We start from the raw sequence: 60,284 nt of genomic DNA on the forward strand, positions 1-60,284 counted from the left end.
CTTATCTCTAACAGGCCTGAGTAGCACACTACTTATCTTTGGGGGTGTGGGGTAACAGCACCCCCTTAAATTCTACTTTGCATGATTTAATGTCTCCTTAGCAAATCCTCCCTAACATCAATTCTGTTACTTGAGTTTCCTGAATCTCACTGTAATGGTGCACTCGATTCTAGGTCCCTGCAATTATGATGCCCAAAAGCCCAATGACGGGAATCTGTAGGCAAACTGTCTAGTCTACTCAGAAAGAAACAATATTAACAAATTAGATTTTAAAACTGGATTTAATGTTTTAGAATAGCAACTAAATAAAAGCAAATGGAGTACATAAATTTCAAGCATTGGGTAAATTTCAATGAAAACATCATTACAAAGAGAAGGTACATGCAACAAATACAGAGGAAAAAAACAAGTTGCTAAAAATCCAATTTTGTTACTAATTGCATTATACATAATGGTCTAAAAGAATTGTTAATCAGGACTTTTCAAGTATTCAGAGTTTTAAAACTGCAACTAAAGTATGTATAAAAGACACATCTACAGCTGGATTATCGGTCAGTGGTTAGCGTGAGTAAAGCCCTAAGTTTGAATCCTAGCACCCCCCTTAAACATTTTTAACTAAGATTACAAAAAGAGAACTAGTATAAATAGAGACGTGTGAATACCTACCAGAGTCAATGGATTAAAAACTATATTTAGAGTTTGAATATTTCAAGACAATTTATTCCTTCCCCAATCATTTACCAGACTCGAACTCCTCCTTTGGGTGCATTTGTCTTCTCCTGTTTGATTTAATTTTTGGTCTTCTTAAGACAGTGTTTCACAAAGTAGCCGAGGTTCAGGCTACCCTCAAATCTGTGACCCTCCTGCCTTGGCTTCCCAATCACTAGGATTACAGTGTGCAGCAACACACTCTTTTGCCACAGATACTCTCTGTCTCAAAGAATACTGGATACTTTCAAGATTAACTCAATATAAATACATTAAAGAAATCATTGAAGAATACAATAAAGACCCAAAGTAAACTTAATTATACAACCAGGAAACATTAGAAATACAATGAAAAAAATGTTTCATATGTGAAAATGAAAGCATGCCTAGAAAAATATACTCAAAAAATTTTTAAATGATATTGTAAATCTTAGGTGTCCTATAAACATAAAAGATACAGAACAGTTTAAAAACAGGTACCCAAAACAGTGTCAATTATTCTAGGTCTAAATAATCTAGTATCTGGGTTCTTCTAGGTAACTGAACAAGTTAAGAATTTAGAAAAGGTGAGGAATACACTTCACTACAGCATATGACACTGTTCTAACCTACAGCTAAAAGCCAGGCAATTTATTTTAAAATCTGGTTGTTTTGGTGGTATTGAGGATTGAAACCAGGATCTTGTGCATTGCTAAATAGGCACTCTTCCTATCCCTACTCCATTTCTTCTCACACAAGGAAAAACTATTTGCCAGTTACTCAAGAGTATCTATGATGATCTCTGTGAGTAATTACAATCAACACTAAGTAGTAAAAAGGATCCATCGGGCTCAGGATTGTAGCTCAGCAGCAGAGTGCTTGCCTTGTCTGGGTTTGTCTGATCCCCAGCAATCACACAAAACAAAAATTACCTTAATGTCCAAGGTGAATGTATCTAAGTATTTAAGGTTAACAACAGACAACTAACATAATAATCATTAATAAATGACGGCCTTTACTTTAGAATCCTTTTAATCATTCCAGTATTTATTAGGTAGAATGCACCGATGAAATCCTAGGTACTTGAGTGTTACCAGCAAATGAATACGGTCATCTCAGAAGATACAGAGGATACATTTCATGAGTCCAAGAGGAATTTCGCCTCACAAATAAAGAAGTACTATACAATCATTATGCAAAATCCTGATATTAAGAACCCTCAATCCTAGTAAGCAAATCAGTATGATGGTGTACATACTCCCTTATAATTCTAAAAAAAAGTTTTTACTACTTTCACTAGTGTGCTGGACATCATACTAATTTCTGAAAAGAAACAACTAAAATAGAAAAAAATACCATCATTATCTACAAATATGATTAATTATCTGGGAAATCAAAAGATTCTATGACCCTCTCAAATTCATGTTAAATCTAAATCTCAGCATGATTGTGCAGATAGGGTCTTTAGAATTTCATTTGATACTCCAGGACAGTAAGTGGAAACATCATTCCACAAGGCTGTGATTTTACCAGAAGAGGAAGAAAATCTCATTTTCAAGCTTTGTCATGTGAAAGTGACTGCATGACAGGAAGAGTCTGCTCCAGAAGCCAAATATGCTGTTATCCTTTTTTCATGTATGTGCATATGTATGTTGGTGTTTACACATTTACACGTAGCGTGTGGAAGCCAGAAGATAATGTCGGGTTTCCCCAGTCACTTTCCATTTTATTTACTGAAGCAGGGTCTCTTGCTGAACCTGAAGCTCATGGATTCAAGTAAGCTAGCTACCCAAATCGCCTGAGGATTTCCATCTTGCTTCCTAAGCACTGGGATTATAGGTGGCCTCCATGCCCACCTGGCAATTAGATGGGTTCTGGGAAGCCAAACTCAGGTCCTCATGTTTGCACGGCAAGAGCTTTGCCTTCTGAACCATCTCACTAATTCCCATGCTGTTATTCTTTTATGAGAAAACAAACTACTGTATATTGTCTGTCCAGTGCTGGAGATAAACACTAGCTATACATAAGCTAGGCTAGAACTATTAGCACTAAGCTAAACCCCTGGGCCTAAAGTTTATCCAAAAAGCAGTGAGCTAATGAGAACAAAGTATAATAATAGGTAGACATGAAAATGGCATGAAACCCAATACTATACTAACGAAAAATCTCATTTATTGCCGGGCAATGGTGGCACACACCTTTGATCCCAGCACTTGGGAGGCAGAAGCAAGTGGATCTCTGTGAGTTCAAAGCCAGCCTGGGAGTCCAGGACAGCCAGGGCTACACAAAGAAACTCTTGTCTCAAAAAAGCAAAAACAAAAACAAAGTTTTATTTAAAGGGAACTTTAAAGCAACCTGGTTTATGTTGCTTTTGTGTTATATTTGTGGCATGTATGGGTATACATAAGCACGTGGTTAAGTATAAAGGTGTGTGTGAAAGTATACCAACTCGTAGCAGCCCATTCTCTCCTTCTACTACGTGGGTCCCCGGGATCAAGCTCAGTCCCTGGTGACAAGCACCTTAACTCCCGAGCCTTTTAGCCAGCACTGGCTGTGGTGCTTTGTGATGCTGCAACACTGCAGTAAAGAACACGCTTAAAGAGTTTTAAGAGCTTTAAAACTGAGTGGTAGGTAGAGGCTATTCTGGTGAGGGCTCCCTTTAGGAAGGGGGAACATGATCCTAGAGCATCAAGAAAAACTAATCAGTGATCTGTAATGGTCTTGAATCTTGCAGATCCTTATTCTAGCATTCTGTGTAGAAACTAGAACTTGAGAGTGATAAAATTGGAAATTTGCCCGTAACTAAAGCGTTCAAAAGGAGTATCTTGGTTCCTCCTGAGTGCTTTTAGTAAAATAAAAAAGAGAACACTGAGCTAAAGAGGAATTACTAAGCAAAAGAGAACTGTACGTTGAAAATCTCAGATTATCTGTATTACAATAACTGAGAAATGTGTACTAAATAGACCATGCAAGCTAGGGATGTAGCTTAGGGGCAGAGTACTTGCCTAGCATCCACAAGACCCTCAGTTCATCACCCTCAGATGATCAATCTCAACCAAACTGAGGAACAGACACTGGACTATATGAACAAAGTTACTGCCACTTCAATCCAAAATGGATCCAAAAGATGGGACAGGATGAATTTTGAAGTTTATAAAGAATCACAGGGATAACATCTGTAAATAGACTAGCTATTAAGAACAGATACAAACTATTTCTTGATAGTCTCATCAGAATCAATGGGGTCAGAGTAGTTCCCTGAAGGAGTGTCTTTCCACAATCCACCTGTGTCCTATATTATCTTGGCTTGTGGTGAATTTTCGAATTATCAAGCCACACTGGCAGCCACTAACTAATAAAAGGATCAAATCTGTTTCATTATTTCATAGCATCTAGAAATATTATGATCACTGAGAGTCAAGCACCAGAATGAAGCCATCTTATATACTACCTTCACTTAAGACCTTTAGATGCTCAGACTCAGATATCCACAAAAAGGTTCCAGGGATGTAGCTCAGTGATTGAGTGCTTGCCTAGCATGTGTGATGTTCTAGGTCAATCCTCAGCACTGCCCAAAAAAAGAAAGTTTGAGGGGGCAACTAAATATCCTATTTCATAAAATTAAGATGGTGTCTAAGGCCAGTGTGAGCCATTATGACCCACACAAAGCAGTTAAGACTAATCTGATGATCTTTGGTGTCACTGTCAATATTTAAAGGTGGCAACAGATGAGCTAAATAGCAACACCCACACCCTCACATTGAAAGGGCTTCTCCTCAGTGTGAACTCTGCTATGCTTCCTTAGACGTGAGTAAACGGCAAATGCTTTCCCACACTGCTTACATATGTAGGGCTTCTCTCCAGTGTGGGTTCGCATGTGAATGTTAAGGGATGTGGAATATATAAAGGCTTTCCCACAAATATTACACACAAAGGGCTTCTCACCACTGTGAATTTTCAGATGTTTAGTGCGATGGGAAGAAGTAATGAAGGTTTTCCCACAATGAACACACTCAAAAGGCTTCTCTCCTGTGTGAGTTCTCACATGATGAATCAGGCCAGAGGTCCTGGTAAAGGCCTTCCCACATTCCTTACATGCAAAGGGCTTCTCTCCACTATGAATGCGTACATGTGTGGCAAGGCCTGAATACTGAGTGAAGGCTTTCCCACATTCCTTACACTCATAAGGTTTGATTCCAGTGTGTGTTCTTACATGTTCAGTAAGCTGAGTAGATCTAGAAAAGGTTTTTCCACATTCCTTACATTCATAAGGCTTTTCCCCAGTGTGAACTCTGATGTGTTCAGTAAGGCCTGACCATCGAAGGAAGGCTTTCCCACATTCCATACATTTGTATGATTTTATTCCAGTGTGAATTCTAACGTGATCATTAAGGTATGACATATTTTTAAAGGCCTTTCCACACTCCTTGCAAACAAAGGGCTTTTCTTCATTATGAGTTTTTACATGTGCAGAAAGTCGAGAAAAATTAGCAAAGGACTTCCCACATATCTTACATACTTTGGACTTTTCTTCAGTATGAATTGATACATATTGAGTTAGGTGTGAGGAAACCGTGAAGGCTTTCCAACATTCCTTGCAGTCACAAAACTTTTCTCCAGTGCACATTCCCATGGGATTATTAAGGCATGCAAAATACTGAAAGTCCTTTCCACATTCCTCAAATTTGTAGGGGTTTCTTGCATTGAGAATTGGAAGATGCATAGCAAGGCTTGTAGGATGAATAAAACCATTCCCATATTTATTCCAGTCATAGGGTTCTCCTCCATTGTGAGGCCTCATATCTGTCTGAAAGTATGACTGATTAAAAAAGGCTGTCTCACAGTCTGTGCATTCAAAGGGTTTCTCGTTTGTGCTAGTGCTTGGATACATGATGTTTGGAGTCAAACTGAAGATTTTTCCACACTGGTTAAGCTCAGAAACATTCTGTCCAGTAGAGCTTTCCTTGAGCAAAGAAAGAATGTCTTTCCCATACCAGTTACACTCAGAACTGTATCCTTGACTTTGCATGCTCACCTCTGTGTTAAGGCGTAACTGTTCACCCAACACATCTCCGCATGGCTTAGAGTCACACAAATCCCCTTCATTGTGGTTTTCTGACTGTTCGTGAATGGATGAATCACCCACCTGAAGACAGAAACATTCTGTGTTCATTATGAATTTTAAAGTTTCTTTTCCATGCACTTATTCTCTGACCTCTATTTTTTTCTAAACTGACAGATCCCTTTGCCAAAATCTTAATGAATGGCTAATGATTTGCATAAAAAAGTGTATAGTTCAATAAAAATTGCTTAAAACTTCCATGTCTAGTTTCATATGTGGAAACACATATTTGTGGAAACAGTGAGAATAAACCTTTATGATATACTTGGAGAATCTCCCAATTCATGATATTCCAAATAGTTCTCCAGAAGCATCAATTCCTCTCAGGTACATACTACTCATCTCAAATATTTCTCCTTTGTATGTATAGTTTACTACAAAGCCCCCCACCCCAGAGTATGAAATAGAAAGTCCTTTGCTGATCTTACCATTTCTACTGTACTGGAACTGTGCATCCTAAAATAATTCTCAAGCTCTGAATCATCAACTGTAGGTTGTAGTTCCAATTCTGAAGTTAAATAAAAAGAGAAATGTAAGAAGTTCAGAGAATAAATGGCATGTACAAGGAGTTAAAGGGCAAGGATCCTTCTTTTCAAATTAAGCACATTAAGAAAATAAAATAAAAGCAAGGGCTGGAAAGTTGGCTCAGCCATCAACCACTAAGGCTCAAAACTCAAAATAAAGTGTGACAGACATAATGGTGCACAACTGTGATCTTAACAAATAAGAGGCTAAGTCAGAGAATCTTTTTTTTAAGTTGAGGGCAGCCTGGGCTATAATTATAAGACTGTTTCAAAAGTAGTAACAGAAAAACAAGGAAAAGAGGAAGAGGCGATGGCTCGTTGGTAAACCACGAGGACTCAGGTTTGAACCCTATAGCCCACTTTAAAATGCCAGGCATGGTGGCACATGCTCACAATTCCAGCAGAGACAGGCAGATTCCCTGAGGATGACTGCTCAACCAGCATAGCCTTGTCAGTAAATCCCAGATCTCAATGACAAAGATGGTCTCAAAATATAAAGCGGAGGCCATCTTGTCATCACACTTGACAATCTGAGTTTGAGCCTTAGTATTGACATGGTAAAAAGAGAAAACTGACCCTGAAATTGTTCTCTGACCTCCGTAAGTGTGTTGTGATGTATACACACTCTCCTACATGATAAAGAAAATAACTGCACAAAGAGTTTTAAGGATTTGGTTATGTTAAAAATTTAGCACTAGGACTGCTCAGTGGTAGAATGTTCCTCACAGGCCCAGGCCCTGGGTTCCATGCCCAGCACCTCTAAAACAAAAACAACAAAAACAGCTGTAATTAAAAAACAAACAAACAAAAGAAAAAACGCACAGACAACATTTTATGTACTGTCTTACAAACGTATCCTGTGACAATTACAGCAGTAGGAAAGTCAGCAAGGTCTGGAAAAACGGTTAATACTGAAATACTAAACTTAGGAAGGGAACACGTGGTGCATAGGCATGTCTGAATAGGTAGGAACAATAGATTATGTATGTGAAATGGAAGATATCTCAAACTGAGAAAAATGGCTTCAATTTCTGAGGCCAGTACACTGTACAGGACAGAAAGTTGGATTGTAGTTGCAAAACAATACTAAGCTTGTCAAACAAATTTCTCCACGCATACTCACGTTGAGGAACTGTGTTTTCCACTGTCTCCAACTCTTCTTGTTTTAACCAGGGGGTCGGACTGGGAATGAAGAACTGACATCCTGCATATTCAGAAACATATATGAGATGCTCAAACAAGAGAAGACAGACTTTCCCATGGCCAAGGAAATCACAGTTCAAATGAAAGCAAGCTACTTCTTTCAAAGTAAGTAAAAATGCAAATATGGGGAGGGAGGACTGTAACTTAACATGCATGAGGCTCCTGCACCAGAAAAGAAAAGACAATGTTCCAGGTCTTACTAACTCTCAATTTCTGTGTCCTAAAAAGACTGCTTTGCTCTGTCCTCTAAAAGGCAAATGCAAGCTGAAGTACACGTTTGAAAGGGGCTACAGCTCAAGGATAGGGCATTTTCCTAGCATGTAGACTGGGTTTCATCTCCAGCAACACACACGCATGCACATACTCTTGACAAAAACAAGTCTACTATGTTGGGTACAGTGGTATATGAAATTTGAAATCATATAACTTGGGAGGATGAGGACGTGAAGTTTGAAGTCAGACTGGACTACACACAGAAGATTCTGTTTCCAAAAATAGAGGGTAACAGTGAAGGTAATGAATAGAGAAGGGAAAGGGGGAAAGAAGAAAGTGGACAAGAAAAAAAAATTAAAGAGTAAGGAAAAAAGAAAAACAGAGACATGGTGGCACACAAATCTAATCCCAGCACTTGGGTGGCAGAGACAGGCAGATCTCTGTGAGTTTTAGTTCAAGGCCAGCCTGATCTACACAGGGAGTTGAGGACAGCCAAAACTATGTAAATCAAGCCTGTTTTTCTTTTTTTTATACTAACTACAGTTTATTTACTTTGTATCCCAGCTGTATCCCATTCTCTCCCAACCCAGCCTCTCTCCCTCATCGCCTCCTTGCCCCTCTCTAAGTCCACTTATAGGGGAGGTCCTCCTCCCCTTCCATCTGACCCTAGCTCATCAAGTCTCACCAGGACTGGCTGCAATGTCCTCCTCTGTGGTCTAGCTAGGCTACTCCTCTCAAGGGGGGTGGGGAGGTCAATAAGCTAGTCATAGAGTTCATGCCAGAGACAGTCCAGTCCCTGTTCTCCTTACTAGAGATGCCACTTAAATACTGAGCTGCCATGGGCTACGTTCAAGCAGGGGTTCTAGGTTATATCCATGCATGGTCCCTGGTTGGAGAATCAGTCTCAGACAAGCCCCTGTGCCCAGAAATATTTGGTCCTTGTGGAACTCCTGTTCTCTCCAAGTCTTACTAACTCTCTCTTCTTTCATATGATTCCCTGCACTCTGCCCAAAGTTTGGTTATGAGTCTCAGCATCTGCTTTGATACACAGCTATGTAGTCTTTCAGAGGCCCTCTATGGTAGACTCCTATCCTGCTTCTCGTTTCCTCCTACTTCCAATGTCCATCCTATCTGTCTTTCTAAGTAAGGATTGATCTTCTTACTCTGGGGCTTTTTCTTTTTAAGAAATGGAAAGAAACAAAAATAAAATCAGAGTTATCATAAAAGAAATTAAACTGCTAAGAAATATCTTTTCTTTTTTTGGCTTTTGAGTCAGGGTTTTTCTGTACAGACTTGATTATCCTAGGACTTGCTCTACAGACTAGGCTAGACGCAAACTCACAGAGATCTGCTGAGATTAAAGGTGTGCACTACCATGCCTGTCAGCGGGCATGGATCTGAGACAAGCTAGGAATGGAAAAAAATATAATCAAAATGTGTTGCATGAAAAAAAATTTCTTTAAATATCCAACATCCTTAGCACTGAGAGACATGCAAATCCAAACCTTGAGATTTCATTTTATCCCACTCAGAATGACAACCAAATAGCCAATAACAAATGCTGAAGGAGCTGAGGGAAAAGGGAACCCTTAGTCACTGGTGGCAGCACTGCAAATTGGTGCAGCCACTACGGAAATCAGTGCAGAGAACTCTCAAAAGGCTAAATCTACAACATGATCCAGCTATACCACTTCTTGGCATATGACTAAAGGACTTGAAATCCTATTGGATACAGATATTTACTCAACCATGTTCAATGATGCTCTATCCACAAAAATGGCTAGAAACAGGAAACAATCTAAATGCCTTTCAACTAACAAATGGATGATGAAATGTGGTACATAGAACTTATGGTGAAAAAAAAAATGAAATAATGAACTTTACAGGTAGATAGAATTAGAAAAGATCACAGTGTATGAGGTATACAAGACCCATAAAGATGGACCTCACGTTCTCTTATCTGAGGCTCTTAGTTCTATATCTTCAGATGTAGGTATTCTACTGCAGAAACCAGGAAAGTATACAAGAACACTGCCAGAGTCAGGAGAGTGGGGTAGTAATTAATAGAGGAGAATAGCAGAATATAAGTGATCTGAAATGGGAAATTAAAAAAAAAAAAAAGGAAGACAGATGACTTTAATTAGGAAGAAGAAAGGGGAAAATACAGAAAGAAGGAAAAGGGTAAAATAACAGTAAGTAAGAAATCATACTACTATCTACCTAAAAATAACTGTAACACACATTAGTCGATATATAGCTATAGATACATAGTTTAAATGGGATTTTCCCACCTGGGCTGAAAATGCTCTTTCCAAGAGCCACAGACCATCTAACAAAATCTCAACATCAGGCACGAAAAGCCCTCTTTTTGAGCTGTTGAACAAGGCTGTCCACGGGACTCTAAAAACATTACACACTATTGCTGCTGCCCTCGGTTACCCAACAGAGGTAGAAGGTTAAGTTCCTGTCGCTGAAGTCACCATGTGCTTCATACACCAGCCTATAGGTGCTGAATGCTTCTTCCCCGAGGACCCGCTTTCATGGTACCAGAAGGTGCCACATAGGCTTCCAAAACAAGGAAGCAAACAAGAGTCCAACCCAGCTATGACACCTCTGAATCACAACTACCATGGCATGATAACGGTAAGTGTACAAAAGTAACTTGCATACCCTGGAGGAAAGCAACAGCTCTCTAATTGGCCTTAAGGCCTAATCCACAAGAGGGAAGTCATGCCTGGTACTGAAACCACAGATCTTGGGAGAACCCACAGCCCCCACTTTACTAAACCAGCATAATCCAACCAAATTCTAAATATTTGTCTTTACACCCACAGATAAGTGTAGTCCTCACCCCTCACCAAAGAAACATCTCTCTGCAACAGATGGAGGCTATTACAGAAAACCACAACAAATCAAAGTGCGGAGCCGTGTAGCCCAGTCCCAGTGGATACATACATGTACAAAACAACCTGCACCTACGGTTCAAAGAACATTTTAGAAGAGAAGGTGGAAAGATTATAAAAGCAAGAGGATCAGGTAGTTTGCTGTGAGACTGTGTCTCTTAGTAATGTCAGAAGCTATGCACATAGTCTCAGCAACAGTGCTTAAACACGAGCTGGACAAGGAGGATACTAACAGACATGACAATGTGGGAGGGCAGAAGTTCATAAGGCCTCAGTTCTACACAAAGAACTACAGACAACTAAGGAATGCGAGGGGCAAAAACAGTCCTACCCAGGGCAAGAGCACAGCAACTGGTTATCCAATACCAAACAGTCAGCCCTGAAAATATACACATACAAGTAAAACTATGCAGACTGCACAGGCTGTATTTATGTATTTAGGGACACACACACACACACACACACACACACACCCTACAATAATTAATGAAAAGAGACTATGAATTTGAAGAGAGTGAGGGGTATACTGGGAGGGCTTGGAGAAGAGGGAATGGTGAAATGGTATAATTGTATTATAATCTCAAAAAATAAAAAAGAATTTAAAGAAAGGGAGAGTAGAAAAAAGAAAGGGAAGAGAAAAGAATTGCCATTAGCATGTATTGCAGCAGGAATTTTATTTGTTGGAGCAGGGAAGATGGCTTGTTGGTTAGGAATGTTTTCTGCATAACCACAGGAACCTGAGTTCTTATTTCAGCAACCCACATAATAAGCTGAGCATAGTCTCAAATGTGCCTGGGGCGGGATAGGAATGCTGGGCCTTAGTGGCTGAATGACACCAGAAGCTCTAAGTTCAGGGACAAATCCTGCCTCAAAGGAGTAAGACAGTGACAGATGAAAACAACTAATTACCTCATCTGGTTTCTGCATGTGTGCATAAACACCCCCCCCCCCCCCCACACACACACCTACACCCACACACAAATTAGAAAAGCTTCATTATATAGCCCTGGATAGCCTGGTCTAGAATTTGCTATATAGACCAGGCTGGCCTTGACTCAGAGATCCACCTGCCTCTGCTTCTGTCTCTCAAGTGCTGGGATTAAAGGTGTGAGCCCCTTTACCCCATCCTCGTATAAAAGCAGTTTCATTTTAAAAACTGATCTGTTGTTCCACTACATTCTTAATTAACACGATCAATCACTAATAAATTAAGAAGCATGTAATATATATCTGTTTCAAAAAAGGTAATGAGGAATGCCCATAGCCTTACCTAATGAGGTCAAGTTTTCATAGTTCTCCAGCATCACCTCTCTGTATAGGTTTCTCTGAGTCAGGTCCAGCAAAGTCCATTCATCTGGGGTGAACTCCACAGCCACATCATCGAAGGTCACTGAATCCTAAACCATTACACACATGTTGGTCTGAGCCCACTAACAGTCCTGCTTGGTACTCAATGCAAATTAGGAAGGTGGGCCTAATACCAAACATGGCTTGTCAGGTCAGCCTCAATCCAGCTGCTGCGTTCAATGGCCCCAGGAACTCTTTTCTCTAAACCCACTCTCTGCTGACCTTCTACTATCACAGGACTTTAGCAGCACTTCATAAGCATGATTTCTACCAGCACAGCCAGGCTAGAAGCTCTTCTATTCCTACTGTCTCATGGCAGCAAATTCTTAAGCAAACTGTAGATAATGTAATAAATAGATCTCCTTAGGAAAGGGTGCTCTCACCTGCCTGAGCATCTGTCAGAGCACTCAACAAAAGAAAACAACATGCAGTTATCAGTGAGGCTCAAGATTAGTTTGTGGGGGCCCATGTCTGTAATCCTCAACACTGGGAGGGAGGTTGAGATCAGCTAAGGCTATACAGTGAGTTCAAGTTTAGGCAGTATAGGCAGACCCTATCTAAAACAAACAAAAAGATTAATTAGTGAAGCTGGGGATATAGCTCAGTGGTAAAGAATGTGCCTGGTATGGAGAAAAAGGCCCTGGTTCAATCCCCAGCCAAGCAAACACATTAGTTATCAATTACAGAAATGCTAGAATGATTTGCAAGGTAATATGTCACCAATATAAGGCTCTGCTCCTCGGGGAAATTCAACAAGGCACTCTCCATGCCCTAGTGAGAATGCACTTCCTTTAAGAAGCCCTACAGTCAAGTCTGTCTAGATTCTAGACTCCAGGAGTGTATCTAGATCACAGCTGAAAAGGTTGTATTTGGTAGAATGATATCCTTTCTCTTTACCTGGTAACAATTTGCCTGGTTGTCAGTGACTGTCCCTTCTACCTCTGTGTTTTCTTCGTAGATGCAGACAGGCTGTCTAGAAAAAAGGCCTGATAGAAAAGAAAATGGCATCAAATCTCAGAGCTGCCTGGAATCCCAACATTCACATGTCATGAAGTCATCCTACGCTAGTGTGACATCCCCCATCATCTGTACATTCATCAAACCATATAAATGCATGTTCCTATCCAGAAATGCCACAGCACTTGCGCCTCCGGGGGAGCCGGAAGCAGGATAGGAACTGTGCTGCCCACTGAGGAAGGGAGTGGTCTCACTTTACAGATAATGGAACTTAAGGTGTGAAAAACATTGACTCTGGGGGTGGTAGGGCATCAGGTCAATGCAAGTGCTCAGACTGATGCCGAGTTTGACCCCAGAATCCCACAATGGAAGGAAAGAACTGAGCTCAAAAATGTCCTCTGACTTCCACATTTACCCACACTCATACAAACACACGCACACAATAAATAGTAAATAAACAAAAAACACAGGACTCTAAATTGCCCCAGGTGACAGAACTCACGACAATTACACATCATCTCTTCGGAAAGCACACACACTGGGCCCTAAATCACAGAGCACTATTATGTGGCCCACTTCAGCATTTTGTAAATGAACAGACAAGACTACTGAGGCCCTGCCCACTGGACTTTGCTGTGTAGGAGAGACCTAAAACAATCTGAAAAAGAGCTTCAACAAGGACTTACCATGGGACAAATCAATGGCTGCCATCCCGTGATGCTGACGGTGAAATGTGCCTGAACACTCCCTTCCCTGATGCCAAGATCACTTCAGGACAGCTTATGAATCTAAGTGGACAGAGGCAATCTCCATTCCTCTTTATACAGGGTTATATGGAGTCCTGTTCACATCAATCATTAATCAACATCGAACATCAGTCAGCAAACATCACACAGTAGTGCTCACGCTCTGCAGATAATACATGTGAAACCCACCAGCAAACATCTACTCACTAACAATAGCTGTACGAACACCAATTAACATTTGCTAGTTTTATCAGAACTTGTGCTAGGGCCTATACCTATATAAGCTCACGTTATCATAACCATTCTACAAATTAGGTAACATTGCCCATGCTGAAACACCCATATTCAGGCAGCACTAGTAACCAATCTAGTATTACCCAGTTTGGAAATGAACTGAGACTTGATGACACTGAGTTTGTTCAGAAAACTTGACTTTCTATGACTGCTACAGCTCCCTAACTAAAGAAGACATGGACCCACCCTCCCACTATTCAGTCGTCACTAGTCCCATATGTAAACAACATTGTATGTACATATTTGACTTAATTTTAAAAACTAAAATATTTTTAAAAATCAACATGGCCATTATCTGACAACTCTCAAGTGTATTTGGCACAGGGCCCGATGGTACACACTTATAACATTAGCACTTAAGAGGCTAAGGCAAGAAGACTTTAAGTTAGAGCCTCACCTGCATAAAGACCTTTCTTAAAAAAAAATCAAACAAAACAAAAAAGCAAACCCCCTCCGCCAAGTTTGGAATGGCTTGTCTACTGAAGCTACTTTACTTTTTCTTTTCTCATTTTTTTTAAGAATAGTATCTCATACACTGTGATAAAAGAGCTGGCCTCAAACTCACCATGTAGCTGAGGATGACTTTGAACTTCTGATCCTTCTACTTCTATTTCACAACTACTAGGATTACAGATGTGTTCCACCATGTCTGGTTTATGTGGTGCTGGGGATAGAACTCAGGGCTTTGCGTACGCTAGACAAGCACTCTACCATGAGGCTACATCCCCAGCCCTGTGTAACTGAACTGTTCCCAGGGCCTCAAGCTAAAAACACACTCTACCATTAATCTACAGCCTAGCTTGTCAATCTTTCAAAACTACTAATCTCAATTTATTATAAACATAAATCAAATATGTCTGGAAAGAATGTAAGCATCTGAATTTTTTTATTAAGAACTAAAATGGTATTTTCAATATAGGGGTTAAAATAAAAACATTATTACAAATAATCTTACCTCTTCTATTTCATTTACTGTAGGTACTGGAAGTTTATTTCAGGTCTGGCTTATTCTTTAATTCTTTCAGCAAATTATTAGGAAGTCCTATTCTTGTGGTAGGCATGAGCAGAGCAGGGAAGGACACAGAAAATATCCTGTTCTGTAAAGATCTAGAAGTCCTATGGGGAAATATAATCATAACAAAAGAACCGATATATTACTTCATAATTGCTACAGGGAAAGTCAAGCGGGTGAGAAGAATCCTGCATATGCACACACAGGAAGCACAAAACTGCAAACTGGTTTGGGACAAGATGGCAACACAAAAAGAAATCCAACATTGGCTGTATCATCCTTGACCCAGAGATTAGCACAAGAATTGGCAGGAGGGATGGCTCCCTGTCTTAAGGGCACTCGGCTGCTCTTCCAGAGGACCTGGGTTCAATTCCCAGCACCCACATGGCATTTCACACGGTGTATCTGTAACTCCAGGGGATCCAACACTCTCTGAGGACACCAGACATAACAGTGCACACACATGCAGGTAAACCACCCATTCATATAAAATCAGAATAATTTAAATTTTCTTAAAAACAAAACAAAAAACACTGAAGAGATAGTTCAGCCAGTAAAGCACTTGCCATGAAAGCATGAGAACCTGGGTTCTAACATCAGTACCCACACAAAAATCTGGACATGAGGCAAAGATAGGAAGATCACTGGCCAGTCTCATCAAATTAGAGAGCTCTGGGTTAAACAAGAGATCCTGTCCCAAAACATAAGATGGATGAGGGCTAGAGAGATGCCTGAGCAATTAAGAGCACTTGCAGAGGCCCTGAGTTCAATTCCTGGACTCCACATCCAGCAACCACTTGTTAACTTCAGCTCCAGAGAAATCTTTTGGCCTCTGAGGGTACCCATACACACATGGGAGACAAAAACACAGTAACAATAAAACTAAATCTTTAAAAAATAATAAGGTAAAGAGTAATTGCAGAAGACACTGAACATTTTCCTCTGGCCTCTATACATACACACATACACACACACACACACACACACACACACACACACACACTCAGAGCACATTTCAAGTACTAGAGTCTTGGTTGGAAAATAGTAGAATCACACATAAATACCCTTTCTTCTTCATACAGGTCAGAATCCACCAGATTCTTTAGTATGGTATACCTTCTAAAATAAAGAATGTTAGGTGCCCCACCCCTGAAAGTGTCAATTTTCATCTTTTTCTTCTTCTCTTTATCTACCCTGATCATAACAGGAAGACTTGGTTGGCTTTGAACTCACAATCCTGCCTCTACTTTCTGAATAGAGTGTTACCATGTGTCATCCAAGTCCTTCTTTTTGTGATGCTGAGGACAGAACCTAGCACAACAGCACAACAGGCAGATGCTCAACCACTAAAGCTGCATGCCCAGCCAGGGGTTGGCTTTTTCATTTTCAAGCTTATTTTCACTTCTCCAACAAATTTCCTTTGTTTTGCTTTTTGTTGTTGTTGTTATATTGCAATATACAGTGTAAAGACCCATGGAAGTCAAGTGTGATGGGGGAGGTTTTGTAATCCCAACACTTTCAAGACAGAAACAAGAATACTTCAAAGTCAGCCTGGACTAAATAGCAATAGTTTGTAACTTTTTAAAACACTAGACCTGTAATCCAAGATTACTGGGGAAGCTGAAATAAAAAGATAGGACCTAAAGTTCAAAGCTACAGAATGAGTTCAAGGCCAGTCTGGGCATGTTAGTAGGATCCTGTCTCAAAAAGTCAAAAGGGCTAAGGATGTAGCTCAATATTAGAGCCCTTGCCTAGCAAGCATTATGCCACACCTTCTAAATAATAAATGGCCGGTGAGATGGCTGGGCAGGCAAAGGTTCATATTGCTAACCCTGATAACCCGAGTCCTATCTATTGCCAGGTCCCATGCTGAAACTTCTCCTCTGACCTCCACGTACACACTGTGGCATATGCGCTCTCCCCACAAATAATTACAAGATTTCACAAAGCCAATAGAACAACAGCCAAGCTAGTGCTCTACACAGGGACATTTCAATGAACCCTGAAAGTCCCATAGCTCATTATTCACCAACCAAATTCACTGACACAAAATCCCTATGAATCCCAAATGCTGGAGTAACTAATGTCTAAAGATCACATTTAGACCACAAGGACAGATAGAGCCCACTACGATTACCCCTCGAACCCTGTCCTTCTGGTGGCTTGTCAACCCGGGCTGGGGTCTCAGATACAGGAAGCAGCAGTGCCTCTTACAGTGGGGAAGGTATCAAGTAAACCCCCATGAGTCACATGGTTATCTGTGGGTGACGGCAACGCTAAAGAAATGTTGCCTTAAATGCCAGCAGCAGCAGTTAATTGTTTGCTTTTCAGCCAATGCTCGGATAGGTGGGCTCATGCATGCTGGCTGAATACTTTCCCACAATATCCACAATCTTCTTACTTCCTAGCCCAAACTGGTCTCTAACTTACAGCAATTCTGTCTCAGCTTTTTTCAATGGAATGTTTTGTTTTCTTTTAGTTTGCTGAAGTTTTTTATTTATTGTTGTTTCGTTGTTGTTATTGTTGTTTTGGGTTTATGAAATGGCTCACTGGATAAAAGTGGACGCCATAAAGTCTAACAATCTGAGTTTGATTCACAGATCTCCAAACTGTCCTTTGGCCTCAATGTGTATGTCATGGCATAAGCATACCTCAGTACACACTCACAAAGTAAATAAACTTTAAAAAGTTAATTTTGCAAGTCTTTTTTTACTTGTGTATGCAGTTGTATTCATCTGTGCAGGCATACGTGGAAACCAGAAATTCATGTTTGGTGTCGTCCTCTATGGCTCTTATTTTTTGAGACAGTCTCTTTAGTGAACTTTGGGGTTTCTGTTTAGACTAGAACGGCAGGTCAGTAGGCTTCAGGGGTCTAACTGTCTCTGCATCCCAGCCGATAGGGAGCCAAACCCACCCACATTCTCCTGCTTGTGCAGCTACCTTCCCAGTTCCCAGATAGTCTTTTTGTTTTTTAATCCATTTATTACATAGTGTTCTGGTGCCAGAAGAGGGCACCAGATCTCATTATAGATGGTTATGAGCACCAGGTGGTTGCTGGGAATTGAACTCAGGACATTTGGAAGAGCAGCCAGTGCTCTTAACCCCCGAGATCTCTCCAGCCCTCAGAGTCTTTTAATGTGCTCATGTCAGAAGCATGACTCCTAATACAAGCATGTTCAGAAGTGGGGTTTTAAACTGATGGGCTCAAAAAGGCTCTAACCTCATCAATGGTTCATCAAGCTGATGTACTCACAGCCTGACAGATATCTTAATAGTCTGTTGCTGTGATAAAATACTCTGACCATAGTAACCTAAGGAAGGCAGAGCTTATCTGGCTTACAGTTCTAGGGAACAAACGGTCTGCAGTGGTGAAGTCATAATGTAGGAGCTGGAAGCAGCTGGTCACACTGAATCTGCAGTCAGGAAGCAGAAGTCAATGAATACTGAAGCTCAGTTCTTTCATCCCTGTCCAAGACCCAGTCTATAAACTCCTGCTATCTATATTTTGGGTGCCACCCACCTCTATTAGCCTGACCTAGATAATTCTCCCATGTATGCCCACAGGCTCCTTTCCTGGACAATTCCAAGTACTATCAAATGGGAAATCAGTATAAACCATCACAGGGCCTTAGTGAGAGACATGAGCCTTTTTATAGGCTTTCACTTTCAGCTCTCCACTGGTTTGGTACAGTTCCTTTGTTCTGTGTGATTCCCTGTGTTTTACTATATGTGTTTCTCTCTGGCACCTGTGACTAAATCTTTAGTTCATGTGTTTCTCCAGTGTAAGTTTTTCGGCTATGTCAGAGTGATCCCCTAAGACTCATTCCCCTGTTGGGAGTAGGCCACTGGGGACTGCCTTTGAAGGGTATATCTTGTCCCTTGCCCCTTCCCATGGTTTTTGTTTTTCAGTTCTGGCTGCCAAAAGATATACAACCTCCTTTACTGCATGCTTTTGCATCTTGATGCTCAGCCTCACCTAAGGCCTAAAGCCATGAGGTGAAGAGATCACAGACTTCTGAAAAATAGGCCTAAATTCATCTTTCATAGAGAATAGTGTTGCACAGTTCTCTCAGGTTTCTGTCACTGACAAAACATAGGGGTTATTCCTGAAAGTCTGGGTGGAATACATATGCAAAAGTCATGGAAGGATTTAACTGGTATCAAAAGGTCACTATCAGCCCTGGCAATGAGGAGAATTTGAGACATAGACCATTTTTATCACACTAGTGTATCTGGCTGACTCGGCTAAGTGATACTGCAGCATTAGAAAATACGAAGTTTTACCCTTATGATATTACAATATAAGGGTAAGAGCACTGTCTGCTCTTCCAGAGGACTGGGGTAGTTAGCACCCACATAGTAGCTAACTACTGGATCTGTAACTCCAGGATTAGAAGATCAAATGCCATTTTATGGTTTCCACAGGCACCACACATATGGTTCACGGACATTGGTAAATCAGTACACATAAAATACATAATTTTTTTTAATTTACTATGCAGGTTTTACTATGTACTACAGTTAGTACTACCTGCATAGAATGCCCAGCACCCTGAACTGCACTTCCGGCACCACATGAACCAGGTATGGTTACACAGCCTCTAATCCTAGCACTCCAGAGGTAGAAGGAGGATCATAAATTCAAGGCCATCCTCAGCTACATGCTGAGCTCAAAACCAGTCTGGGCTATATGAGACACCATCTTTTTAAAAAGATAACTTACAATACAAATTGTGTATGGAGGCCGAGGAGCAAAGACTGACTTTGAGGCCAGCAAGAGGAAAACTGAGAGACCCTACTACACAAAAAACAAAATAGGCTACAGGTAGAGCTCACTGGCAGAACACGTGCCTAGCATTCCTCAGGCAGAGGACTTCATTCGGTACTGCAAAAAAAATACAATAAAAGCATACAATAAACTAGGCAACTCAGGGGCCAGAGATGCCTCAGAGTTAACAGTATTTACTGCTCTTCAGGAGGCTCCAGGTTTGACTCTTAGCATCCACGGCATCTCACAACCATCTGTAATTATAAATCCAAAGAATCTGACACTCTCTTCTGGCCTCGGAAAGCACACCATATACATGGTGCACAGACATGCATGCAGGCAAAACACCCATGCAAATAAAACACAAAATTTAATTTTCAAAAATCTACACAATGAACTTAGTGAAGAATAAGAGTGGGAAAGGTGAGATGGAGGGATCTCTTTGGGCTCAAATGAACGCCACTCTCTTCAACTTCCACCACACCCTGAGCTTCCTTGACCAGGGAAGCATTACACCCACTGGTTGCTAAGGAGACAACCTTCGACCTCCTTGAAAACCCTTTCTAGGGAGTGAACTGGAAGTAGGGAGCTCATTTTTCTAACGAACTTTCAAAAGCACTTGGTGCTATCACTAGACTCACAGCTAGTACAAACCCTGGGGAGAATCTACTACACAGGAGCCAATACCCACACACAAAAGAACTGCGAGCCACAAGCACAGGCGGTGTTGTACACCAGTCTGTGCAATACAGCCACCGAAACCACTGACCGTAACTAACAAGGAAGACAGCCAGTGGCAGGTGTAGGTATAAATATGTGTATGTGGCTGTATGCAAATACATGTGTACATGCTGAGGCCAGAGGAGAATGAATGGACAGCCTTTGACCTATACATACACAAAATATATGCATACACACAGAATAAAAGCAGGAGAGTGGCTGTTAAAAGTCCCTAACAAGGGCCATGAGGAAACTCAATGTACAGTTTTCAGATAACATGAACCAAAGCTGTGCTACTTTCTGGATAACGCTACTCTCAAAAGGAGGAACATCCTGGCCCTGGCACATGATAAACGCTGTGTAACTATAAGAGAGCAATATACCAAATGGCTGGAATTTCCTAAAATTAGTAAGTCACTCGACCCACCAACCGTATGTTTGGGCATGCAACAACAATCTGTCATCAAATAAGAATAGTACAGAGGACTGGAGATATGGCTCAGAGGTTGAGAGCACTGGCTGCTCTTCCAAAGGTCCCGAGTTCAATTTCCAGCAACCACATGGTGGCTCACAACCATCTATAATATCTGGTGCCCTCTTCTGGTATACAGGTGTACATGCAGGCAGAACACTGTATACATAATAAATAAATCTTTAAAAAGTAAAAAAGGAATACTACAGAAACACTGCCCTGAAGCTGGCTGTGGCAGTAGTGTACATTTGTAATCTCAGGCACAAGAATGACAGCCTGACAGTCATACCAAGACCCTGTGGCAGAAAGACACTGAATGGGCTGTTGATAGGATTCACTGGGTAGCACGCTTGACTAGCATGCATAAACCTGTGCCCTACCCTACCACTACAAACACCCAAGGGTAGAAGCATATGCCTGTAGGTTCAACACCATGAAGGCAGAGGCAGGAGGGCCAGGGGCTCAAGGTTAACATCCATGTTCAAGCCTGGTCTGGACTACATGAGACCCAATCTTCCCACAAAAAAAGAAGAAAAAAAAATCACAAAACCCTAAAATCTGTTGATTCCAGTGAGCACAAGTAAACTGCAAGAACTTTTGGCAAGAGCTTGTGATAGATTACGTCAACACTGTTTCAGTTGCATTGTTCCCATACTTAGGACAAGACCCACTTCACAAATGAGCCTGCATGAAATCACCACCCGAAAGGAGAGCAAAGAGATAAACATGAACGTCTCTGGTCCCACTGAACTCTGAAGACTTCTTTTTATTGAAAATCATCCCAGTGCTGAGGGCTAAGGAGTAGACAAAGCATTCACCTGGCAAGCATGAAGACCTCAGTTCATAGTCCCAGAAATCATACAAAACCCAGAAGCAGCAGCAGTAGCAGAGATATCTGTAAACCAGGGTGCCTACAAGGAGGTAGGAAATAAAGAGAAGCAGCCCAGAAATGGCAGAAAGTGTGGCAGACATAAAGGAAAAACAGACTCTGCCTCAAAACAAGGTAGAAGGCAAGGGCTCCTATCTGAGGTTGCCCTGACTGCACATTCATATACACACACCTCATATAAACACATACCATACACAGAGAGATTGTTTTAAGATTTTTTTCTTTTAGATTTATTTATTTATACAGCATTCTGCCTACATGTGCCCTGGTGTACAAAGTGAGTGCAGGACAGCCACTATCCTGTCTCCAAACCCTGTCTCGAAAAACAAAAAAAAAAAAAAAAGGACACACATGGGGCCTAAAGAGACAACTCAGTCACTAAAAATGTCTACTGCTCTTGGTGGGACCTGAACTGAATTCAGTTCCCAGCACCACATCTGGCAACTTGCAACTGCCTGTGTCACTCAGCTTCAGAGGATGTGATACCCACTTCTGGACTCCACATACATACATAATTAAAAATAAAAATATCTTGAATAAAGGTACATATAGACGGGAAGATGGTCCAGTCAGTGAAGTTCTTGTCATTAAAGTAGAAGGATCTTAATTTAATACTCATATCCATGTGTGGGGTGCTGGGAGTGGGGGAGCCAGTTATGGTGATGTTGGCTTGTAATCTCAGCAGGCAAGGCTGATGCAGGCAGATGCCCAGCCAGCAAATCTAGCCTAATGGATGAGCACCGGGCCAGTAAGAAATCTTGTCTCAAAGGAAAAGTGAACCAAGATCCTAAGAAACAACACCTAAAGTTGGCCTCTGGACTCCACATATGAGTGTGTATGTGTTTGTGTGCATTCTATTTCTTGTTTTTCTTATGTATGTGTATATGGTTTGCATACATAAATCCCTGTTCACATGTGGGACACTGTCAATATTTTCTACAGGAACAGAACTTATAAAATGAATAAATAAATATATATATATATATTTTTTTATTTACTTATTAGAGTGGCTTACAGGCTGTGGTCCAGCTAGTCCAACAATGGCTATATATACCAATGGAAGGTCCAGGAATCCAGTAGTTGTTCAGTCCGCAAGTCTGAATGTCTCAGTTAGTCTTCAGTATATGCCAAAATTCTGAAGTAGGTGCTAATGCCAATGAAGAAATGGACTGGCTAGCGAAAGTGAGAACAAGCAGGCAGAAAGAAAGCTTCCTTTCTCCATGTCATTTATATAGGCTGCAGCAGAGGTAACGATGGATCTTTCATCCCTCAAAGGTATACCCAACAGCTTGGATTTTAGTTAGTTTCAGAGGTAGTCAAGTTGACAAACAAGAACTGCCAGCACAGGCGCACGTGCATATGTTAATAAGGAGGCCTGAATTTGATTATCGAGGGTCTTCAATTTCTCCATCTTGAGAGCTTGCAGATTGTTAACCTAGCCAGCCAGCTTACTTAACAGATCCTTTATCTCTGCCTCCTAAGTGCTAAAATTACAGACTGGATGCCACCCCCCACCCCAATATTTATGTGGATCCAAACTCCATTCTCCAGAACCCAGAGGGGCTTTTTAACCACTAAGCCATCTCCTTGGCCCAAGATTCTGTGTTCTAGTGCACAGTAGATGCACCTGGGACCCTGGGGTCCCAGGTACTTTGTAGATCCCAAAATATGCAGATGTTTAAATTCCTTATATAAAAAGCACAGAGTATTTGTGTATTATTTATATACTTCTTGATATGATGTAAGAATGTAGCTCAGTTGATAGAGTAATTGCCTACCATGGATGAAGTCCTGGGTTCAATCCCGGGCACAGCATAAGGTAGGTACTGGCACATGCCTGTAATCTCAGCACTTAGGAGGTATAAATAAAAGATCAGGAGTTCAAGATCATTCCTGAGACAGACGGTGGCGTCATATACTTCTAATCCCAGCACTCAGCAGGAAGAGGCTGTCAGATCTCTGATTTTATAAACCAGCCTGGTTTATAAAGTGAATGCCAGGGCAGCCAGGGCTACACAAAGAAACCCTGACTCAAAAAAATAAATAAAAAAAATTATTCCTAGATATTAAGTTCAAGGCAAGGCTAGGCAATGTGAGACCCTGACTTAAAAAAAAAATCTTAAAACAATATACATGTTATGTGGTTGTTATGCTATTTGTTAAGGAATAACGGTGCAATACTGAGGTAACCACTGAGTCAGGTAAAGGTAGCATGTAGCTGGAATACCAGCACTTAGGAGGGTGAGGTGGAAGGAGTGTAAGTTCAAGGCTAAACTGAACTGCACAGTGAGTTCCAGGACAGCCTCAGCCACATGAGACTTTCCCTGCAACACACCTGCATCCCCACCCCCCAAAAAAACAAAAACCTACAAATGGGTGTGGTGATGTACGCATGTAGGCCAGCAGGCAGGAAGATATATTCTAAGCTACAGATAAAACTCCCTCCCAAAAAACAAGATACAACTACCTACACATGTCAGAACAATGAAACACTGTTAAACAGATCCTATAGAAGGCTAAACCAGAACTTACGTGGCATGGGCTCCCCACAGAACTTGAGTAGGAGAATAGATGAATACATAAGAAACTGACTCCACACAAATTTTTACCTAGGTTTTAGACTCTAGGGACTGCAATCCTCAGGAGACACTGGAAATGACAATGTCATATGGTCATCTGAGCTTTGTCTAGAACCAAGTATCTAATCAAAAGACAAATTGGCACTAACCTACTGGCTACAGAGATTGCTCCCAAGTACAAAAGAGATAGTGAGATACAGGGATACATTCATGGCACAAAGTAAGTCTGGAGTCTCACATACTTCCAAGATGAATAAAGTTAACAGGAAGTGATAGCTAAAAATAAAACAAAGGGGCTGCAGAGATGGCCCTATGGTTAAGAACACTTGCAGAGAATCAGGGTTCAATTCCCAGCACCTATGTTGGCAACTCAGAACTGCTGTAACTTCAACTCCTCCAGCCTTCTGGACAGACAAGCGCACACACAAAAGCACACACTTAAAAATCTATAAAAAGGAGAAAGAACGGAAGTCACTCTGAGAACGAAGGGTATTCTAGCAGATATATAATCCAGAACAATGTTCTCCCTTAAGAAAAATATGGAAACAATACCCAAAAAAGCAACAACAGCGAGATTAAAAAAAAATAAGGTAAAAAGCCAGGGGTGGTCATATATACCTGTAGTCTTAACAACTGGGAAACTGAGGCAGACGGACAGGGAATTTCAAGGCCAGCCTAAGCTACATGAAAGAGCTGCAGTCATTTTCCACTATACTGTAATAACTGCGTCCAAGCATTCAATTCCCTTTCCATTTTTCTTACACTAGAGATTAATCTCATGCTTTAACTATCCTTTGAAACAGCCTCATTATATAACCCACACTGACCTTACACTCCCAGTTCTACCACTACCAGGTGCAGCTTCTAATTCAGCTACCACCACCATTTCTGGTATTAGAAATGGAACCTAAGGCCCCATACACTCCCGCTGAGAGAGCCAACCCTCTTCTTACTTATTTTTAAATAAGGACTCACTAAGTTGACCAGACTGGCCTTTAAGTCACTTTATAACCCTTAATGGCCTTGAATTTTCAATGTGCTTACCCTGACATCCCAGTAGCTATGATTACAGATCTGAGCTGCCAGTCCTAGCTCTATTTTAATCTTTGGGTAACAACACTATTCACTTAGAATGTGTCTCAATGTGAGCATTAATGAACATGGCCTGTGACAGGGATACCATGTCCACTAAGAGCTGTTTCTCCTCACTTTGGAAGGAGTTGCAACTTCCTTTGTAAATGGACTTGTTTAATTACTATTACAAATGTCAAATATATGTAAAAGAGCCGAGCAAGCACACTGAGGAGTGCTGCAGTATGCCTCAAGTTCTTTAACACACATTACAACGACACTAGCTCTTTCCCCTTCCGTCTTTACTACCTGCTGCATAGCTCAGGCTGGTCTTGAACCTGATATCTACCACCCTAATCTTCCAGGTGACAGAATTACATGTGTCCATCAACCTACTCAGTCCTGTGACATTTTAGACCAATAAACTTGTTAAAACTTATTAGGCACTAATTAATAAGGCTATACATGTTCTCTTTTTATTTTATTTAACTTTGCTTTTGTTTTGTTTTTAAAACAGGGTTTCCGTATAACTCTGGCTATACTGGAATTCACTCTGTAGACCAGGCTGGCCTTAAACTCAGAGATCCACCTGCCTCTGCCTCCCGAGTGCTGGGATTAAAAGCATGCACCACCGCTGCCTGACTTCCCTTTATTTTTTAAACAAGTGTTTTCTATGAAAGTCAGAATCCGGGCTGGAGAGATGGCTCAGAGGTTAAGAGCACTGGCTGCTCTTCTGAAGGTCTTGAGTTCAATTCCCAGCAACCACATGGTGGCTCATAACCATCTATAATGAGATCTGGTGCCCTCTTCTGGCATGCAGGTGTACATGAAAGACAGAGCATTGTATACATAGTAAATAAATAAACATTTAAAATGGGGTAGGGACCATAAAAAAAAAAAAAGAAAGAAAGTCAGAATCCATGGCTTGACTGGGGAAGGCTTTCTGTGTAAGCCAGACATGTAGTTCAGGGGTACAGTACTTGTTAAACATTCACAAGCCCCAAGGAGTAAAAACAAAAAAAAAAAAAAAAAAAATTCATCTGTATGTGGTATGTATCACTGATTTCCCCCCCCAATTTATTGTAAAATGATTCTCCTGTCTCTACATACTGAGTTCCATGATACATTAATACACACTGTAGTCAAATCTATGCAGGACTAGAGATGGAACCTAGGGCTGCTTACATACTGGGCAAGCACTTTGCCAACTGAACCATATCCCACTTGTTTCTAATTGAATACTATTTTAGTAATCGTTGTGAATACTCATAATAATATTCATATTTAAATAATACACGTTTTTACTCTTATACTATGTCAGGACATTCACATTCAAATATCTAGCCGATACTACCAATAGCTAAGATTGTATTTTCACTAAACTCTGTCACCAGGATTATATAAACAACTTTATCAACTATACGGCAACAGGTAACAATTCCTTATTATTTTATTGTTGTTGGTTGGATTTTCTGAGACAAGTTCTCATGTAGCCTAGGCTTACCTGGAACTCACTATATAGCTTAGGTTAGCCTAGAATTCAAGATCCTCCTGCCTCCACCTCCCAAATACTAGGATTAATTTACAGGTATGTTACCACTATGCCTGGCTTTCCCTCATTTTTTTTTTTGACACCATCAATTTTTAATCTATGTCCTTTAAAAGGAAATATGGAAGATAACATGAAGGGGCAGAGGAGAAGAGGAGGAAGAAATGGTGGGACTGAGAGAGGATGGGGAGGGGGCTACAGCTCGAATATAAAGTGAATAAACTAATTAATAAAAATTAATAAAACAATTAAAGAAAAGATAACACGAATACTGTCAAGCCAAAAAGCATCCCTGGGTATTTTCAGATATGCCACACCAGCAGGGGAGTCTTCTTGTCGCTTACCCCTGGAGTGGCTCCAACTCATTTGCTATCTGTAAGCAGTCCCACAGGACTGGTTCCTCCTGTAAGAAGAACTAGAACATTCCCCCAGGGAAATTGAGTCCTAGTTTGGGTAGGGAAAACCCAAAGTAGTCTAAAAACTACTCTTAAAAGGTTTTGACTGTTTAGGAACCCAAACATTTCCTAAGATTAATAACTAACACAAGTGAATTTTCTATCCTGTTTTGTCTGGTGGTTATTTTATTTTATATGTACTTGTGTTTCACCTGCATGTATGTCTGTGCACCACTTGGGTGCCTGGTGCCCATGGAGGCCAGAAGAGGGCATCGGATTCCCCGGAAATGGAGTCACAGACGGTTGTGAGCTGCCATGTGGGTGGTAGAAATCGAACAAAGGTCCTCTGCAAACAGCGTTAACACTGAGTCCATTTGTTTATTTAGATGGCAACTTGCTATATAGCCTTGAGTTACCTGAAACTTGCAGAGATCCTCCTGCCCGTCTCCACCATTCAACTGCTGCGGTAAGTTTGTGCACCACCAAAAAAAAAAAAAAAAAAAAGCGAAACGTCAAGCCTGGGATTAACTCTTGAGGCTCTCCTCTGGCACTATACAAATATAATTAGTCATTGCTTACCGTGCTCTCCTTAACTCCTCCGCCCTTCTCTTTCAACACGGTTATTCCTATACCCTGTCATTTAGTCTCAACTTAGATAGAACTCACTTCTCTTGAGAGTGAGTATGATCAAAATACATTTTATGAATGCATTAAAATGTCATAATAAAACCCTTTATTTTTACAATGAATATATTCAAATAAAAAGGTATAGGAAACAACTGTGCTGGGGGAGGGGGAGGAAGAAGCAGCTCCAGCAGCTGCTGCCACAGCCCCAGCCCCAGACTCAGTGTGTAAAGGCATCCACCACCTAACCTGAAGACCTAAGGTTCCCGAAGTTCCGTTCCAGGGACCTACACGAAGAAAGGACTCTGACCTCCTCACACACACATATACATGCACTCATGTGGACAAATAAAATGTAGTTTAGGAAGTAAAAAGACTGAGGATACAGCTTAGTGACAGCATGTATTTATCATGTCCAAGACCCTAGGTTCAACAACCCCTCCTCTCAGAGTCAGTCTCTCTGTCTTTCTACACAAGCATACACATACACTTTTTACATTCATGTACTCTCATATGACAAAAGTGTATTAACTCAATAACTCAGTACAGTATATTAACTTCCAGAGCTCTGATCAATTTGTAATACTTTATTCTGTATTATAAGAACAGGCTTAGGCTGGATTTTTTTTTTCCACTACGTCCCTCCTACATTGTAGTGCTGAGGATAAAACCTGAGGCCTCAAATATTCTAGGCAAGAGCTATTCATTTAGAATTCAGGAATCAACTAGTCTATAGAAAAGAAAAAAATCTTAAATGGAGGAAATTCATGCCAACAAAAACAAACCATCAAAATATACATAGAAATGGGGAAAAATACACACCTCCTTAAAGATAGCATGACTGATCTAGGTTCAAAGACCCTAAAAGTCATCTGAAAATTTCAATGTAAGGATCTTAAAAAGTACACACTGCTCTTCCAGAACCAGACATACAGTTCCCAGCACCACACCAGGTGGCTCACAACCTCCTCTAACTCCAACTCCGATCCCATGCCCTTTTCTGGCATCCCAGGGCACTGCAGTCCAGGGCATAAACAACACCTCAAACATAAACATCTATTTTTTTTTTTAATAATAATTTTAAAAAGCCTTTAAAGAGGTCTGGGTTTATACCTCAGTGGTAAAGAGCTTACCCCAAATGCACAAAGCCCAAGATTCAGTTCCTATTACAAAAAAAAAAAAGAAAGTTTGAAGAAATCTTAAATGCAAAAACACCCAAAAACCTATCTGATAACAATTAAGACTTATGATTTCACACAAAGAAGATAGTAGATAACATACTGTTTTTAGTTGTCTTGGTTGAAACTTTACTATTAAGTTCTTAGTGGGTCAATATCCTCATTTTTTCAGAAGATGCATTACCCATTATGTAAAAATATCATGCCTAAAATTCTCAACTTACTCTTAAATAGTTCACCATAAAATCTACTTTTATTTATTTATTTATTTTCTTGGAAAAAGCAAACAGTTCAATCAGTACTAACCTAACAAAGCCTCCATTTTTTAAAGTCTGCAAGGAGGCACAGGCCTACAGCGTTCAGACAATGGCTAACTATTTGGGCTATGGGTGTAGCTCAGCAGGAGACTGCTTAACATCAGGAGACTTTTGAGTTGCACCCCCAGCACCAAATGAGAATAACTTGGCATCCTTACTTTTCTTCAACACAAAGACCCGTGCAGGGTTTACACGTTACGTTATTATTTACAGACAGATAAATGCAGAAGTCTGTAACAAAGTTACTTTTTTTTTAATCAGAATGCAATGTGTCTCATGTAAACAGATGTATTTTCGGATGAAACATTCCTTTCCACAATCACGAAAAAAAGAAAAACAAGAGGAAAAGGCTGTCCTCACCCACCTTACAGCCAAAGCTCAGGCGCAGCAGAAAGAATCGCCCGGTCCGAGGATGGAAGATGCGGCGTCTCAATGTGATGCCAATGGCGGAGAGTCTATTCTTTCTGGGGAGAGGGGAGCAATTCCACAAAGGTTACTTTGCACGGGCTTTAGAGAAAGGTGGGCGCAAACAACTCAGGGCTGAGTCCTGATGCGCACTCGGGCCGCGGCACCTGGAAGGGCTGCAGAGCCCAGGAGGACGCGGGGCAGCTCGAGCAGAGACCCGCCCGCCTCCCCGCAGAGGTCTACCGAGTGCTCTCCCTCCCCGTGCCGGGCCCCGCATCCCCTCACCGAATCCTCACCGAGCCAGAGGGGAGAGCCCTCGGACAAACGCCGAGAAGGTCTCAAAGCTCTGAGAGAAGGGGGAGGGGGCCGCGTGACGTCACTTCCGCTTCCGGCGCCGCGCTCTCGGCCACGTTGGATCTCTCCCGGCTAGAAAGAAAAGCCTGTTTGTTGCCGCGTCCGGGCCGTGGCACCCTTTTTGCGGGTGGACTCGTAAGGGGAGTAGAGGCTGGAAACGAGTCGAAAGGTCGAAGTCAGAAGCGAGGCCTTGACGGGCGGGCGGCGCGGGGGCGGGGCGGGAGGCGGGACCAGGCCGGGGTGCGCCACGCTTGATGGCGGACCGGTGGGGCGAGGGTGGGGGTGGGGACGCCCCCGTGGAGATGCTGCTGACAAAAGCTTTTCTCTCTCGCCTCTCCCTCGCGCTCGGCGTGCCCTTAGCCGGGTTGCATAATCTGCCAACCCAGGAAAGATGATCCGTCTGGCCCGTTGAGTCATTGCTGTCTCCTTTCCGCCGACCTGTCTTTGTGTGCCTTCGCACACCGTGGTAACACTCTAGTCGTTGATTCTGTTGTGTTTTCAGGATAAAGTTACCACCACCACCACCACCACCCAGGGCTCCATTCGTAGAGCCCTTGCCTAGCCTGCACGGAGTCCTGGGATCCATCTGCGGCACCATGGGATGGGATGGTGCCCGCTTGTCATCCCAGGACTTAGGAGATGGAGGCAAGAGGTGAAGCAGCCTCAGCTACGTAGTATATTCGAGGCCAGCCTGGATCCATGAAACCCTGTCTCTGAAATCACAAAATAAAGGACTTTTGGTTTTTGGGGTGTTTTTGTTTGTTTTGTCTTGTAAATTCTGAGTCTTTTGAATTTTCTTTGTTTTCCTTCATTTAATGTTGCTTATTTTGGGTTGTGGGCATGGGGAATGCTAGGGGCTTGTGTGTGTCTGTGTGTGTTTTGTTTTAAGTTTTTTTGGACATGAAGAAGGCTCAGCCATTAAGGGCACTTGCTGCTCTTTCAGTTCCTCGCACCTACTTGATTTGGCTCAAACTGCCAGGAGCTCCAACTCCAGGGGATTTGATGCCCTATTCTGGTTTCTGCAGACACACTCATAGGCACATACATACATAATAAAAATAAATCTCCCTGGCTGGCCTGGACTCACAGAGATCCACCTGCCTCTGCCTACCTGAGTGCTAGGATTACAGCTGTGCACCACTGTACCCGGCCTAAAAATAAATCTAAAAAATCAAAAGTTATTCATAGGCCTTTCTGCACACTGCAGAGACTGAGGCAGCCTGGATCAGAGTTGGAAGCCAACTGAGTTCAACAGCAGCCTGAACTACTGGACTGTATTCCCATACGTACAAACTGGTTTCAGTAATTTCTATCATCAGCTACTCAGAGCACTATAAATGCCTCATTCCTTGAATAAATACATAAATGAAAGATAAAACACAGAGAAGTTGCCTGAGACTACTCTTGAATTCTGCGATTGTGCCTAAAGGAAAACCATTTATCTGAAGACTGTTGTATTAAATCGGAGTTCTTTGAGGCCAGCCTAAGCTGTATAGTGAATTCCTGTCTCTAAGCACAAATAATAAGATCATATATGTGTGTTACCAAATTTAACTTACAGATATTTTGAATTGGTAACCATTTCGCTGTTCTGTTTCATCTTTTCTATATACAGTGATTTATTTATAGGAAGAAGTCTATATATGTAAAGAATACTTGGGTTTCTTGAGATTTTAGATAACATGCTGAGTTTCTAACATTTTTTTCTGACTTTTGTCTTTGGTGTGTGTGTGGCATGCATGTGTGTAACAGAGCAATCATACATGGCAATATAGAGGTCAGAGGACAACTTTCAGAAATCAGTTCTCTTACCATGGGTTTCAGGAGTGGAAGTCGGCTTCTCTTTTAACCACTGAGCCAGCTTGCTGGCCCAAATGACTTGCTTTTTTTAGAGACAATTTAACATCCTGGGTGTTTTTTATTTTTGAAGTACTTCAGAGTAAAACTAAGCCAGTCATATTGTTATATACCCTTAATCCAGCACTCAGGAGGCAAAGACAGGTGGATCTCTGTCAGCTGAAGGCCACCCAGGGATACAGAGTGAGACCCTTTTTCAAAACAAAAAGTAAAACTACTGTTTCTTATGTGGATCCTTGCTTTTAATGTGTGTGTGTGTGAGAGAGAAAGAGACTGGGAATATCTCATGAACCTAGAAAGGAGATCATGACTGGGGGAACAAAAGATGTCTTAAAGAAATAGGAGTTGGGCTGGAGAGATGGCTCTGTGGTTAAGAACCCTTGCTGGTCTTCAAAGGACCATTGTTCAATTCCTAGCACCCACATAGTGGCCCACAACTGTCTGTGACTCCAGTTAATGTAACTCCAGTTCCAGGGTACCTGATACCTCTTTTGTCCTTCATGGACATGAGGCACACATATAATGCCCAGACATACATGGAGGAAAACAACCCATACATACACAAAATAGTTATATATTAATTTATATATAAATATATATTTATAATTTATATATTAATATATATTTTAAGAGGTGGAAGTAAAGGTATTAAATTGGAAGCAGGGTTGGAGGGTACATTTTCAGGAAGTGGAAACTGCAGAAATAAATGACAGTCAACCAAAACAAGGCATGTATGAAAATGCCATAATGAAACCTTATTGCTTTGCTGACCAAAACGACACATGTAAAGGGCTGGAGAGATGGTTTAGCAGGTAAAAATATTTGTAGCTCTTCTTGAGCCCATGAGTTTGCATCCCAGCATCTATGTCGGACAGTTCACAACCATCTGTAACTGCAGCTCCAGGGGATCTGATGTCCTCTTCTGGCATCTGCAGCCACCCACACAAAGACACACATACACACAAATAAAAAATAAATCTTTCAGGTGAGCTCAAGGCCAGCTTAGTCTACAGAGAGAGTTCTAGGACAGCCAGGGCTACACAGAGAAACCCCTGTCTCAAAAAAAAAAAAAAAAAAAAAAAGCAAAGCAAACAAACTTGAACAAAAAAAAAAAAATGGTGCTACGGTAATTCGTATTTTTTGTTGTGTATGGGTTGGGTTTTCATTTCACTTGAATATATACCTAGTAGTGGACTTGCTGGATCAAATGGTAACTAATTATACATTAAGAGTATATAAACAGGAGCTAGAGAGATGGCTCAGTGATTAGGAGCACTTGTTGCTCTTCAAGAGAACCCGGTTCAATTTCTAACACACCCACAAGGTGTAGGTTTGTTCGGATTGTTTTGGTTTGGCTTTTTGATTTCTCAAAACAGGGTTTCTCTGTGTAATAGGGCTCACAATAGTTATAACTTCAGATTCAGGGGCTCCAAAGACCATGCCTTCACGTCATCAGGTACACACATGGTACACAGACTTAAAGGCAGATAAAACAGCTGTACACATAAAACAAATACAATTTTGTTAAATATTTAACATTATATAATTATACAGTAAATTCAATATTATATAATATTAGTACATAATGTGTTTGCTATTATATAACAAATGCTATATTAAATATTGTACAGTATACTGTGTATTTAATATTACATAGTATATCATATATTTTATATTAATGTATATGGGCTAGGGAGATGGCACAAGTGTTTAAGAGCATGGGCTGCTTCTCCAGAGCCCAGGTTTGATTTCTAGCACCTACATGACAGATCACAGCTGTCTATAACTGCAGTTCCTGGGCACTCTCCACAGGTACCAGGAAAGATAGAATTGCACAGATATAACTGCAGGCAAAACACTCATAATAAAGTAATAAAATTTTAAAATAGAGACGTCTACAAAGGCCTATTAATGTTATTGATTGGTTACTTTTTTGTTGCTATGGTAAAACACATGACCGAAAACAACTTACAAAAGGAAGAGTTTATTTGGGTTTTTTTCCCGTGGGGTGAGAGTCTGCCATGGCACAAAACCATGGTGGCAGGCAGGCATGGCAGCTGAAGCAGGAACCTGGGAGATCACATCTCAATCACAGCCAGAAGCACAGTGAGCTAGAAGCGGTGTAAGGCTCTAAATTTCCAAAGCCCGCCCCCAAAGCTTCCTGCCCCCATGATCTCTCTAAACAGGGCCACCAGAGGGAGGCCACGTGTTCAAATCCTTGAGCCACGTTTCTCTGACTACAATTGTTAACAGTTAATTTTTCCTACTTTTTTGAGACAATGTCTTATGTAGCCAATATGTCCTCAAACTTCCTTAGAAGGCATAATAAGAACTCTAATTAAAAAAAAAAAAAAAAATGGGAGGGGGGGTCCAGTGGTAGAGTACACCTTTAATCCCAACAGAGCAGAGGCAGGCGATCTCTTTGAGTTCAAGCCAGCCTGGTCCACAATTCTACCCAAGTAAAGGTAGACTGTGAGCTGTGACCCTACAAAGTTGCTTTCTGACTTTCACTAGAGCACTACAGTAACTCAGTGTCCACCTATACACATCATACATGCAGATAACTAAAAGAAATATTAGAGGTTTTTAAAGCCAGGCGTAATGATGGTGCATGTCTTTAATTCCAACACTAAGAAAATCTGCAAGTTGGAGGTCAGCCTGGTCTACATAGAAAGTTCCAGGCTAGCCAAGAATACATAGTGAGACAATCTCAAAGAAAGTTGGTTATTTTGTTTTGTTTGTTTAAGTAAGGGGCAGGGCTGGAGGGCCAGCTTTGTTGTTAAGAGCCCTTGCTGTTTTTCCAGAGGACACAAGTTTAATTTCCAGCACCCACATCTGACAATTCACAACCAGTTGTAACTCCATCTCCAGGGAATCCCAAACTCTCTTGGTCTCCATGAGCACACAAACTCTGTGCATATACCCACTATACACAGCTTTTTTTTTTTTTCTTTTTTTTTAAGTGAGGAGCTAAAAATGTGGAGCACATCTTTAGCATGCAGAAGTTTTTGGGTTTGTTCTTCAGTCCTCACAAAAAAAAAAAAAAAAAAAGCAGAGTGTATCGGGGTTCTTCCTAAAGGAACAGAACTTATAAAGTGTTGTGTGTGTGTGTCTGTGTGTGTGTTTATATATCAAGATAGATAGATAGATGGATAGATAGATAGATGATAGGCTGACAAATAGATAAATAAATAATAAAACATCATGATCAAGGTATCTTTCATAAGTTGATTTGGGCTTATAGTTCCAGAGAGTTAGAATCAATAATAGCAGAGACAGTACTGCAGCAGGTAACAGGCACGATGACAGGACCAGAAAATTGAGAACTGGTCTGAATCCTCTATGGAATCCACTGGCTTCCTAATCCTGGTCCTCAGGGCCCTCTTGCTGCACTGCCATTTGGTGTTTTCCCAAAGAAGCAGCAGCATGATTAATTCTTAATAGCAGCTGGGGTAAGGCAGCGTTGTTCAGTACGGTGGCAGTGAAGCTTCTAACTGATACTTCGTTCTGCAACCTAGCAGCAAGCCCTGGAGTGCCAGCAAAGATGCAGTGACTGCAAGAGAAGTCAAAGCAGGTAGGAGGAGGCAGGAAGAGTGTGCCTGACACAAAGAGCAGAGTTCTTTTTAGTAAGACTCCTTATTACAAAGAAGTTCTAGACCCTGTGTCTTTATTACCCAGCCCATATATCTCACTAGTATGTAATCAGAAGATACGTTAAAGAAAAGCAGACACCATTAAGAGCTAGACGTGGCTTGTGCAGAAATGGCCTTGTCGGTAGAGTTGCATTATAGTCTTAGAGGGGGACAGTGGATGCGAAGACAGTACTGATTACCTAGCAGTAACGGCAAAGTCTGTAGGAGTCTAGTGAATTGGTGTGAAGGGATAGCTTAGTCCATCCTTGTAGCGCTTACAAATGTCTCCGCAGATAACTCCCATCTCCATCAGGTCATTTGGTAGCAATTTTAAGGAACATTTTAAAGATGTGATTTGTTTTTATGTGCATGTGTGCATGTGAGTAAAGGCGTTCCCAGAGTCAGGTGAGGGCATAAGATTCCCCTGAGAGCTGGAGTTACAGGCCGTTGTGAGCTTCCTCGCATGGGTGCTGGGAACTGAACTCAGGTCTTCTGCTTCAGCACTGTACCTTCTGAGCTGTTGAACCGTCTCTCTAGTTTCATTTTTTTTTTAATTACATTTATTCACTTATGGGGGGAGGGAAGAGGTGAGTAGGCCTACTGGGGACTGAGTACGGAGATGAGGGAACAACTTGCAGGGTTCTTCCTTCCTGTGGTCCCCAGGGACTGAACTCCCATTACTAGGTTTGGTAGCAAGCACCCTACCAGCTGAGCCATTTCACTGGCCCTTGTAGCAGCTTTCTGGGACTATATAACTATCATGACACCAAGAGTGAACTGATTAAATTTAGAGCCAACTTTAAGCTGAAATTTGGTTTTGGTTTTGCTGTTTTGTTTTTTCAAGATAAGGACTCTCTGTGTAACCCTGGCTATTCTGGAACTCACTCTCTAGACCAAGCTGGCCTTGAACTCACAGAGATCTTCCTTCCTCTGCCTTCTGAGTGCTGAGACTAATGGTGTATGCCACTATGCTCAGCTTATTAGCTTGTTTTTATGTGCATATGTGTGTGCCTGAGTGCACCATATTCATGCAGAAATTCACACAGGTCAGAAGAGGGTGTCAGAAGCCCTGACATTACAGATGGTCATAAGCTTTTATGTGGGTGCCAGGAAGCAAACCTGGATCCCTTGCCCATGCAGTAAATGTTTTTAATGGCTGAGTTCAGGCATTTTTTTAAATAGATCCATTTATTTCTATGAAGGAGAACATGGCTGTACATGACCGAGCACCCTTGTGGGTCGGGACAATTTGTCGGAGCAGGTTCTTTCTCCTTCTACCACATGACTGTGTGGGTTCCTGGATTCACACTCAGTCCTCACGCCTGGTGGCAAGTGTCTTTACCCACTGGGCTGTCCCAGTGGCTGCTCTTTATAGTTGATGTAGGTAAAGTCCCTATCATCTGCTTGAGTTGCTTTCAGGAGTCACATGTCAAATCACAGTTGTTTGGGTTTTTTTGTTTTGTTTTGTCTTGTTTTGTGGAGTTGATCCAAGTTCTGGGATTAAAGGCGTCCACAACCACCACGTGGCTATCTAGATCTTTTGAAGCGGGAAAATCCACCTTTAATCCCGACTACTCGATAAAGGACATGGAAGAGGGAAACCCTCTTTTTGCCTGCTTGCCATCACTCACTGGCAAGACCATTTCTCCACTGAAATTAGAACATAATTCTTCGGGACCCTGAGTATAATAAAGACCATCTGGGACTTCCGGCCTCAATGCCAGAATCACTACTGGATTCCTGAAACTTCCGTTGGTAGGCAGCCATTGTTGGACTGTCTACACCACAACTTTAAGCCATTTTAATAAACCCACATATATAATAAACTCATATATATATGAGATTCCATATATATATACTGTATTATATATAATATATATGCATCTTATACTGTGCATCTTAGTATGTTGTTGCATTAAGTATAAACTTAAAGTGGGGAAAAAAAAAAACTTGAAGTGGCTCCCGTTACCACTCTGGGTTTCTATGGGAGTGACATAACTTAGCACTATAGTTTAAAGAGTCCGTATAGTATTCACCTGAGTAGCAAAGGCATATAGACATACAATGAAATATCCACATGTAGGCAGCTACCGCTGCACAGAGAGACTGACAATTTTGAGATCAGGTCAAAGCTTCCACATTATTGATCTTCCAGATTTGCCCTGGTGATTTTCTCTGAAGAACATGATCTTTTGAATGACTCAGGGCCTCTCACTTCTGCAAGGGCTGGCAGAGGAGACCTCTGAGTATACTCTCCTTCACGGTATCCTGAGTTGTGGGCATCCTGTAGTCCTGTGCCCACCTGTGAGCCACATACCTTCCAAAGTGTCTGGATTGTGATAAGCCACTTTGTGCTTATCAGGGCAGCTTACACACTCAGTGGAATCTGTGCTGGAGTCCGGACTGAATGCTTGTTCTACGGAGGCAAGTAAGCACACTGTGGGCATCGCCCTGAACTACAGTGTCACTGACTGACAACTGATAAATATCCTCCTGTGCAAGTTTTCCCCATATTTCTTTGCCACTCGTGGTCCATTCACATTTTTTGCTATCAGGCCATGCAAATGGCCACTTCATCTGCCACAGACCAGTAGGTGTACACATGGCATTGTCCTGTGTCAGTTTGAATAGCTCTATAGACAGCATATAACTCTGTGTAATGGCTGCTTTACACAACTGTGGACACAACTGATCAAAAGACTTTCTCCAAACTAACTGGAGACTCTGTTTAGCATCCAAAGTGAGGGAGCAGTGAGAATCTGCTGACACGGCATTTCTGCCTTCTTTGTGTGCGGAGACTCCGCCAGGAGTCTTGCTGTGTCTTGCATATACCGCTTCCACTTAATGACGCTAGGCTCCTGTGCACGCACTGTTTTAGGAGTGGCGGACTTCATATTTGTCCATGCTGTAAGGAGCGTAGGATCTTGTCAGTACTTCGTGACAGGCAGGGACTGGCTCAATTTCAATCAAAGCCCAGTAAACGCTAGTGACTGTACCTCTAAGGGGTACAAGCTTCACTGACAGGGAACAGATTTCTGTTCCCAAAGCCTGAAGACACCCTCCGGCTGGCTTACCTCCCATCAGCTGTTACTTGTAATTCAGTGGAGCCTGTTCTGACCAGCCAGATCTAAGCGACTCCTATTGTCTGTTTTGCATGTTCAAATGCTTGCTCCTGCCTAGGTCCCATGCAAACTGAAATATTTTTTAAAGCTACTTTAGATAGGGGGTTCAAAACTGTCCCAGGTGAGGGGTGGTGGTGTCAGAAACCAATCAGGCCAATGGGTTTGCTTTTTATTCGGTAAAATGGGAAATTCAAATATTTTCTGTCTGAATTTTAGATAATATTTCCTGTCTGCCTCTATTACAATATATTTTTCTCAAATTAAACAGTAATTTCCAGTCTTTGAATTTTCACAGGGTTAATGTCCTACCAGAAATCTTTTAAACAGCAGTCACTCACACTAAAGCTCTGTCTTCCTCCTTCCCCTGCAACATTGTATTAGCAATGTGATATACTATTTGAGCGAAGACAGGCACCTTTACACTCTCTGAATGCTCTGCCATGAGGTGACGGCCTATGGCAGGACTATGAATGTATCCTTGCAGTAGACACAGAACTGTGTGTTGTCTGACCTTACCAGGTGAAGGCAAACTGTTTGCACTGATCAGGACAGATGTCTAGTGAGGAAAGCACTGGCTGGATCTATCAGGGAGCCAGGTGCCTGGATGGCATTGTACTCCTCTAATAAGGCGACAGCACCCGGGACAGCAGAAGGGAGAGGGGGGCCACTTATCTAACTCCCGTTGCTCCATTCCTCACCCATCTACTCCTCATCCCCTTCATTGCCGCATCAATTGCCAGGCGACTTTTCCTGGCTTTGACCCTCCACCTCTTTGCCTTGTACTTGTAACAGGCTGCACTCTGTTAAATATGCCCTTGCTCACTAAGGATATATATATCTGCCATTGCAACACCATCAACGGCTTGGCAAGTCCGCCACCTTCTTTTCCCATTGAACAATTTTCTATCTTCTCCACCTCCATTCTCAATAGCTTTACAGGAGGCCACTAGCAAGCCCCAGCCTCACCTGGCGGAAAAGGCTGTATTTCTCCCGGTAACCATTAACAAAGCCTAAGCCACATGGTGTGGCTTCAGAGCTTTCAACATGCTGGCCCCGTCATCCCAAGGACCAACCTGCTTCATTCACCAAGCCAATACACAAAAGAAGAGTTCTTCAGAGCCAGGCATCTGTTCAGGAGGCTTAGAATATTCTTACTCCTTCAAAATGCACCTAGTGGAAGGAGCCATGCTGGCCATGCTTAGTTTTTAAAGAATAAAACAAGCGCAGAAAGGCAGTAGAGCGTGAGAGCAGGCCCTTGTACCACCTAGCAGAAACCGCTGTGGAAGCCCCAGACAGCAGAACAGTCCACTGGCGTCTGGCCATTGGGGGGTCTCAGACAAAGCATGTTCTCCGGGGTGAGAATTCCGGTTGGCAGCTCACACCACAGGCATCTTCATGTCATGGGATTAAATAGTAGCTGAGTCTTTTGCTTTGGAAAGATGCCTGGGAATGTTTTACCTCCCAGCTGTGTTCAAGGACACGGTACTTTTACTCCTTTCTGCTATTCAGCTTGGGCTGTTTTTCTGTTCTTTCTCCTCATGGGGCCAGAAGGAGCAAGCCCATTCCCAGGCAGGAGGTCTTATAGGACACTTTCAGATAGCATGTTTGGATCTGAAGCGGGGAGGGGCAGTCCTACCCTAGAAGCCAGTTTCTCAGTGATCTCAAACTGCATGACAATTTACTAGTATAACATATATATAACACATATATTTATCTAAATATATATAACATATATGTTAACATATATATGTTATACTAGTAAATAAATATATATATTCACAGACACACAAAAGATAAAAGGGGCAGGGGAGATGATTCAATGGATAAAAATCTTGCCAAGAAAGTGTAAAGGTTGGAGTTTGGACCCCCAGACCCCACATGAAGGCCGTGGGCAGATGTGGTAGAAACCTGCAAGTCCTGCATTGGAGGCAGAGACAGACTCCCTGGGGCAGGCTGGCTAGTAGACAAGCTGGAATCGGCAGATCCCAGTTCAATGAGAGAACTTGCCTCAATAAAGAAAGCAGAGTATGATTAAAAAAAAAAAAAAGACACCTGACATCAACTTCTGGCCTACACACACACACCACACACACACCACACACACACACCACACACACACACACACACACACACAGATATGTTCCTAGACACAGGCAAATGCATATACACACATGCATGTACACTCTACCCGCACAGACGCTGAAGATTAAAACAGAGAAAAGAAGAATATATCTCTTCATGACTAACAGAAAGGTCTGTAATTCTAAAAAGTAAGGAGTAAGGAGTGTCCAGTGCTTTGTTCTATATGGTAACACATTATTTCAATTTATAGTATGAGTATCTGTAAGACAAGAGATTCCCAAAGTGGTGGTGGCCCAGAGTTCTTTAGGTGATGGTCTAACAGGTTCTAATAAACAGGAATACAAGGCTGACCTACTGGTTAGCCTGGGTATTTAGGGCTAAGACACTGGCCTGAGCCCTCGCCCAGTGTGCTGCTTCTGGGTCTTTCGCTGGGAACATCCCAACTAATTCTGTTTGCACAATCAACAAACTCTTATGCTGTTTCCTTACCTGGCCCCAAAGGGATTTCCAGCAGAAAAGGAGTCTGGGTTAGCCATGACCTCCTCCAACAAGGGGGTCATGTCAAGGAATTAAGAAAGATTTTTTTTTCCAGGAGGCCAGATTTGGCACCATTTATTGTTTTTAACTTTATTTCTTTTAAATTTATACACATTGATGTTTTGCTTGTAGGTATGTCTGTATGAGGTTGACGGATACTCTGCCACCGTGTGGGTGTTGAGAATTGAACCCAGGACCTCTGGAAGAGCAATGGTACTCTTAACCTCTGAGCCCTCTGTCTAGTCTCGCTCCATTTGCTTGTTTGTTTGTTAATTTGTTTTTAAAGTATGTTTGTTTATTTATTATTTTTAAATTATATATTGTATGTATCTGGCATGGAAGTGCAGGTGCCCATACGGGCCAGAGGCATTGGATACCCTGGACACTGACAGAGATCTGTCTGCCTCTGTCTCCCAAGTACTGGGATTCAGGTATTCTCCCAGACCTAGCTTGTTGTTTTTTTGTTTTTTGTTTGTTTGTTGTTGTTTGTTTGTTTGTAGGTATGTGTGTGTGTGTGTGTGAGAGAGAGAGAGAGAGAGAGAGAGAGAGAGAGAACCAATGTGTGTTCCATGTGTGCATGTGTGTTTGGGTGCCTGTGGAGGACAGAAGAGGTATCGAGCTGCCTAATGTGGGTGCTGGGAACTGAATTAAAATCCTTTGCAAAAGCAGGATAGGTTTTAACTGCTGAGTCATCTCTCCAGCTCTGTTGTTTAGTTCTTTTTAAAGCCACTAATGGTAATGATTTTTAACGTGTAGCTAAATCTAAAGGGGTTAGAAATAAACCATTCTGATCCATTTTCAATATGAGGTATGTTTAGAATTCACTGGAGAACCATGAGAAGCAGGAGGCCCCTGCTTCCTTAGCTGGCAGCTGGAGTGAGTCTTCTTATCTCAGACCATTCTAAGGTTGAAATATTACAGTCTGCTACCTGACAGAGCTTGTATATAAGAAAAGGAGAGACTCTTGAGCCCCAGGGTATTTATTAGATAAGGCCTGAACCAGTAGGATTGGTAGTCTGGAAAGAATTCAGCTAATAAGGAATTCAGGGGGCAGGGAGGGAAATGGGATTAGTAACATAAAAACCACTGTTTTGTGCAAAATTGGCACTCAGCCATTTTTGCCTTTTTTCCCAGCTGCCACCCAACTTCCTAAGGTTGTCAAATAAACTCACCCTTTTGCATCCCAGGTCTGTGGTTCTCCTCTCACACTTGTATGTTCTCAGTGAGTGTGTTAAATAGGATTCCTTGGAGGAGGATGTTGCTGGTTTAATGTTATATCTGTTCTTACCGAGACATGGATGTTTCCAATTCCTCATCTAGGGCCAGGGTGTGGCTCATTTGGAATGCTTGTGTAGCACTCTCAAGGTCCTGGATTACATCCTGGAACCAAATATACTGGGCATGGTTGATCACACCTGTAATCCTAGCACTCAGGAAGTAGAGGGAGGAGAAGCAGGATTTAAGGGTCATCTTGGGCTACATGAGACTGTCTGAAAAGGGGCTGGGGGGGATAGTGGATGTGGAATGCCTATAGTTTTAGCTCCAGCATTATCTGGTTTTGTTTTTGTCACACTGGTGTATTTTCCAGTTGTTACCATTAATTGGAATTTATGTCGTAAAAATAGAAAAGCCAATAAGTGACCTTTTGCTATATTTTTATTGTATAAATTCTTTAGTATAGAAATACAGTAGATAAATATTAGAAAGCCAATGAGATGAAATTATGGAAATTGTCAAAAGTTTAGTTATGTACTATATCTGCAGATACCTTATATCACAATATAAAATATTATAAACACACAAACTTCATGGGCATTGTGGTGGTTTAAATAGGACTGCCCCCCCCACATGTGTTTGCATGCTTGCCTCATAGGGAGAGGCACTGCTAGAAGGTGTGGTTTCGTTGGAGTAGGTGTGGCTTTATTGAAGAAAGTGTGTCAGTGTGGAGGTGGGATTTTGAGGTCTCGTATATGCTTAAGTCTGGCCAGTGTGACATGTCTCCTTCTGCTGCCCGTGGATCAAGATGTAGAACTCTCAGCTCCTTCTCCAACATCATGTCTGCCTGCATGCTGCCGTGCTTCCCACTGTAATGATAAAGGACAAAACCTCTGAAACTGTACGCCAGCCCCAATGCAATGCTTTATAAGAGCTGCCTTGGTTGTGGCAATAAAACTCAAACCAAGACAGGTGCTGTGGTACATGTGTGTGCGCTTACATAGTCATGTGCACATACATGAAGGCCAGGGGTTGATACGGGAGTCTTCCTCTGCTGTTCCCCACGTTGTTGGGATTTTGTTTTGTTCTTTTGTTTTGAGACAGGATCTCTCGATGAATCTGAAGATCATCAATTGGCTGACCAGTGAGTCCCAAGGATCTCTTGTCTCTACTCCCACAGTGCCGGAGTTATAGACACATGTCACCACGTCTGGCTTTTACAGGGGTGTTGGAGGCTTGAACTCAGGTCATCATGATTGGACAGCACGTGTTCTAAACCTACCTTGCCATCTCCCTAGCTCCCTGAATATATCATTTATTTAGCTTTATGACTATCTGGTGGTCTGTTTTAAAACCAATAAGCTGTGGATAGCATTGTATTTGATAGATTTAATACTTGCTCAATACTTAAAGCTCAGTGTTGGGAGGGGGTTAGAGAGATGGCTCAGGAGTTAAGAGTACTTGCTGCTCTTGCTAAGGACTTGGGGTCTGTTTCCAGCACCCACATGACAGCTGACAACCATTTGTAACTCTAGTTTCAGAAGGATTCAATGCCTTCTTCTGACCTCTTAGGACACCAGGCACCCACAAGGTACACAGACATACATACAGGCAAAACATACATACTTGGGAAATAAACCTTAAATTAAAAAAAAAAAAAAGTTTGTAGCCAGGCAGTGGGGCCGCACACTATTAATCCCAGCACATGGGAGGCAGAGGCAGGTGGATCTCTGAGCTTGAGGCCAGCCTGGTCTACAGAGCAAGTTCCAAGGCAGCCAGAGCCACACAGAGAAACTCTGTCTCAAAAAACCACAAAGAAAAAAAAAGTTTGTGTTTTACTTTCTTTTGGCTTTTGGTGGCCACAGTTCATAGTTTCTGTCTCTGGCTCATATTTGAGATAGGTGTGTTTGATCCATTTGACAATGGATAACAAGTCTGACTATGGACCGATAGGATAGATGCAGATATTAGGGCTGGAGCCTCTAGATGGTCGCTTCAAATAATTAGTCCCTTTCAGACACACAGATACAGACACACACACACACACACACACACACACACTCTGTAATCTAGGCTGGCCTCAAGAAAGTCCTACTCTGTCTGTCTCCTGAGTGCTGAGATTATAAGTGTGCATCACTATGTCTGACTGCCTTTTATTATTTTTATTTTTGTGGGTTTAAATCTTGCTTTTGTCTTTTGTTTTTTGAGACAAGTTTTCACTATGTCACCGTGGAACACACAGGCTGGCTTTGAACTCAGAGAGCTCTGACTGCTTCTGCTTCCTGAATGCTGAGATTAGTTTGTGTGCCACCATACCCATCTGTTTTTTTATTATTTTATGTGTATGGGTGTTTTGCATGCATATATGTCTTTGTGCCACCTGTTTGCCTTGGTACCCAAGGAGGCCAGAAAAAGCCACTGAATTCCCTGGAACTGGAATTATAAATAGTTGTAAACCACCATGTGGGTGCTGGAAATCAAACTTGGGTCCTCTTGTAGAGCAGCCAGTGTTCCTAACTGCAGAACCATCTTTCATTCCTGACTTTTTGTTTTCTGGCACAGAGTCTGATTCTGTAGCCCAGACTGGCCTGAAACTCATGTCAATCCTCTTGCCTTGGCAACCTGAATGCTAATGCTAAGATTATAAGTGAGAACCATTCTGCTCACTTTTTTTTTTTTTTTAAAAAAAAAAAGCCTGTGAGGGATCTCTGACCAGCTTGAACATGGAGAGCATGGCTCTGCCAGGCCTTGCCCTTCCCCCATTCTCTCTGTCTTGCTAAAAAACTGTTAGACTACATTCCTAAAGCTAGCCACCAAGGTCTGTTCCCTTATTTGGCCACTTTCTCCTCCTAAGGCTGACTACCAAGGACCAGCTACCAAAGTATTGAAGTTCAGCAATCAAAAGCCCCCTTTGGCTCACTTAATTAACATGCCCAATTAAAATTAAACACCTCATCCTAACAAGCGGTTTTCCCTTTTACCTTTATAAACCACCATTTGCCTATGGGCCACGAAAGTCTTCTCTTGATCCAGAGGCCTTTGTTCCATTTCCCCTCCAGGACAAATACCCCATCTCTCTACCTTGCCTCTTTTCTCCCCTCTCCTTGTTCCCTTCGACATTCTCCCTCTTCCTCTATCTCCTGTCTTTGTCCTTTATCCCTGACTTCTGTGCCTCTGAGACAAATGAATCTCTTTTGTGCTGAAAATTTGGACTGAGAACTTGGTCTTGGAGGTTCTGAGCAGATATTTTTCCTTTCAGCATGCATATATGTGTTGTGTGTGTGTGTGTTCCTATGTAAGAGTGTAGCTTTGCATGCACCATGGAGGTCAGAGGACAACCTCGGGCCGTTTTTCACTTTGAGAAAGGGTCTTATTATTTTCCAATCCAGGCTGCCAGGCTGCAAGCTTCTGGAGTCTTTTGTCTCCACCTCCATTTTCATGGTAGCCCTGAGACAACAGACCCTCCTCCATGTCCTGTTTTATGTGGGTTCTAGGGACCCAACTCAGGTCCTCCCCCGTGTGCTGCGAGCTCTTTACCCACTGAGTCATCTTTCCTCAGCAGTCTTCACTCTTTTAACTGAACTCTTTTTTCCCTGGGCATTGCTTTAAAATCTGGCCTTTCTGCCGTTTGCTTTGTAACTTCCCCCAAATAGCTGACCTATGCCTTGTGTGAGAGCTTTCCTTAAAACAGACAGGGAAATTTATACTTACTGTTTTTTTCCAGACTGAAACGGTTCTTTTTTTAAAAAGCCACCTAACCCTTGCTCAGGGAGGACGATTTTGTTTTTAGAATTTTAAAAAGTGATGTGTATGCATCTATGCACTGAGTTCAATGTCCTTAGAGGCAGGAGGCATCAGAGCCCCTAGAACTGGAGTTACAGGCAGTTGTGAGCCATCCGATGTGGATGCTGGGAAACGAACTCAGGACCTCTGGTAGAGCAAAAGTGCTCTTAACTGCTGAGCCATCTCTCCAGCTCCCTGGAACCATTTTTGCCTAGTTTATTTAAAAAAAAAAATCATTATCTGAACAGCAGGCTTCGTGGACCACAGTCCCGTGCAGCCAAGGTCCAGCCTCCGTGAGCTAGCCACCAAGGAAGTGCCCCCAGGCACTGACCATGTCTATCATGGAGCACAGGGGCCAGGTCACAGTCATTATCTTCAGTATCCTTGGTCCATGATCCCGGGCTGCTACCCGACATGGCAGCATATCAGATAGCCAACTCAGAGGCACTGGAAGAGGAGAAGCAGACATATCGCTGTGGGAGAAGAGGGTTTGACCCTCGCTGGCATGCCCTCCTCCCTTAGTCATTGCTTGCAATAACTCAAGCTTGCTGTCCCAGCCATCTCTCTTCACCTTCTGGTGGGGCTGCCTCCTACAGGCAGGCCTGACCTTGCTAGGGCTGGGGCCCCCACAGGGCTTTTGTTCCCTGAGTGTTATATCTGAGCCTCTCTCTCATGGAGTTAGTGCTGTAATGTGTGAACTAACTAACCTGTGAACTGTCAGTGGGCCTCAGAAGTACATGGAAAAGAAACTGTTGTGTTGTTTATTCATGTGTATGCACGTGTGTGAATGTAGGCCACAGCTTGTGTGTGGAGATGAGAGCACACCTAGAGGGGGAGTCTCGTCTCCTCTTCCACTCTGTGGGTCCTGGGCCTCAAACTCGGGCCATCAGACCGAGAGGCAAGCACCTTTCCTGCTGAGTCTTCTCAACAGCCCTCACCCTGGTCTTAAAAATGAACACAAGCTGCGCAGTGGTGGCTTATGCCTTTAACCCAGCACTTGGGAAGCAGAGGCAGGTGGATTTCTGTGAGTTCAAGGCCTGCCTGATCTACAGCTTGAGTTCCAGGACAGTCAGTGCTATATAGAGAAACCCTATCTTGGAGAGAGAGAGAGAGAGAGAGAGAGAGAAAAGAAAAGAAACACAAAAAAGGAAGTATAATCTGATAATCTGGGCATGGTGTCACTCACTGTGGTCACGGCTACTCAGGAAGCCTAGGCAGGTGGTCCATTTGAAACTGTCCTGGGCATCATAGTAAGACCTCACCTCAAAATAATCATAGTAAAGATGCAGTTTTTACACCTGACTTCTTATGCAATATGCTTACATGATTCATCTATGTTATTGCATGTACCTGTGTAGTAGGCATGACTCCTGCCACATGTTATGTGTTTGTCTAAGACCATCCCCCTGAGTACAGATGGGATGGATAGCTTCCTTGTAATCATGTGAATATGGAGGAATTCACTGACCCAGTTCCTGGAAATCAGGCCAGAAGCTTGTTCATGGGAGCAGCTGTCAGCCTTGCAGGGTCTGAATCCTAGCTCTGCTGAGCAATCCTGGATCTGGGCCAGAGTCTGATAGGCTGACAGTGTCCTCCACTAAGATGATATCCAGGGGACTGGAGAGCTGGCTCAGCAGTCAAGAGCACCTGTGGGCCTTGCAGAGGACCTGAGTTTGATTCCCAGTGCCGGCATGGCAGCTCACAGCTATCTCTAATTCCGGTCCCAGAGAACCTGATGCCCCTTTCTGACCTCCACAGGCACCAGGAACATGCATACACATAGTGCACATACATACATGCAGGCAGAACATTCATACACATAAAGTAAATTTTTAAAAATTTAATTGGGGTAGCAGACATCTAGGGGAGGCAGAGGCAGGCAGATCTTTGTGAATTTGAGACCAGTCTGGTGTACATAGTGAGTTCCAGGTCTCAAAAACAAAACCGCAAACCCAACAAAACAGATCATGACTCCAAAAATGAGGCCCTCTGGCCTGGCCAAAAGTTCTCCCAACCTCTTCTCATTGTGAGGCTGCCTTTCCTTCAAGAGGACAAATGTTAACAAACAAGCCCCAGCTTTAGAGGGTCCTTGCCTAGAGGTCATCCTGGAAACACAAGTATTTCAACTTTACATGGTGCTAACAGTGTTGGCCTTCCTGATGGGGTGGGAAGGTGATCAGGAAAGGGAAGGGTATCCCGAGCCACAGGAGCCCAGAACCACACAGCTCCGGGAGGAGGCCTCCTCAGCAGAGACATTGCAGATGAGCTGAGCTGAGGAGCTTAGGAACCTGAGCTCCACTCCTCCAGGCAATGAAGTTCTCAAGGGAGTGTTATCCCAACCCCTGGAAAACTGAGGCGCTCAGAAGCCTGAGCCCACTCCTTTCCAGCCGATGCAGCTCCCGGGAGAGGGTTACTCCAAACACTCTCTCGCTTCTTCTTTCTTCTCTCTTCTCTTTTTCTTCATTGCGTCTTCCGATGAGAGAGTCACACCAGGCAAGGCAATAAAAGAGATTTATTGGAGGGACGAATCCAGGAGAGGAGGAACAACTCCAGTAATGGCTACCTCTGTTCCCGGGAGGAAGCCGTGGAGAACTCACAAACACAGCCTTTGCATAGGGTTTTTTGTTTGTTTGTTTGTTTTTGGGGGGTGCAGAGTGTTCTAGGGCAGAGATTTCCCGAGTGAGGACTGATGGGATTTCAAGTCCTGAGCTTTTGGGGAAAATTAGGGATTGGTGGATTTTTGTTCAGCCTTTTCACTTAAAATTAGCATAAATCTGAGAGGGATCCCACTAAGGGGTTGGGGATGGTAGTTGTGACAGAGGCTGGAACTGCCAGTTTGACAGAGAGGTGTGGGGAAGGGGCCTATTAACTCATGCCCTAAGGGGTTTATACAGGAACCCTAAACAAAACAACTTTCCTTAACTAAACTATGAACTTAGACTAAGGGATCAGATTTCTAGTCTGGCAGTGTCAGACCATGAAAAGCTCCCGGCCTCAGAGGAAGGGCTAGTTTATACATTGTTGCCACAAAGATGGCGCCATCAGAGTTTACAGACATGCTCCAGTTGAACACGCCTACCTCCGCCTGCGTCCTCTGTCAGCCGCAGCCAGAGCTGAGGCCTCAGGCACTGCTGCTTTCTCAGCTTCTCAGTTTCTCCAGGCGGCTGATCTCTCAGCCTGAATATCCGAGCACCCCTTTCAGGGACCACAGGGTGTGGCACCCAGGGGAGCTGAAGGACTGAAAAGGGGGTACCCAGGGAAAGATGTACGGGAGCACAGAAGTGAAACTTGAAGCAGCCAGTCTTTCTTGGCTGCTGAAGCTCCTCCGCAGGGGCGGGGACACTTTTCTGCAAAGTATACAAAGTTTATAAAGCACGCAAAGGAAACAAAGAGAGTCCGGCAAAGAAGACTTTCCCTGCCGTGAATACCAACAAACAGCTCCCTCTCTGGGTCCTATCCTGTCACTAGGGCTGGTTAAATTTATTTGCTTATAAAGGGGGCATGTGTGACCGTCAGAGGGAAACTGAGGAGTTGGTTCTCTTCCTCCACCGCGCAGGGATCTCACGCAGACTGTCGGGTTTGATGACAAGCACGGAGCAATCTTGCCCATGCAGTAAGTTTTTTGTTTGGTTTGGTTTGGGTTTCTTGAGACAGGATTTCTTTATGTAGCTTTGGCTGTCCTGGACTCACTTTGTAGACCAGCCTGGCCTCAAACTCAGAGAGATCTACCTGCCTCTGCCTCCCCGAGATTACAGGCTTGCACCACCGCGCCACGCTCAGTCACTGAGTTTCAACGGCTTGGTTTTTTGTTTGTTTGTTTGTTTGTTTGAAAAACCCTTGGGCTACTCAACTACTTTTTCTTCCACAATACCCAAAGTCAGGTCACTCAGGGTTTGGGGTCAGTGGGACATGTGCTCCCAGGATTCAGCTACACTAGAAGGTCAAAGCTTGAAAGTGGGATGTGAGCCCCGTCTTGGCGCTCCCTAGGCGGGCTCCCAGTAGGACGACTAGCTGGTGGAAGTGCTGGGCTGTGCTCAGCTCTCAGGCCCTGTTCTGACTTTTCGCCCAGCATTGCCTTCGTGACTGGACTCCTAACTCTCCGAACTTCTGCACCTGGGTGGGAGTGCAGACCCATGCTGTCTGAGCAAGTCCTTCAAGGCCTCCTGTCTGTTCTCACCCTCCCCCACTGTTGGGAGACCCTGCTCTCAACCCAGTACCTGCTGGTGATGACCCCACGCTGGCTTCCCAGGGGTCCTGGGTGAGCCTAAGTGCTGAGTCCCTCCTTTCTCAACTGCAGAGGCTTGGGGTTGGTTTGCCACTGAGGAAAAGGGTGTGCATATGGAGGTGGTCAAGAAAAGAGCCAAACCTCCAGGAGCTATCCCTCTCTGACCCCTGGGAACTGTGACTCCTTTAAAAATTTTGTTATTGTTTGTGTTATGTTTTCCCTGCATGTGTGTGCACTGTCTGCATGTGCGCTGCCACTGGAAGGCAGAAGAGGGTGTTGGATCCCCTGGAACTGGAGTTACAGGCACTTGGACACCACCGTGTGGGTGCTGGGAATCAAACCTGGGTGGTCTACAAGAGGAGTAAGTGCTCTTCACCACGGAGGCATCTCTCCAGCCGGAAAATACACTTTTCTAACACACCAAGGGGTCCTGGGAGGGCATTCTTCACTGTTTAAACCTCGAGAAGATCTTATAAGTGGGCCATGGTGGCGCACACCTTTGATCCCAGCACTTGGGAGACAGAGGCAGGCAGATCTCTGAGTTTTTTGAGCCAGCCAGTGATATGGGGGGTGCACATAAGTCCCAGGGCACTTGCCTAGCATGCAGGAGGTCAAATGTTGGATCCATAGCACAGAAAAGAAAATGAGACAGAAGACGGAAGGAAGGAAAAAAGGAACGAAAGAAGAAAGGGAAAGGAAGAAAAGAGAGGGAAAGAGGAGGCGGGGATGAGGAGAAGAATGAGAAGGAAGGACTGGAGGAAGTGACTGGCCAACTGAAGATTTTAGTCTGCTCTACCTGACCACACCTCCAGCTCAGCTGATGTTGTTTTAAACTAAGTTTGTAATAACCATAGGCAGCTACTACACTCTGCAAGCCATTGCTTTCAAAAGAATTTTGTTCAACCAGGGTAGCGCAATTTAATTTTTCCTGAAGAAAAATTGGACTTTTTCCACAAGAGCATTTTCAAGTCAAGCTTCTAAAGGTAAAGTTTTCCTCTTATTAGCTCTCTTTGGTGTTTGGGGATCGAGTCTAAGGTCACTCCATTACACATATGAGGCAAGTATCCCTCTGTTACATCTTAATTGATCTTTTTTCTTGTCAGATGGTCTCATGAAACCCAGTTTGGTCTCAAAACTGCTACGCAGTGGAGGATCTTGAATTTCTGATCCTGCTACTTCTGCCTCCAAAGTGCTAGCATTTTAGGCAACCATCTCCCATAAGACTGTATACACACTCAAATTTGGGATAAATGAAAAACCAAATCGTTTTTCAAAAATAGTTAAAAAAAAAAAAAGTACACCTAAAGAAACTAATCAAGAGGGAGGACTCTGGCTAAAATGCTCAATCCCCATCCAGAAAGGCAAAGAGGATGGACATCAGAAGAAAAAGAAAACAGGAAACAAGTTAGGAACCTGCCACAGAGGGCCTCTGAAAGGCTCTGCCCTGCAGACTATCAAAGCAGATGCTGAGACTTATGGCCAACTGTTGGGCAGAGTGCATGGAATCTTATGTAAGAAGTGGGAAATAGTAAGATCTGGAGAGGACAGGAGCTCCACAAGGAGAGCAAAAGAACCAGAAAATTTGAACACAGGGGTCTTTCCAGAGACTCATACTCCAACCAAGTACCATGCACAGAGATAACCTAGAACCCCTGCACAGATGTAGCCCATGGCAGTTCAGTGTCCAAGTGGGTTCCATAGTAATGAGAACAGGGACTGCCTCTGACATAATCTGATTGGCCTGCTCTTTGATCACCTCCCCCTGAGGGGGGAGCAGCCTTACCAGGCCACAGAGGAAGACGATGCAGCCACTCCTGAGGAGACCTGATAGACTAGGATCAGAAGGAAGGAGAGGAGGACCTCCCCTATCAGTGGACTTGGGGAGGGCATTCGTGGAGAAGGGGGAGGAAAAGTGGGATTGGGAGGGGAGGAGGGAGAGGTTTATGGGGGGATACAAAGTGAATAAAGTGTAACTAATAAAAGTTAAAATTAAAAAAAAAAAAAAAAAAAAAAAAAAAAAAGCTGGGCAGTGGCGGTGCACACCTGTACTCCCAGCACTCCAGGGAGGCAGAGGCTGGTGGATCTCTGTGAGGTTGAGGCCAGCTTGGCGTGTGGCTGGAGCCGAGGTAATCTGCCACCCTAAGCCCACTGCAGCAGACGCCCAAGCTGAGGCTATTCCAAGCCTGAGCGGTACCAACCCACCCCAAGCTTAGGCAACAGGCCACCCCAAGCGTGATGCCTCACAAGCCCCTCCTTCCTGCCCTTGGGCTGTGGAGGCAGGGGACAAGCCGGGGCAACTCCACCAAACCCCTCAGCGGGAGCTGTCCATGGTGACTCTCCCTGCCTCAGCCTACAGGGACCAGACACCTTTCCTGTCTCAGAAGGCCTACTGACCGCCATGGGATAACCACCTTTCCCGCCTCAGTCTACCACCTCCACAGTGAACAATGTGGACATTTTGGACACTTCATATGGTTTATAACCCCTCAGGGCAGAAAAGTGGCCAGACCTCTCCCTGGGGAAGCTCCAGCAGCCCAGTCTCCCCCACCTCTGTAACTGCCATCTCCAGCCCCTCAGTAGGACTCATCCCAGACTACGCAAATTTGAGGCGAAAAGACTGGACAAAACTCCACCAATCCCTGAGCAGAAAAACTAACCAATCCCTGAACAGGAAAGCACACCAATCCCTGAGCGTCCCACAGCTCAGGACTTGAAATTCCACCAATCCTCACTCTGGAAATCCCTGCTCCAGAAAGCTCCGCCTCCTCCCTAAGAACTCCTATATAAAGGCCGTGTTTGCGCCCCCCCCCACCCCGTTTCCTGCTACCGTCTAAGAGCAAAGGCAAGAACTTCTGCACTTGTCCCTTCTCACTCATCAGAGGAAGAAGAAAAGGAGCAGAACTTAGGCTCCTCGGTTCCTCAGCAAACCTCCCTAGGAGAAGGAGCATAGCTCAGGCTCCTCATCTCATCAGGGTTGGGGCAACCATCCCTTGGGAACTGCAACGTCTCTGTTGAGGAGGCCCCCCACCTCAGCGCTGGGATACCCTCCCAGTCCTCATAGCATGTGAATCGGATTAGTGGCTCGGAGCTATGGGTTTCCGGGATACCCTTCCATCTGAGTACCAACTGGCTAGACATCTTCCCACCAGATCAGGAAGGAGGCCAAATAAACAATAACGACACCTGGTCTACAAAGCGAGTCCAGGACAGCCAAGGCTACACAGAGAAACCCTGTCTCTAAAAACAAAAACACCCACAAGGGTAGTCAGCCAGATGTCTCAGCTGCTAAGCCCTCAGTTCCTGGGGCCTACATGGTGAAAGGCGAGAACTGACTTCTGCACGATCTCAGGTCTAACATAGCCCTAGGTTTGGTCCCCGTAACCATCAAAGAAAGAAAGAGACACAACAAGCAAGGAGTAGATTTCCCAGTGGCACCCTTCCTCCATCACAGTAAGTTTTCTTTTTATTTAAGTTTTCTTTTTAAGTTTTCTTTCTTCTTTTGTGTGTGTGTGTGTGTGTTTTCTACCTTGCTGTGCTGTGGTTAGAATCCAGGACTTCACACATAGTACACAGGGCCTCAACAAAAGAGCCACACCCTGGACACTAGGATTACAGTAGAGGTCAGTCCTGTTCAGTTTGCCGGTCTGTTCTCAGCTGTGCCCTTGTGCATGCAGCACTGAAATTCCCATTACGTGACTCGAGACCAGTCTGTGTAGGCTGGGCGGCTCCACTGGTGAACAGCTAGACAGCAGCACGCAGCAAGGCTTCTCTGAACATCCGGTGGGGCAAGTCCGGACGAAACCCTGCTCTTCAAGTCTATCCTGCTGTGCACACAACCCACCCGACCTGATCCCCACCTCCGGACCCAACTTGAAGGTGTAGGCTTCCCGATTGGCAGTGGACCCGCCCCAGAGTAGGATTCTGATGCTCAACCGGGGCTGTGGGTGTTCCCTGCCCGGGCCTCTGCATAGAACCCGGGTCAGTAGCAGCGGCCTGACCCCCTGGGCAGAGGATCCGCCCCACTTAGCCCGCAGAGCGGCTCCGTACCACGAGGAGGTAGCCCAACCCCCGAGCATGAGGTCCCGCCCCAGGGGTGGAGACGCGGTCCCGTAGTAGAGGCCCCGCCCCCAGGAAGGAGGCCCCGCCCCTGCCGTCTGGCGCCGTCCCACAGTCGGTGTTGTGGGCGGGTGTGTGCTTGGCAGTCCGAAGCGCTTTGTGCTGGCCCCGCGGCTGGACCGGAGCTCGCGCCCCGCCGGAGGCTGCCCCGGAAGTGACCCACAGCGCAGTCTTCCCTTCCGCTGCCATCCTCGCTTGTGGAAGAACAAATTGGTGTTGGCTTTGGGTTGGTCCTTTATTTGCTGGAGCAATTTTAGGGTTCGGGTGTGGGTGCAGGCCGGGGAGCCAACGTACCCGCTCCTGCCCCTGGCCTGGTTTCTGTTTAGTTTTGTTTTTAAACGTCTTTGAGACGCTGTCTCACGATGTAGTCTGGAGTAGTTTCGCAGTCCTATCCTGGCGCAGCTACCGATGCGCTAGGATGACGAAGCGTAGCTGCCACACCTGGCTCGGGCCTGTCTTTGTCCCGTTCCCTCTTCAGAAGCCCCTAAAGAACCTTTCTGATTTTTTTTCCCATAAGAAAAAAAACTAACTTGTCAAAATACGGTGAGTGCCGTTGCTTCAGGTACCTGGTGGTGAGTAGAAAAATCATTTCAGGGAGTCGAGCCACCCTTTTTTTCTATTATCGTTATTATTATTTTGTAGTTAGTCATGATCCTCCACTCTCAGCCTTAGCGAGTGCTGGGATTAAATGCGTACACTACCATACTTACTTCAGTGTGGTGATTCCGAGGGCATCTGACCTTCCTCGTAGTTGGTCAGAAGGAGGGAAACAGTGGCCATCAAAACAGGCGTAATACTGCCACCTTGGGGTAACAGTCGGTGGAGAGAAATAATTTTAAATGGATACTGGCCGTTTTGTTGTTTGAACATAAGGGTAAGAGACGGAAGAACTTGAGAAGGGTTTGTTGTTCACATTGAGTTTACCCGTTTTCTCCTTGCTCTGACACGCAGCCTGAAAGAACCAAGTCAAGGTGAGAAAGACTGGCTCGCAGCATGAGAAGGGACACCCTCGCCCAGCAGTGGTGGCGCAGGCCTTTAGTCCCAGCACTTAGGAGGCAGAGGCAGGCAGATCTCCGAGTTTCAGGCCAGCTTGGTGTACAGAGCGATTTCCCGAACAACCAGGTTCTACACAGAGAAACCCTGTCTCAACACCCAACGCTCCCCCCCCCCAAAAGAAGAAGCCCCTGACACGTCCTAGGCATGGACGTCCTGATGCGATAGTAAGTTAAAGGTAAATGAAGGCTGAGCATGGGGGTATACACACATGACTCCAGCACTTGGGAGGAAGAGGCAGGAAGATGAAACTAGAGAACTCACTCCTGGAAGTTGTCCTCTGTCCTCCACAAGCGCTGCCCCAATTGGCAGGTGTAATAAATTTTAAAAATAAATAAACAACTAGGCATGGTGGCCCACAGCTTTAATCCCAACAAGTCCAGAAGCAGAGGCAGGTGGAGCTCTGTGAGTTGACACCAGCCTAGTCTACAGAGTGAGTTCCAGACAGCCAAGACTACACAGATAAACCCTGTTCTTAATGTTTGGTTATCATATAATCCAGCAAATCCACTTCTAGGTATATACTCAAGTGAAATGAAGCCCTACACACAAAAAAATTAAATATGAATTACCACAGCTCTGTTATTTTGTTGAAGATTTGGATGGAGGATTCTTGTCTTTTTCAACAACTTCTCAGCTGCAGTTTGCCTTCATCTCAAGGGAAGCACATACCTTTTCCAAACCACTATGAATACCTCAACTTGAATCTTGTTATAGGTAATTTTACAGACAGAATCTTGACAAGTATTCTAATGCATTGATGACATCCTCTCCTAAAGTGTTGGACACTTAGTAAAGTCATATATGTGCAGGAATGATGGGATGGCTCAATCTGAGTTCATTTCCTAGGACCCACATTGTGGAAGGCTAGAACCTGCTCCTTCAGATGATTCTCTTTTTTTTTTTTTTAGATTTATTGTGAATACAGTATTCTGCCTGCCTATATGCATGCAGGCCAGAAGAGGTCACCAGATCTCATTATAGATGGTTGTGAGCCACCATGTGGTTGCTGGGAATTGAACTCAGGACCTTTGGAAGGGTGGCAAGTGCTCTTAACCTCTGAGCCATCTCTCCAGCCCCAACTCTCTGATCTTCACATGTAAGATCACACACAACATGTACTCCCATTCAGAGACTCCATCATGGTAATGGCTTCAGTAGTCTCATGCTTCCTGGAGTCTTGGGGCCACCATTCTGGCTCTCATCTACTCACATGCTCTTGATGGAAGAAACGACACCCTCTTTTGAGACAGTATCTCATGTACTCCAAGCTGACTTTAGACTGTGTGGCCAAGGATGACTTTGTACTCATGATCCTCCTGCCTCCACCTCCTGAAAGCTGGGATTATAGGCATGCACCACCATACCTGGTTTTATGCAATGCTAGGGATGGAAGCCAGGGCCTAGTGTATGCTAGCCAAGTGGGCCACGTCTCCAGCGCCAGCCCTTCCCTTCTCAGCCTCTTACCGTGTACCTTACAACTACAATTGCTGGTTACATGGCAGAATGGGGAGTAGAGTCTTTCAGAGACCCTGAGCCAGTGATCCTCCACACTCAGTTGCTGCTTACACTTTATGTTGAGGGTTTTGCTGTATAGGAAGAGTGCCTGGGTGGATTGGGGCCCAGGAATGCTGCAGAGATCACACCACAAAACAGATGTCAAAAAATAGTTGGGAGTGGGGAGTAATACAAAGGTTGCCTCTGAGCCAGGGTGGAGGAGAAAGAGGGAGACAGAAACAGAGTGAGAATCATTCGAGGCAGTGATGGTGGGTTCTTAAAGGGGCAGTGTGTCAAATTCGGCTGCTGGTGATGACAGGGCTCCTGGCACCGAGTCACTGAAGGTGGACTGGGTTGGGGCACTTGGTTCCTAACAGTTTGCCTTACGAAAACCCCACGAAGATAGCCAGGGTGTTCCCATAAAACACAAGCTCCAGGCTGGGCTCAGTAGAGTGCTGGCCTGGCATGTGTGAGGCTCCGGGTTGTGTCCTTAGCCCTGCACGAACAGAACCGAGCTGAGGCCTTAATCATAGCATTTGAAGGCTGTGTGAGGACTGCTTCAAATTTAAGTCCAGCCTGTGAGATACTAAGTTCTAAGCTAGCCCAAGCTGTAGAGTAAGACTCTGGGGACTTGGTCAACAAATATCCCCAAGTTACAACCACAAACTGTTAGCCACTGCCTAAAAATTGTCCCATTCAGAATGAAGGCTGGGGATTTCTTGACTCACAGGGGCTAAAAAAGTCGTCAAAGTCGTCGTATTTTAGGCTGGGGACATGGCTTAGCAGTAGAATGCATACTTAGTATGGATGGGAGCCTGTGTTAAAACCCTAGCGCCCAACAAGCAACAAAGAACATCACATATCTCTATTTCTGCTGAGGCCAGAGTATAGTGGTTGTGTGTCCAGGTCCTGGCAGATATTTATTTATTGTGTGCATGTATGTATGTATGTATGTGGACATGCATGTACCATAGCACTGATGTGGAGGTCAAAGGATAACTTTGCAGAAGTTAATTTCTCCTTTCCCTATTGAGGTTCTGGGCACTGAACTCAGATCATCAGGCTTGACGGCAAGCCCCTTTTACCTGCTGAGCTGCCTCTCCTAGCTAGACATTTTTTATTGCCTTTGGGGTGACAAGTGTTGGAATGGGAACCCCAGAACAAGTTTCACTTTTCCAAATGCATATAATTCTAGGTTTATGGAAAAGGTGCAAATGAGACTTTTATGTCCTCATAAATTCAAAATAGTCAGTTTTGCTAAAAGATAAACAAACCCTTCAAGCAACTTAAAATTCCAGCGCAGGGGCAAGGGCTGGGGCTCAGTTGGTTAGAGTGCCCCCATGCACTAACCCTGGATTCCATCCCCAGGACTGTGTAAAAGGCGTGGTGGTGCATGTCAAGAATCCTAGCACTTGGGAGGTGGTGGCAGAGGATCAGGAGTTTCAAGATCATCCTCAGCTACCTAGCTCATACAAGTGTGAGGATAGCCTGGGCTACATGACCCTGTCTCAAGTTCCAGTCTAACAAATGGACCTCTGTGTCTCAGTGCTGCTCCAAGTCTTCAAGGCTTAGCCTGTCTCTTAAGTTTTGCTTCTTTTCTTCATCCCATGGAGCACAGGACAGATCGTTTCCTGACCTGCTTTCCAGAAATTATTCATCGGACCAGGTGGCTGGGTTTTTTTCCTGACATGGACTCTGTTTGAGGTTATATTTCATTCAAAACCAAAAACTGTTAGGTGGACCCAGGTAGACTTATTGAAGAAAGGGGGAGGGTAACAAAGAACTCCAAAGAGTGGAAGAAGTTCCCAGGGTAGAACACTTAAGTTCTCATTTCTTTAACAATTTAATTTTACATTTGAAAACTTGTTTTCATGTGTATGGGGTTTATTTTTGCCTGTGTGTATGTCCACGTACCACATGTGTCCTTGGAGACCAGAAGAAGGCATTGGATCACCTGAAAGTGGAGTAACTGATGGTTGTGAGCCATTATGTGGATTCTCAGAACCAAATTCAGGTCCTCTGCAAGAAGTGCTCTTACTTGCTGAGCCCTTTCTCTAGCCCTCTATTTTTAAAAACTCTGTGTGGAAGGAGGGCATCTGTGTGTGTGAGTGCAGGCGCTTGCAGAGGCCAGAAGCCTCAGATCCCCTGGAACTTGAGGAACAGGTAGTCTTAAGCCACTCGGCATAGGTGAGTGCAACCAAGCTTGGGCTCTCTACACGAGCAGCGAGCCCTAACCACAAAGCCATGTATGATTGCTTCTTTTCGACACAGGGTTTCCCTATGTAGCCCTGGCTGTCCTGGCACTCACTAAGCAGACCAGGAGGCCTTGAACTCAGAGATCCTCCTGCCTCTGCCTCAGGAGTACTGGGATTTAAAGTCATGTGCCATCATGCCCAGCTATTTTCAGCCAAGTTTAATTAAAAAGAAATATGCTGGGGCAGGTGGCTCACATCTTTCATCTCAGCACTCAGGAAGCAGAGGCAAGGTGATCACCACAAGTTCAAAGCCATGCAGTACAGCAATGATTCAAGACTAAAAGAAAGGAAAGAAAAAGAAAAGAACTCCAAATCAATTCTATCATTTGAAAATGCTTATTTTAGGAGTGTGTATGTGTGTGTATCCCAGAGGTATTATTGGGATGTCTTCCTCAATTTCTTCTCCACTTTATTCTCTTAGGCATATTGTCACTGAACTTGGAACTCAATGTATCAGCCAGACTGCTTGTAGTGCTTGGGTTAGATCATGTAGCCATACCTGGCTTTTACATAGGTGTTTGGATCCAAGCTCAGGTCCTTATGCTTGCAGAGCCAACACTTAACCCATTGAACTATCTCTC

The 60,284-nt window shown here is 43.5% G+C and overlaps 1 protein-coding gene across 10 annotated transcripts; it reads right to left on the reverse strand.

Moving 5' to 3' along the window:
• Positions 1-262: 262 nt before the first annotated feature.
• On the reverse strand, positions 263-30,409 carry Znf561 (zinc finger protein 561). 10 transcript variants are annotated; one of them, XM_060369867.1, is made up of 11 exons: positions 30,272-30,409; positions 29,935-30,034; positions 29,209-29,238; positions 27,868-27,909; positions 14,952-15,112; positions 13,643-13,797; positions 12,897-12,985; positions 11,923-12,049; positions 7,457-7,537; positions 6,238-6,317; positions 263-5,833 (listed from the first exon to the last, which is right to left on the reverse strand). In XM_060369867.1, exons 6-11 carry the CDS (start codon positions 13,665-13,667, stop codon positions 4,421-4,423), a joined length of 1,815 nt encoding a protein of 604 aa, XP_060225850.1. In that variant the 5' UTR covers positions 13,668-13,797; positions 14,952-15,112; positions 27,868-27,909; positions 29,209-29,238; positions 29,935-30,034; positions 30,272-30,409; the 3' UTR covers positions 263-4,420. The 10 variants fall into 10 exon arrangements, with proteins under 10 accessions (XP_060225850.1, XP_021508154.1, XP_060225853.1 ...); XM_021652479.2 differs by having other exon boundaries at positions 27,868-27,912; XM_060369870.1 differs by having other exon boundaries at positions 27,868-27,912; positions 30,261-30,371.
• Between the last annotated feature and the right edge of the window lie 29,875 nt (positions 30,410-60,284).

The sequence above is a fragment of the Meriones unguiculatus genome, chromosome 1 (genome assembly GCF_030254825.1).
Source record: "Meriones unguiculatus strain TT.TT164.6M chromosome 1, Bangor_MerUng_6.1, whole genome shotgun sequence".
Classification (NCBI taxonomy): domain Eukaryota; kingdom Metazoa; phylum Chordata; class Mammalia; order Rodentia; family Muridae; genus Meriones; species Meriones unguiculatus.

What these genes read in the sequence shown, in the direction of transcription:
- Znf561 (XM_021652482.2), bottom strand. Translation starts at nt 13,667, where the DNA reads ATGGCAGCCATTGATTTGTCCCATG. An exon ending in AGCCATTGATTTGTCCCATG is followed by an intron (nt 12,986 to 13,642) that starts GTAAGTCCTTGT and finishes CTTTTCTATCAG; the next exon opens with GCCTTTTTTCTAGACAGCCT. An exon ending in GTTCCAGTACAGTAGAAATG is followed by an intron (nt 5,834 to 6,237) that starts GTAAGATCAGCA and finishes TTCTGTCTTCAG; the next exon opens with GTGGGTGATTCATCCATTCA.